The 72,089-nt window shown below is 37.6% G+C and overlaps 2 protein-coding genes across 2 annotated transcripts; one reads left to right on the forward strand and one right to left on the reverse strand.

Moving 5' to 3' along the window:
• The first annotated feature begins 2,759 nt into the window (after positions 1 to 2,759).
• LOC136229993 (glutathione gamma-glutamylcysteinyltransferase 1-like) lies at positions 2,760 to 13,155 on the forward strand. The gene is made up of 8 exons (XM_066018893.1): positions 2,760 to 2,944; positions 3,484 to 3,640; positions 4,248 to 4,486; positions 5,497 to 5,660; positions 6,189 to 6,240; positions 11,528 to 11,755; positions 11,842 to 12,345; positions 12,449 to 13,155. Exons 1-8 carry the CDS (start codon positions 2,870 to 2,872, stop codon positions 12,542 to 12,544), a joined length of 1,515 nt encoding a protein of 504 aa, XP_065874965.1. The 5' UTR covers positions 2,760 to 2,869; the 3' UTR covers positions 12,545 to 13,155.
• A 4,149-nt stretch (positions 13,156 to 17,304) lies between these two features.
• On the reverse strand, positions 17,305 to 22,415 carry LOC136229720 (putative disease resistance protein At3g14460). Its single transcript, XM_066018626.1, has 3 exons — positions 22,045 to 22,415; positions 17,892 to 21,241; positions 17,305 to 17,558 (listed from the first exon to the last, which is right to left on the reverse strand). The coding sequence occupies exons 1-2, from the start codon at positions 22,413 to 22,415 to the stop codon at positions 18,088 to 18,090; spliced, it is 3,525 nt and encodes a 1,174-aa protein (XP_065874698.1). The 3' UTR covers positions 17,305 to 17,558; positions 17,892 to 18,087.
• Between the last annotated feature and the right edge of the window lie 49,674 nt (positions 22,416 to 72,089).

The raw sequence follows: 72,089 nt of genomic DNA on the forward strand, positions 1-72,089 counted from the left end.
CTTTATGTGGACGGTTGGAAATGAAGCAGTAATGACAAACGTGAATAGGACCCGTCGTAAGATCAGTACAGATGAAAGCTGTGTGAATTGCAATGGAAGGGAAGACCTGCTTCATCTCTTGCGGGATTGTCCCGAGGCTAAACGCATCTGGCAATTTTTTGTACCTTTAAACTGGCAAGACTGTTTTTTTTGTAGGAGACCTGATGAACTGGACAATAAGGAATCTGCGGATTACTGATCAATGGAGTGGAATCAGGTGGTCCACTGTGTTTTCCACGATCTGTTGGAACATATGGAGGTGGAGAAACAAAGTGATCTTCAAAGGATTAGTTCGGGGAGTTGTCGAGAAGCTCGATTTTGCTGTCACTCAGGTGAAGGAGAGAGCGAGCTTGAGGGGAAGCAGAATTGATGCAGGGACGTCGTCTGGACGGTCGCAGCAGAGCTCCACGGATCGGGTGGTGAAGTGGCTACCTCCGGAACCCGGCTGGGTTAAAATAAATAGCGACGGGGCGAGTCGGGGTGATCCGGGATGGGCTGCGTGCAGAGGGCCTAGCAAGAAATAATGCGGGTGACTGGCTTAAGGGGTTTAGATGTAAACTGGGTATATGCACGGCTCTTATGGCGGAAATTTGGGGGTTGTATTACGGCTTTGAATTAGCTTGGAGGATGGGTTGGAGGAGAGTAATTTTTGAAGTAGATTCAATGAAGGTGGTTGAGTTGATAAATGAAGAAACACAAAGTTGGCATAGGTATTCTTGGCTGATTGAAGAGTGCCGGAAGCATATGAGTCCGAATTGGGAGGTCAAAGTTGTTCATACGCTACGTGAAGGTAATAGAGCAGCAGATTTTTTGGCGAATTTCGCAGGATCTGAGAGTTTTGGGTATCACGAGTGTGATGAACCCCCTGCAGACCTTATGGACCTCATTGATTCAGACAAGTTCGGGAACGACATACTTAGGAGAGCTCGGGCCCCGGCTTGAGTCCTCTTTAGGTTTTTCCGCCCTTCTCTCGCTTCTCTTCGGGGCTTAGTTCCCCTCCCTCCGTTTAAAAAAAAGTAATTAAAAAATAAAAATAAAAATGTATTCCTAATATTAAAATATTAATTTTTAAGTGCAAAAATAATGAAATTTGTATTCGGACTTTCATCAATGAATTTTTTTTTGATTCAAAAAAAAGTGTAAAAATAATTTTTAGATATCAAAATGTAAACATGTTAAAGTTTAGATGTCAAAAATATAATTTACCTTTAATAAGTGATATCAGACAAATATAAATTTACCACGTGGAACTACAGACGACCGAATCTACCATTTAGAAGATAGAATATGAAGCTTCTCATTGTATAAAATACGACCAAACGACGACGTACTAGAAGTTTGATTCGGGAGAGATCGCAATATCTAGTCAAGAATCTAGCCGTTATCATAACCACTCCTGATCCCGAAAATCACATGGCCTCGAGGGATAACAGGCTTAGGTATCTGGGCTTACATGCTCCTATCAACAAGAGACATGTGGCCCACCATACTCCACGATTCATAACCGATTTTTATAGCTCAACAATAGTATAAATAGAGTATGCTCAGCTCGAGGTAAACATGTTCATAATACATTTTATATATAGCTTCAAATTACTAATTGTGATCATCTTTCGGTCTTTTCCACGAACTGATTTAAGCATCAGAGCAGGTTCGCCATGCAAACGACCCCCTTTGATATTGCTTTTTGTGCAGTCGCAGGTTGACACATAGACTTCCAAGATTCAACCACGTATAAGTAAAGGAAAAACAAGTCATTTTAATGGAGGATAAGGTGCAAAAATACCCATAACGTCTATAGTCATAAGCAATTTTATCCCTAACGTTTAAAATAGTACAATTTTACCCCTAATATTGACATCTAAGTGCAATTTTACCTTTAATATTGGCAAGTTGGATCAATTTCAGACATCTTTATAAAACACATATATTTTGTTTCTTATTCTACACAAATTACATATAAGTTGGTTCTGAAAAAGAAAATGCATATTTGTTGTGATTTAATAATAAAATTGGAGATTAATATTTTTGAATTCGACGAAAAATTGAAATTTTTTTTATCTAACTCGTACAAAATATAATATATATATTTTAATTAATTTTTCACATGTGTAATCATATGTTTATCATTTGTTACTAGTTAGTGATAAAATAACACACATATGAAATGTAAATGACAAAATTCATAGCTGATAAGATAGTTTGATGAATTATTTTTCAAATTGACCAAATCTGTCATTGTTAAGAGTAAAACTGCTATTGATTGCCAAGATTAAAGGTAAAACTGCACATTTTAGATGTTAAGATAAAATTATTCCTGACTTAAAAAGTTATGAGTATTTTTTTTATACCTTATACCTTTTAATGGATAGCGGGACTAAAATAGAATAATTTTTTTTCAACAACGAATAAGACAAAAGTTAAACAATATATTAATAAATTATTGATCAACAATTAACTAATTTTAATATAACTAATTAAGATTGGCTTTTCAAATCGCTTAATCTAGTTCTGAAGTTTGAGTTCTAATGTGTATAAAAAGTTTTAATGAAGTAAAGATCTATCTAAAATATAAGTCTCCAATCGAAAAATAAGACAAACTATATTAAAAAAAAAAACTAAATGTAATATGAATGGAATTTTTAATACTGTACTGAAAACCATTAATCTTATTTATAATAACCGTAAACAAAACAAACAACCCGCATTTGTAGATTCGGTCGGTTCGGTTCGATTATCACCAAGCTCTACTTACTTCTATACGAAAAGAACAAACACTCTGCTACAGATTTTCCTATTTTATTTTGTTTTTCGAATAATAACAACAAAAATGGCTATGGCTGGATTGTACCGTCGACTCCTTCCTTGTCCTCCGGCTATTGATTTCGCTTCCTCTGAAGGAAAGGTAATTTTCTCCGATCCCTGCACTCTTCTTTCTATTTATATACTTTTGACTTTTGAGGTGAGCACAATGCTGGAATTAGGGATTTACAATGGATTTTAAACAGTGGTTTCGGTCTATGCTTCAAAGATGTTAAAGTCTGGCATATTAGCAAATTTAAGGTATATTTCATGTTAATTTTGCTTGTGGAGTTACTTCAGTATGGTGGATCAGTGTTGGTTTGACTCTGCATACTTGGTAAACTACTAAGTTACTGAAAGGAGAAATGAAGTGAAGTGATTAACGTTAGCAATCTACTGCAACTTGTGTTGAAGTTTGAACTGAATGTTAGTTATGATATTTTTATAGTAGATCTTTAGCTAATGTAGCAATTTGATATTTACTACTTTTATATGGCCATTGGAATTTGGGAGCTATCGCTGAAACTTCTTACTTTCAGCTTAAAATAATTATTGGTTTGTTTGTTTTGTATGTGATTGTTGGGGTGAGCCTGCTCACTATGATCATCAGGTACTAAGTTGGTTCCTTTTTTGAGATTGCAGGAACTTTTTGTAGAAGCCATTCATAATGGAACAATGGAAGGGTTCTACAGGCTTATTTCTTATTTTCAGACACAGTCAGAACCTGCTTATTGCGGTCTAGCAAGCCTTTCTATGGTCTTGAATGCCCTTGCAATTGACCCTGGAAGAAAATGGAAAGGTATTTCCAGAATTTATTTGCACATGGTACACCTGGATGTTTTTGGTAGATATGCATGTTAGATGCTGCTTAATTTGCATTTTTTTCTCTTCTTGGCCCTGCTTTCTAGTCATGGGTCTTGATATTAGTTGGGGATGAACATCAAGGCAACATGGTGCCTGGAATGGGTCATGGATCAATACTTTTGTGTGTTAGATCTGCTGTGTGAGCAGATATCAGTCTTGCCTGTCCAACTCTACATGAATTTTACTAATATAATCTGTCACAAGAGCCATGCGACTTTCAATGTGAAAGCCTATGTTGCACTGAAACTCTTCTTCATTAGCGTTTCCGCATTTCGTGTCCGTTTCCATTTCTTTTCCGTTTCCTAGCTGATTTTTCTTAGAAATAATGTTTCCAGGTTTCCATTTCCGTTTCATTTCCCGTTCCCGTTTCCATTTCCGTGCAACATAGGTGAAAGCTGATTTCATATCCTTATAACCACACCCTTAAGCTGTTTTGGAACAAGTGCCTATTAGTAATGTAACAGAAACAGTTGCTGTACTTCCTTTTTGTTCCTGGGTGCTATTGAGAAAGACTGATAGCTTTGTCATCATTTTTCTTGCAGGACCTTGGAGATGGTTTGATGAATCCATGTTAGATTGCTGTGAACCTTTAGAAACAGTTAAAGCTAAGGGTATCACCTTTGGGAAGCTTGTTTGTTTAGCTCACTGTGCTGGAGCAAAAGTTGAAGCATTCCGAACAAATCAGAGCACTATTGATGACTTCCGTCAACATGTTATTAAATGTGCTACTTCTGATGATTGTCATTTGATATCATCTTATCACAGAGGAACATTTAAACAGGTATCTTTATTATTATTATTATTATTATTATTATTATTCAGGATCCATCAAATTTATGATATTATTGAATAGTTGGAATTACATATCTATAGTCTTTTTGTGTGGGTTTCTATCATGAACCATCTAGGAGTCAATAGAACAGTTTGAGCCTAAACAAAATTTATGGAAATTACATTTAGTATTCTGTACGAAATTTGTGATAATAATCATCCTTGTAGTCATGCTTGTGACCACATAAAGCATTGCTTACTATACTAGTATGAGTTATAGTTTCCACATGACTCAAAATTGTCACTTGGCATTGGTTGTGGTGGCACTTATTTTGCTCCTTCACCTTATGTGGACTTTCTCTTCTTGGGTGCTTGATAGAGATCAGAAAATTGAGAGCCAGGCCTTTATTTTGTTCTGAAAATGGGCCTAGCATCTTAAGGGTTTACAGAATTCGTAAAAAGTCAAGAGTAGGAAGGGAGAAATAAGACAGCTGGACGATTTAGTTATGCAGCTTGTCCTATAGTGACAGGGGTATTGGGTAGCAGTATATATTGGGGGTTTGTTAGTAAATGGGGTATGACAAATTTCGTATTGGCTTATGGTAGGGTAAACTCATCCTTACCAGAGAAGGAATTCCAGTAATTCCTAGGGGGTCTGGGTAGTATCTCAGATTCAAGTCTATCCCTTTTATTATTTTATTATCCGGCAAGTTTGAATCTTTCAATGAATAGCCTTTCTCACTTTGACTATATGCTAAGCTGGAATGTTTAATGGATTTATGTAATGGCATTAATTAATTTTCCACCCTTGTTAAAGATTGAGTGGCTGGCAGTGGACAAGGCTTCTAATATTCTTTTCATTGTGTGTGTTCAATTAAGACAAATCAACTGTTTTTCCATGACTCTTAATAAATTCTATTGCATTTAAAGAACTACGCATAAAGTTGTTGGAGCTGCCTCCTTTTTGCATTTAAAGACTTCATAGAGGCTCCAATACTTTTTGTTATATTTTAATTGCAGACAGGATCAGGTCATTTTTCACCTATTGGTGGTTATCATGCTGGAAGAGACATGGCATTGATTTTGGATGTTGCACGGTTTAAGTACCCTCCACATTGGGTTCCTGTACAACTTCTTTGGGAAGCTATGAATAAAATTGATGACGCAACCATGCAGCACAGAGGGTAAGCATGTCTGTATTAAAGGATGTATTTTGGCATCACAATGAATTATTTGAATTGAAAAACTGAAATTACTTGAATTGCAAGGCATTCATTAAGATTTCTAGTTTTGTGATCAATAAAACACAATTGCATCTCCTACATATACTTCCTCATCAGTTCATCTGGGTATAGTCTCTGAACATGGTTATCTCAGAGGCTTGAATTGAAAACTAGGTCAGTTGGCGCAACTCATTCTCCGCCTAGCCAACTACTCCTTCACTATATGGTTGTGAACTTGAGAATGTTATTCTTTTTCCTCATACTTGATTGTTGGCTTGCGTTGTTGCATAATGATGCATATACATGGGAGCTACTTGATTGGCTAGAAAGTTTGCCAGTGATAACAGGGATCTAAACCAAAACCTATTCGTCTCCCCGCTTATTTTTCTATTTTAATGACGTCTTACATTGTGGTATTTAATGCCCTATCCAATATTTTCATTTTGTTGATAAATCATACAGTATTGTTTCTCTGCTTGCCTCTAACAGGTTTCTGCTTATATCAAGACCTCACACTGAACCTGGACTGCTTTATACCCTGGTATGATTGTGATTAATCTTGCATATGCATGCACATTTTATTGCACTTAATTGGATGTGTAGTTCGTTATGATTTAAATAATGCACACCTATCTTCCAATTTGTTATGATTAGTGTTTGTCATACGAATTTCTAATCCTATAGGTATAGTGCTTATTGTCAGATATTAATATAAGATCTATGATTGAGTCTTAACTATCAGCTTGAGGTTTATTTCAATTGGTTCCATGACTCAAGCTGTAACCCCCGTCTCGGGTCACATTGAAAACACATAGAAACCAAGCAATTATCACAATTAAGCACAAACACCAACATAAGTACATAAATGCTCCTCATTTACTACCTTCTACCAAAATCTCATAACCCAAAAGTTAAATAATCAGCCAAACAATTTAACCCGTTAATAATTCACTTAAAATTAAGCAAATAATCAAATCCAATAATATAATAAATCCTAATGAATGTCTATGAAATTTGCTAATGTGAATGAGACGGTTGTGCTGGTCAGCCTGAATGCAGGGTAAACCTGAAAATCTAGTAAATAGGAGAACCTCTGAACCTAGCCTGAAAAATTTAACATGGCAATGGGTGACCTGCCTACTCAATAAGAATAATTAGGAATATTTATATATATATATACATATACACATACAGTTCATAAATATTATATATCATGAAATCATTAAAAGTTAAATAGATGACATTCCAAACCAGACTCTTTATTACACACAATACTCTAAAGTTATCATATTTATTTTAAGGGCCCTAGCTAAACCTAAGTGAAACATGTCTAAAGGTCTTATGGTGTTTAAGATCAAAATAGGTATGCGTTATCGTCTACTCTTTCAAGACACGCAACCTGCGTTATCGTCTACTCTTTTAAGACACGCAACCTTGATACTTCATAATATAAGTACTTTTATAACGGTACTGTTATCGTCTAATCTTGCAAGACAGGTGTATGCGATCATAGTATCAACAAACATTCAGACCATTATATCTATCCACTTAAGCTAGCTATTTATGTTTTGATCTAACTCAAACATAATCCAACACAATTTCATAATTCATACTTTTCTGAACTTATATACATTCCCCTTTCTACCATGGTATAATTTTATAACTAATTATCTTGATAGATAAATACACGATCAACCCGATTTTAAGAGAACCAAAACCTTATATTAATAATTCAACTATACAGAGAACATTTAAAATTTCACTCCTCAAATCACTATAGGTATAAATAACACAAATCAAATGATAACCAAATACTCAGCATTTATTTTATTATTCTATGATAATATATCAATAGACAATCACATAAATAGGTAAATATATATAAACATAAACAACTAAGTTTACTTCTCGTCCCAAAACGCTAATTAATTTGTTCAGGTTCTAACTGAACCTTCACTTGCTCCCCGGAGTCTCGCCGGAGTGCGGTGGTCGACCGCCGAAAGTTCGTCGGAGTGGTCAGAAATGCGAACCGAGACTACTAGGAGATAGCCAATGTTCAAGGGAGTCCAAAAATACACTCCTTTCACAACTAAAATCGGCTAAAAGGTCGAGATCTAACACTTTTTCGGTAAAAACACCCGCTCTGATCATCATACTTTTTACTCAGAAAAATATCAATATTGGTCTTGAAATGTTTCTCGTGAAATAAGGAATTTAATGGTATAATTTTCGTTGCAAGAAGTGACCGAAATAAGGAGTTATGAACGAAATTAGATTGAAAGGGAAAAAGAACAAAAGCTGCGCATACTGAGATGATAAAAATTTGTTTTGCCTAAAACCCTCATTTTTTCTTCACCCGCCCCCCTTTCTCCTTTTAAATTTTAATTTTCATTTTAATTATAATCATAATAATAATGATAATTAAATAATTAAAATAGATCCAATTATAATAATCATAACCCTAATAAAATAATAATTAATTAATTAATGGTCCATATAATTAAAAATTTTGATAAATTTTAATTTGTTTATAATTACAATATATATTATGACTTTTATTTTGTAAAAGTACCCTCTATAAAATTACGGATGTTACAGTTCTACCTCCCTTAAAAGAAATTTCGTCCTCGAAATTCTTTATCAAGACATTACCTCAAAAAGGTAAGGAAAATTATAACTTATCATGCTTCCACTACTAATATGATATATTACCGACTCTGTGCTAGATGTTTGGCCAGCACTATCATTCACATTGGATGATATGATTCCTCAATGTGGATGCTCAGTGTGATATTTATGCATGAATGTTAATGTCATGTTCTGAATCCTAGGAACGTCAGAACATATCTAAAACTCCCAAAGGAATCGTAAACCTGACGCTCTGATACCATTAAATGTAACCCCCGTCTCGGGTCACATTGAAAACACATAGAAACCAAGCAATTATCATAATTAAGTACAAACACCAACATAAGTACATAAATGCTCCTCATTTACTACCTTCTACCAAAATCTCATAACCCAAAAGTTAAATAATCAGCCAAACAATTTAACCCGTTAATAATTCACTTAAAATTAAGCAAATAATCAAATCCAATAATATAATAAATCCTAATGAATGTCTATGAAATTTGCTAATGTGAATGAGACGGTTGTGCTGGTCAGCCTGAATGCAGGGTAAACCTGAAAATCTAGTAAATAGGAGAACCTCTGAACCTAGCCTGAAAAATTTAACATGGCAATGGGTGACCTGCCTACTCAATAAGAATAATTAGGAATATTTATATATATATACATATACACATACAGTTCATAAATATTATATATCATGAAATCATTAAAAGTTAAATAGATGACATTCCAAACCAGACTCTTTATTACACACAATACTCTAAAGTTATCATATTTATTTTAAGGGCCCTAGCTAAACCTAAGTGAAACATGTCTAAAGGTCTTATGGTGTTTAAGATCAAAATAGGTATGCGTTATCGTCTACTCTTTCAAGACACGCAACCTGCGTTATCGTCTACTCTTTCAAGACACGCAACCTTGATACTTCATAATATGAGTACTTTTATAACGGTACTATTATCGTCTAATCTTGCAAGACACATTACCAAGTCCAATCCAAAATTTAATAACACCCTATCGTCTCCTCTTTCAAGACAGGTGTATGCGATCATATATCAACAAACATTCAGACCATTATATCTATCCACTTAAGCTAGCTATTTATGTTTTGATCTAACTCAAACATAATCCAACACAATTGCATAATTCATACTTTTCTGAACTTATATACATTCCCCTTTCTACCATGGTATAATTTTATAACTAATTATCTTGATAGATAAATACACGATCAACCCGATTTTAAGAGAACCAAAACCTTATATTAATAATTCAACTATACAGAGAACATTTAAAATTTCACTCCTCAAATCACTATAGGTATAAATAACACAAATCAAATGATAACCAAATACTCAGCATTTATTTTATTATTCTATGATAATATATCAATAGACAATCACATAAATAGGTAAATATATATAAACATAAACAACTAAGTTTACTTCTCGTCCCAAAACGCTAATTAATTTGTTCAGGTTCTAACTGAACCTTCACTTGCTCCCCGGAGTCTCGCCGGAGTGCGGTGGTCGACCGCCGAAAGTTCGTCGGAGTGGTCAGAAATGCGAACCGAGACTACTAGGAGATAGCCAATGTTCAAGGGAGTCCAAAAATACACTCCTTTCACAACTAAAATCGGCTAAAAGGTCGAGATCTAACACTTTTTCGGTAAAAACACCCGCTCTGATCATCATACTTTTTACTCAGAAAAATATCAATATTGGTCTTGAAATGTTTCTCGTGAAATAAAGAATTTAATGGTATAATTTTCGTTCCAAGAAGTGACCGAAATAAGGAGTTATGAACGAAATTAGATTGAAAGGGAAAAAGAACAAAAGCTGCGCATACTGAGATGATAAAAATTTGTTTTGCCTAAAACCCTCATTTTTTCTTCACCCGCCCCCCCTTTCTCCTTTTAAATTTTAATTTTCATTTTAATTATAATCATAATAATAATGATAATTAAATAATTAAAATAGATCCAATTATAATAATCATAACCCTAATAAAATAATAATTAATTAATTAATGGTCCATATAATTAAAAATTTTGATAAATTTTAATTTGTTTATAATTACAATATATATTATGACTTTTATTTTGTAAAAGTACCCTCTATAAAATTACGGATGTTACACAAGCTTTAGTTCAATTGGTTCCATGGCTCAAGCTTTAGTTCAATTGGTTCCATGACATGGTATCCTTTGTAATTTGGATGTCCTGTTTTTCATTATTTTTCTGTAAATCTTCTTATTTGGATTGGATGTTTCTGAGAGCACTGCTATTAAGATTCATACAAACTATATGCTTGACAATAAATTGCCTCCTAGATCTACATATTTATATATCTAAGCACGTGGCAATACATGAATTTTCACATGCACCTCAATGAGCAAGTGAATTTGCTCATTCACCGTTAGATATAGGCTTATTAAATCTAAGCCTCAGGATGCTTTGAATCTTCATCTTAGGATTCTAATAAGTCTAGATCTAATGGTGAATGAGCAAATTCTACATACTCATTAAGGTGCATGTGATCAAGACTTCGTGGCAATATCTCTGAAATTGACACATGATACTTTAATTACCATTTTATTCAGATTGTCAAATGGCTCTTTGCCTTTTTGTTCTCTTCCCTTTTTTTCTTTCTAATCTTTGTTGTTTTTTTCAGTCTGTCTTTTTCTCAATGCAGCCCATTACCCCCTAAATTTCTGTATTTGTTCCTGCAGAGTACATTTTTACTTTCTATATTCAGTGAACTAATTTAACAGACGATTTATTTATATATTTCACTGGTTAGGCCATAATTCATCATGACAAAAATGTCTTCACATGAACAATCCCAAAATTTAGTTAATAAATACATTTAAAATCTTACTAACACAAACTTTGAGTACAACCTCTTTATGAGTTGTCAAACATCTGTTTTACGTTCTCCTGAACTTTTAAGTGATATTTACTGGTTCACTCTGTCAGGCAGTAACTTTTGACTTAAACATGCAACTGCTTTGGCAGCCATTGTACACTTACATTCATATTCTAATTGTGAAAATCAGATGCTATAATTTGCTTTTATTTTTTGTTATAAAAATTTGCATTATTTCTCCATCTACATCATATGAAAGCTAGAGATGGTGGAATATTGAGTTGTGTGCCAATTTTGTCCAATGATGCAACATTACTCTGCTTAAAACAGAGCTGCGGACATGAGAGTTGGGCTAGTGTTGCAAAGTATTTAGTGGATGGTGTTCCTCTTCTCTTAAAGTCAGAAGATGTGAAAGACATACACAACTTGTTATATGTTGTTTTTAAATCTCTCCCATCAAATTTTGGAGAATTTATAAAGTGGGTTGCAGAAGTTCGGAGACAAGAGGATGGTGGCATAAGTCTAAGCCAAGAGGAAAGCGGAAGGCTTTCTATCAAGGTTTTACAGAGCTTATCCCTCTTTTTCGCCTTTCACTTGATATCTTGCAAGCTGTTCGTTTTGAAACTCGGACAATATTTTTGCAGGAAGAGGTGTTAAAACAGGTGCAAGAAACTAGACTTTTTAAACATGTAGCAGAATTTCTGTCTTCAGCAAATTCATGTTGCAGAAACATGCCAATTCTGAGCCAAGAAGATGATCTTCCTCGCATTGCTGCTAGTGTATGTTGTCAAGGGGCAGAGATTTTGGCAGGAAAGTCTGGCTCTTCAAGTTACTGTAGTAAAACGTGCGTGAGATGCATGACGACCAACGGAGATAAACCTGTTACTTTGGTGTCGGGTACAGTTGTGAATGGTAAAAACGAGCAAGGGCTTGATGTTCTAGTTCCTTCGGGTCAAAGGAAACTTAATTGCTGTGGGTGTGGCCCAAGCAGTTCCATTGGAATGTATCCAGCCAGTAATGATGTTCTTACAGCACTTTTACTTTCACTGCCAACTAAAACATGGTCAGATATCAGAGATGAGGAACTTTTGCAAGAAATGAACTCTCTCGTTTCAACCGAAAATCTTCCGGTTTTACTTCAAGAAGAGGTAATCCTATTATTTTCATCTGTTTTCTCATTTCTGAGCTTCCGAGCTTCCGTTCTGTGTGATTTATTCAGCTCAATTTTTCTATGCTTTATTGGAATCCCAGGTTTTACATCTACGGCGTCAACTGTTCCTACTTAAGAGATGCGAAGAGGGTAAGGTAGATGAGGATCTTGGTGCACCTCTTTCAGTTGCAGTTTAGCAACAAAACGTTCTCCCTCTAGATTATTCACCAACATTGTTAACAACCAAATGCTGATTTTCGAATATATTGTGAAGGGACAAAGTCCAATTTTGGCCCGCAGGAGATCAATTTTACCCTTATCATACCAAATGACGAATGTAGCTCCCATACTGGAAATAGTAGCTCAGTTTTACCCTTTAATGGTAAAATTGAGCTAAAATTTCTAGTATGCAGGTAAAATTTAGCTAAATTATTTTCTATAGGGCAACATTGGACTATTTTATATGATAAGGGTAACAATATTGATCTTCCTAATTAACCTTAGGGTAAATTTGACTGATTTGTAAAAATGATGGCCATACCCTAAAAGAATACAATGAGTTTAAAACAATGAATTATTTGTTAATGTTAAGTAAAGTTTATGAGAAAAGTAAAAGGAAAATAAAGTGTCTGGTCTGGTACAAATTGAATGGCTGCTCTATGAAAAGGCTTTATTGTCTCGTGCAAAGGCTATAAAAAGTAGTATTTATGTTTTATTCGAATCTGGTTGCGCCTATAGCTGCAGAAGTAGGGTAGAGAGGTGGAAGGTTGCCAATGAAGTAGAAAGGCTATATCACTTTCGATTTAGGCCATATATGATTTATAGATTTAGTGATATTTATTGCAATTTTAAAAGATAAACTTAGGATATTTGTCCAACTTTTGTCAAATCAATATTTTTGAGTTAAAGTAAAAATAAACTAGTGGTTTTGGATTTTGACACTTTGTGTACTATGATATTTGTTCAGCCAAAATGATAATTGTTGTTTTAGATGTTGGTAAAAGAAAAAAAAAGAAGGCAATTTTGGGTATATAGGTTGAAGTTGATGACATGGTGGAAGACATTTATTTTCAATTGATTTTGTCATGTAATTCAATTAAAAAAAAGATAGGGTATGTGGTTTGCGAAATTTGCAAATAGTAGCTTGTGGTTTAAAAATTGATAAACAGATGTCTATAGTATAGTTTAATTTACACTATTAAGTTTTTAATTATAACTAATGATATTTTTATCTTGAAAAAAAATTATTCTTACATATCGAAACCATAAATCATATGGTGAAAATTTTATATTTTTTACTAATTTCACAGTTCATGAACTAAATTGATATTAAGTTCATTTCACAGTTTAATTTTTGGGCATGTGTTTTTGTCAATTGTTAATGTAATTTAAAAATAAAATAAAAATTTTCTTATTGCAACTTAACAATGTAATTTGAAATATTTTGTTTTGTAAAAGAAACATACTACATACTTCTATTTACAAACTTTTAAACTACAGATATCTGTTTGAAAATAGGTTAAATCACAAGCATTTTTTCTTTTATAAATTTTAAAAGGGATAAGGGTCAAATTCGACCTCAATATTTCAAGAGAAGTGCAAATTTAGCTATAACGTATAAAATTGTGTAAATCTAACCCTAATATTTTCAAACAAAATCAAATTTATCCATGTGCTATCGAAAATTTAAAAAAACTGGGTTGACTATTATTTAGCTGTCACATCGGACCTTCCAAATCATAAATTGGAGTAGTTTTGTACAATTTTTTTTTGTTTTTTTTTTGTAACTATATCAATAACACAATAAATATTATAGACAATTTGATAAAAAAAATTGTGATTAATTTATATGTAGCATATTCAGTTTTTAGCATTTTAACTTAATTTTTGTAATTTTGTCGTTAAAATATCTTAGCCATAATTTATATTTGAAAGGTCCGAAGTGATAATTAAATACCAGTCAATCCAGTTTTTCTAATTTTTTTAATAATATAGGGTTAAAATTGATCATGTTTGAAAACATTATAGTTAAATTGACACCATTTCATAATTTAAAATTAAAGGCTCCTCCTCCTTTAACCAAAGGTCCAGTGTTCGATATTCGCCTTTGGGAATGGAAAGAATTTCCATGGCCAGCAGTCATGGTTTGAACTCATGATCTCTCAACTATAATAATACTACATAGGTTAAATATATACAATATTAGGGGGGCTATACGAGATAAAACTAACGATACTCAAGGGTGGAGCCGGTGGCCGGAGGAGCTTCGGCCCCCCGGGGTCTGGGCTGGCTCCGCCCCTAGGCGGTGGATGGATATACTTACTGTTTGGCTCTTTCGTGGGAAAAATGCGGGCGTGCCAGATAATTATAGTATTATCAAACTATGGAGTGAAATTGAGTGCGATTGCTAACTTCTAATTATCAAAACGATTGTAAGGAATAAAGAGACCGTAAAATTCCTAAGATTCGATTATCAAAACGATACCGACCTTACAGAAAATGGTTGAACAACAATAAAATAAAAATGTACTGAAAGCTTGAATGAACTTTGCACTTGAAAATTAAATCTAAGGAAACAATCGAGAATTGTAAAAATGCTGAAGTCTAGAGATAATTTGCTAGAGTTTTGGGTAGTTGTTGTTGAGTTGGTTGATTCATTGGATTGGGCTTATTCTCATCGTGATTTCTTCCTTTAATAAACGTTGGAGGTAACTTCCTGCTTGTTTCCACAAGTCACATTCTCCACATTCAAACCACGTCTTGAATAACTGCTCCACTTACTTTCACGATGGATTCCTTATGACGCTTTCTAATTTTTCTGCATTCTAATTGGCTAAGAAATACACGTTAAAATATTAACTGGCCTTCTAATGTCCCTTTGATTTACCTTAGGTTTTCTCTGAGGTTTACCTTAGAAAATTGGTTTCCCCTAAGATGAACTCTTAAAATTTATTTAGACGTAAGTTAGGCCAATTAATATATTAAAAATAATTCAAAGCCAAAAATTATTTACGGTGCAAACACTTACGAACAAAAAAATAATAATAATTTAAAATCTAAAAATCTGCAATTCTCTAAAGGTAGTTTAATCTTTCTCTCATTTTAAAATAATAATCTAGATAAAATTCATTACCGACTCTCAATGGACAAGAAATTCACGACTTTTATTTGGTATATTTATAAAAATAGCAAAATGAAATATCTAAATTAGCAAAAGTGATTGGAGAAAGAAATCCTTCTATTTTAATAGTGTTACTTTTTTATTTTAACATTAAAGCACAATAAATACTATTTTGTTACAAACAATATCAGGATCCTACTGAAAACCAGAATATTATTTTTGAAGTTATCCCTAATATTGTTTTAACAAATAAGTCGTTCAACTTAAAATGAGTTGGTTAAAAGAAAAAGTAGATGTGGGCAATTGTTCATTGTAATTGGGTTTAAATAAACAAGTTTATCTTCTTTCTTCCTACTTTCACCCGGGTTAGATTTTGTGTGTTCTTTTTATTGTTTTTTTTCTTTCTAATCAGTGTTTATATATATATTTTAGATCTATCCATCTATATGAATTGTATCTGCTCCCAATTATTGCTTTTCCGGATTTAGCAAGAACAGAAACGATTTATTTGTACGTGGATCAATAGATCTATGCGGTTACAACAAAAGAAAGGACTTTGATCCGAATGATCGAAAGGATCCGAATAATGAAGATCGGATTGTATTTACTCTTTTGCGGATTTGGATTTCCAAGAGGTATATTTTTTGTGTTCTTTATACCTTTTATGAGTTTCACTCTTTTCTATTAGATTTTGTAAAGTTTCATTTCTTGTGTTTTTCTTATTTTATCTTTACTTTTTTCATCTAATGAAAATATAAATATTTACATAAAAAAAATGGTGTAACACTTTTTTTTTTTTTTAATTCAATATAATTTGCTGTGAATTGATATACTTTTTTTGAAAGGTGAATTGATATATTTAAGAGTTCAGAATTGTACATTTAGCTGCTTTGTTATATATCAATTCACGTGTCGTGTCAGGTTGTGTGTGATTTTGCTATCTATTCCTGAATCAAGAACCAATTCCTAAAGCCAAGAGAGAGCTTTTCTGGTGGCTGTAACCAATGCAAACTTGAATACCATCGCCTGATGGCTATCTAGGTAGGAGTGTGGAGTTTAAAACCGAACCGAACCGAAAAAACTGAATATCGAAATTACTAAAATAATTAACACAGACATCAAACTAAATAACATATAAAACCGAAATAATATCAAACTGAAATATTCGGTTCGGTTTTAAACCAAAAAACCGAGTTTTAGTTAAAATTATAAAAATAACAAATCAAATCCCTATATTTTATAATTAAATTGACAACAACAAAATCTTTTACAATACTTTCAAAATATATTTATAGTAGCTTATTATCTTAACAATAAAAAAAAATTAAACTTATATAATCAAATATATGTATATATATAATAATGTATAATATATGTAATTCGGTACAGTTCGGTTTTTTAAAGTTTATTGTCAAACCGAACAGAATACCGAAGTACACCTAAAAATAAAACCAATATCGAACCGAAGTGTCTAAAAACCGAATACCGAAGTACACCTAAAAATAAAACCAATATCGAAGTGTCTAAAACTGAACCGAAAAACTGAATTCAGTCGTTCAGTTCGATATACAGTTTAAACCGAACCGATGCACACCCTATAGGTGCTCTCTCAATGACACCTCTGAAAGCATGAAGACTTTGACTAGCATCCAGAAAAATCCCATAAGACACTTTGTAAAATAGTAAACTGTAGAGTTTAAAAAATATTGGCTTAACAACAGTAGATAAGGCCATCTAACTTTCAGCTGTTTAAGTGTAAAGTTTAAGATCAAGCATTTAACATGAAACTCATTAACTTAGTGCAAACATCCAGAATCTTCGCATAAATAACGCCCAAATATAAATGATTTTCATAGCATACGGGAATTCAAGCACACAAGAAGAGCCTCAATTAGATGTATAGTTCATAAGCTTAGACTAGGACTTCAACTCATGATACATTACCAACATTTAAACACTGTTTCACTTCATGGCCTCTCATTTTTTTTTTTTGTAGAAACAAGGCAAGTTATCTTCAGAAACTACACCTTGCAATTCATATAAACTCTAACTTCATCTTCGAGTACATCTCAGAGGAATGCCATCATCCCCTGCCAAAAAAAAAAAACAAGCGTGTAAGGAGATGAAAAAGCCACGAAACAACACTGAAAGTTGAAATTGAAATTTTATGGGAAATTTTTATTCAAACTTAACTACTATCAAGATTTTACAAAAATTTGTGGCAAAAAGAATGAATAGTTTGGTATAGATTTTCTATTTCAGATTCTCCAGAGTTGAAAAATCCTCTGTGAATTTTGCTCAAATAACAAGCAAGCATATGTAACCAAATAAAGCATCAGGAGCTAGAAACAGCATAGGTCAAAAACAAGTATACTGAATAATTCAAGTGAATAGAGAAACTATTCAAAACTAATTTCTTAAACCTGTCAAGTGAGAGATGCAATTGGTTGTGCTTGGCTGAATCTCAATGGATCGTGGCAGCAAGGTCACTCTGCCACTTACAATCTCCGTGGCTCATTTAAATCGTCTGCAAAGATTCTGCCCGCCGCCCAGTGAGAATTATACTTCAAGACAGCCCACGCGGCTTAGCCAACCACCCTCAAACAGTCATCATGTGACTCAATTGACCTTCTGGAAATTAACCTCTAAGTTGCGAAGATGGGAAATCTTGGACCAGTCTTCCCCTTCCTCTCGTTGACATCTTTTTTCCAGCAAAGGGCATAAGGAAATAGACAAAGAATAAAGAGAGATGGGCAACCCCTCTTCTGGGATGCATTGTAGCTTAGGGCAGTTACAGATCTCCAATTCTCCAAGAGAGGCGAGGTTCTGAATTCCCTTGTAGTCCAAAGACTTCAAATTTTCAAAGCCAAAGATCTTAAGTGAGGTAAGGGAGGAGGAAAGTACCATCTTCCCAGGGAAGGACTCTATATCTGGGCACCACAACAGTAGAAGCCGAGTCAAGTTTGGGAATGATAATCCACCTCTGTACAAAGACATTAAGTTAGGACACTCCTTGATTTCCAGAGAATTGAGAGATCTAAACTCAACATCAGTTTCCCCAGGTTTGGAGAGGGATTCAAGCCTTGAACATCTACTGATACGAAGAATTCTTAATTTGCAGAATGACTGTAGAGGGAAGCACTCAAGTGAATCACAACTACTAATTTCAATTTCTTCTAGATTAGTGAAAAGACCGGATATTTGCTTCATTTCCTCTAGTAAAGAATCTAAGCAATGCAATCTGTCAACTACAAAACGGTACATTCCATTGGCCTTTTTTGCTAACCTTAGAAGACGAAAATTATCCTTCAACTTCAGTCTAAGAATAGATGGAGCTCTGGGAATTGAAGGCTCAAGCTGTTGACATCCTTCTATCTCAATTGTTGTTAACGAATGAAGATGAATGGGTAAAGCCTGTTTTAAGTTGGGACATTCTCGTATGTAAAGCTTTCGGAGAGCAGGAAAAGCTCCAGTTTCATAGTTGTCCATACAATGCTTCCATTCGTTCCACTGTGGCATTGTTTCAAACCTCAAAATCTCAAGTGCTGCAAATGGTCTCATAGTGGAGGTGGAACAACCATAGAACTCGGGACCAATAGCCATGACTCCATCAAATGCTTTGATAGAGAGATCTTTCAGAGACGCTAACTGCCCAAATGGTGGTAAGGAGCAACAGTTCTTGCATCCACTGAGCTTCAAAGATACCATATTTGAGAACGAAGAATCACCAACCCAATCTGGAAATCTTGAAGACCCATAACCAAAAACAGAAACACATTCCACATTTGTATGAGGCTGTAATTGCTCAAGTACGTCTTTTTCATGAAAAGAACTACCAGTACCAGTACCAGTACCATTATCACCATTCCATCTCAATTCCAACTCCCTAAGGTTTTCCTTACCCTTTAAATTAGCATCCAAAGCATCTTCAACACAGACAACATTTTGAAGATTTGTAATGCAGAGTTGCCCTCGCAGATGTTGTAATTTCCCCAACTCTTTGACGCTAGCACCATTCTGTTTATCTATAACAAAATCAGTTAAGATTTCAAGCTTCGTCAGTTTGCCCATTTGCAGTGGCATTCGTTGCAATTTTGTATCTCTAAGGTCAAGATGACACAAGTTAATTAGCTTTCTCAAATTGGAAGGTAACTCAACGAGGTCTTTGCAGTGACACAGGATCAATATCTGCAAGTTGTACAAAGTGCTCACCACTTCAGGTAATCTTTTTATTGATGTTGCAGAGAGGTTTAGATATCTTAAATGTTTCAAGTTGCCAATTGAACAAGGTAACTCAGTTATGTTACGATGTTGAGCCAAAGATAATACTCTTACAAGTCTAAGTTTTGGCAATAAATCATCCAAAACTTTGGTCTCAATGCATGACCACTCTGTGAGTAAGAAGGTTCGCAACAGCTGAGCTTCATAGATGCTCTCACATTTGCTGGAAGCATCATATTCTGTTCTTGTATATGATAAATGGCGAGTTCTTTTAGGAACCATGGACAGATTATCACCTTCTAACCGAAAGCAAAAATCTCCAGAGACAAATTTGGCCAAGTCATTTACAAGGTCATGAATAAAAAAGCAAGATGGGTTGAGACTTGATCTCTGAAAAAAAGAAATAGATACAAGATCATTAAAGTACCCATCACCAACTTCTTCCATTGTCATATTCCCATTAGGTACTAAAAAACCCTCTGCCATCCATAAGAGGATTAATTCCTCCTTTTCAAACAAATAATCCTTAAAAAATACAGCAGAATAAGCAAAGCATTGTTTCTGACGAGATGGTAGATTATAGTAACTAAGTCTTAGAGCAGGTAGAATTTCATCATTAGGCAAATCCCACAAATTACTCTTCAGTATCTTTTCCCATTCACCAGCTTCTCTTTTAGAACGTAGGAGACCCCCAAGTGATTTTGCAGCTAAAGGTAAGCCCATACACTTGTTCAGTATTTTTCTGCCAATTGCTTCTAATTTTGGAAAAGCATTGAAATTGCCATCATCAAAAGCATGTTTTGCAAATAAGACCCAGCAAGCATCATCATTTAGTTCCTTCAGATAAACAGGTTGAACAGTACGAACCATTGATGCAACACCTTCATTTCGAGTGGTAACAACTATCCAACTCCCATGTGCCCCATACATCAACGGTTTCTTTAACATGTCCCAGTTAGCATAGTTTTCATTCCAAACATCATCCAGAACAAGTAAAAATCTCTTCCCATTCAATGTCTCCTTGATCTCAAGTTGGAACTGATTTAGAGTCTTATCATCAGTTTTCCGGCCAAACTCCCTAAGGATATCTTTTGTTATCTTGAAGACATTGAATTCTTCCGAAACACAAACCCATGCTTTGACATCAAATCTCTCCTCCACAGCTTTATCATTATAGACAAGCTGAGCAAGTGTGGTTTTACCAACCCCACCCAAACCCCAAATTGGAACCACACCTAAATTACTACTACTGCCTTCCTCATCTGATAATGGAATTACACCTGCATCATTGCTATCTCCAGAAATAGTATCTGACAGTAGCAATTTTATAATTGCATCTCTATCTTCATCCCTACCATAAACACCAGATTCATCAAAGAGGCAAGTGGTCGGTACATTCGGTGAAATAGGGTTTTCACCAATCCCTTCTTTGAGTCCAAGAATTTCCTTCTGTTTTACTAAATTTTGAAGGTTTTCGAGAACTTCTAGTAATCTAGCTTTTAGACTCTTTTTAAAAGGATTTCGAGAAGAGAAAAAGTTCCGAACCTGATATCTATTACACATAATTACTATTTAGTCCTTTATCTCTTTGTAAAATAGTTAGTTCCTTATTTCTAACCTATAGTATAGCATTAGTCATTCACACAAATAAAAACTGTAAACAGTATATATATCATTTGATACATCAATAACAATCACTGAACAATTTAAATTGTTACATGGTATCAGAGCCATAAACCTAAACCTAATTTCTCTCCCTCTTCCTATCCTTCGAACCACCTCCCCCTTCCCCTTGCTTCCGACCTACGGCCACCGCCACCACTAAACGGCAGGTTACTGTGTATTCCTTGGCGACAGCTTAATCTCTTGGTCAGCTAAACGGCAGCCTACTCTATCTCGCTCCAGTGCTGAAGCAGAATACCGTGATGTCGCCAACGTCGTGTCCGAAACTTGTTGGATTCGGAATCTTCTACTTGAACTTGGCTGCCCTATTCAGAAATCTGCCCTTGTATACTGTGATAATATCAGCGCCATTTACCTCACTGGTAATCCCGTTCACCATCATCGTACGAAGCACGTCGAGATGGACATTCACTTTGTTCGTGAACGGGTTGCGAAAGGAGAGGTTCGCGTCCTGCACGTTCCTTCTCGATACCAAGTCGCTGACATCTTCACCAAAGGACTACCAACACCTCTTTTCGAAGACTTCCGGCATAGTCTCAATGTTCGGCCTCTGAACCTTTCAACTATGGGGGTGTATTAGACATAATTACTATTTAGTCCTTTATCTCTTTGTAAAATAGTTAGTTCCCTATTTCTAGCCTACAGTATAGTATTAGTCATTCACACAAATACAAACTGTAAACAGTATACATATCATTTGATACATCAATAACAATCACTGAACAATTCAAATTGTTACAATATCCAGCTTCCAAGTCTGATCGTAGAGCTTCAAAAGAAACTTCATCGAAGAAATCATCGGCTTGATAGAAAGCATCCTTGATATCATCGAGCCACTCTCTCACAGCTGGCTTAGAAATCTGGTTCGTCTCTGCATCATCGAGAAGCAAACGAACTGATCTCATGGTTGTTCTCAAGTTGGTGAGCAATCGATCGTCGAGCTTTTGGCCCTTCAAGTAATCGATGATCAAGCGCGAAGAAATCCTGTCGAGCAAGACCTCAAGTGAAGCAGAGAGAAGTGTTCCTCCGATCAACTCTGCCATGATTGAGAAATTGAGGCAGAGATGAAGATCGTCTTTGCAAAATGAAATTACTTCTGCTCTTCACAATCAGTCAATCACTAGTTAAAATGGTCATGACTGTTAATGTTAGTTATGTAAGATCATCTACATTTGTTACTTACCACCGACCGCCTAAACAAAATAAAACTCTTAAATTAATATAGGGTTAATTTATTCCATACTTATTATTAATTTTGTAAAAAAACATTTATTCAAAATATATGGTATGAAAAAAATTGATATGAAAAAAATATTAAAATAAAATAAAAAAATAGATTGAGAGAATAAAACCTAATAATAGTATGAAAAAAATTAGATTGAGAGATTAAAATAGACTTTTGAGACATTAAAATAAATTTTTATAGAATTAAAAAAGTTCAAAAAAAGTTTTGGCAGACTAATTCTAAATAATCCGGAGAGCAGGGCCGTCTCCAGCATTTTGGAGGCCTAGACGTGCTGTGCATTTTTTTTCATATCTAAATCTAATACTATTTTAGAAATAATAAATATTAAATAGTAAAATCAATAAATTATTAACTACAATTCAAGTCATATAATAATAACATAAAACTAAGAAATTATTATTCTTCTTGCTTTTGTACATGTAAAATCGAGTTTTCTTTTATATATTTAAAATCAAGTTTCTTCTCACCAGTCATGCGAGAAGCAAGCAGACGACAAAATATTAATTTCTGGAAATTAATTTTGGATGCCTGAACTCGAACCTAATCACAAGATTCTATAGAAAAAAAGAGAAGCATTTATCTTCGAGATTAAAAATTGGTTGAGTCGCATGTTTATTATGAATTACAGGCTTAAATCACTATTTGGATATCGATTGATCCAAGGAATCTTATCATTTGTCGCTTGATCTATCCAAAATTTTATCATTTGGCCACTGAACTATCCCAATAAGTGAAATTTCAATCCAATTTGGATGGAAACTTAATAGAATTATTGACATATGATGATATTTTGATAACTAGACTTGATAAATTTTAATTTAGAGATTTGTTTTCTTGTTTTAATCTCATTAATTATTTGGGTAAATCAACTTTAAAACGTACGGTATGTCAAGCCCATATGTCAAAATATCACCACATATCATAAGGAAACAATTTTATCAAGACTTCATTAAAATTAAGTAGAATTTCATCAATTTGAATAGTATATGGTCCAAATGTGACCAAATGATCAATTAGTGGCTAAATATTAAAATTTTAAATAAATCAGAGTCTAAATAACATTTTATACCAAATTACAAATTGTAATTTATAAGTGCATTTCTTCTTGTAATTAAAAAAATAAAAAATTTAAAAATCACTACAATAACAAAATAATAGTTTATACATTGTTTCCAAATATGAAAAAAAGTTCAGAAAAAATCAGTACATGTGTTGTCAAAAGAAAGAAAAAAAATAAGAGAAAAAATGAACCAATAAATGTTGATCCAAGGAATCATCAAAATTGAGTGAAATTTCATCAGTTTAAATAGTTTATGGTGTAAATGTGATCAAATAATAAATTAGTGGCCAAATATTAAAATTTTAAATAAATCAGAGTCTAAATAACATTTTGCACCAAATTACAAATTGTAATTCACAAGTGAATTTCATCTTGTAATTTATAAAAAAAATAAAAAATTTAAAAATAACTACAATAACAAAGTAATAATTTATACATTCGGGTTGTCAAAGAAAGAAAGAAAAAATAAGAGAAAACGTGAACAAAAAAATACTAATCCAAAGAATCGAACTCTCACCCTTAAAAATATGTTCACTATGTCTTTACCATTCAACCTGGTAATATCTTTTGTTATATAACTAAATCTATATACTTTTTAACCATAAATTTTTTAATAATTATCAAATTTAAAAAAATTCCGATCGGAGGCCCCCGTAAGTCGGAGGCCCTAGGCGGCCTCCCCCTAGAGTCGGCCCTGTCGGAAAGAATAGTTGTTACCAATTTTAGTTAACAACATCTCTAGTGGGTCAGTAACATTTAAAGAAGTAATAAAGAGAGTACTCCCATTAGAAATGCTCTAATACAATGCATTATCTCAATACATCATTTAGAATAATAAAAAAAAGTTAATACATATATCCTATTTGTATTTCTCTATATAATCACAATGCGATTATTAAATAAATAACTCAAAGGTTACATAAATCTGTATAAATACCTCAATCTCAATGTATTCTAAATATGCTTACTCATTCCTAAAAAGAGTTCTTGTCAATTATTCTTATTATTCTTAAATAATATATTGACTTTGACATCAAAGTGTTTTTCTGCGATACTAACGGCACATCACAGGGCAGAAAATAACAATATCATGTGACTCAAAGATAATTGACAAGTTGAATAAAAAATAAAGTTTTTAATTTTATCTTCTTCTGTTATTTCCTTCTTTCCTATTTTGGTGAATAAGGACAAGAATGATATCGGGAAGGAAATAGACGAATAACATAAGGGGAGGACAAGTATTTCTGTGATTACGAGACAAGAGATTTCGTTCATGAATTTTCGCTCTTTCGGGTTCGACATTCTTTAATGTAGACAAAGAGAGGATAAGAGATGGTGAATATCCAACCGAGTTAACGGAGGCGTGGAGAGGAAGATATATAAGTGGCATTATATAGTGTGGGAGTTTCAGGATTCAATATGGGCCATTTGATAATTGTCGTACGACGATGTATTTGATACGTACACACATTAGAGCAGAATGACGATGATATGTTGGTGTTATAAGGATGTATTTGATACGTCTAAATAATATGTGATCCGGAATATGAATACGGCCCACTAAGCCCAAGCCAATCAAGCCCAAGACAAGCAAGGTCCTCTAAGCCCATCATGTTCACTATAAATACCACTATAAAAGGAAGGTATATCTCTCTTCTTCTCTCTACACACTACTTTATCTCTCTACTTATATACTCCTACTAACTTAAGCATCGGAGTGTACACCGACGCAGGTCCAGTGACCGGAGCGGCATCAACCTCGCTTTATATACCCGGACGACTATGAAGATCCAAGGTCCTCATTATTTGGTGCGGTGAAGGTGGAGTAACACACGATTCAGATGTTCAGTCTTTCAATCTATCTTGTCAATCTATCCCGTCGGTTAATCATGGATCACAAACGATCTTTAGATTTCATCAAATCTTCGTGTATGAACTTGAAAAATTTGAGAGCAGAAGAGTTTAAAAAATAGAAGAGCTTTCATGAAATCTCTTTTCATAAGGCATATATCGTGGCTTCAGGGTCGAAAATCTAATTTGGAGAGGAAGTGCAGTGATCATCACTTACTAGTAGGTTACAGTTCAAAAAAATAGATTTCTTGCGATTAGACCTTCGGTATCGAAGTGACTCACCGGTTCGGCATCGATCCATGAAAGCGTTATTTCGAATTTGGTCTGCATCGTTCGATCCATGGAAGCTTGATTCAAATCGAATTCGAAGAATGAGACGAAGACCTTGAAACTTCTCAACAAAATCCAACGATAATAATCGAGCGACCACTAGATCTCCGCATACATGATGACACCTTTCTCAACAAAGGTCATATACACATCCAAGGATCGGTAACTACCACAAAAATCAAAGCAGATATCGAGGCTCAGGAGCAGACATCTTGGTCGAAAATCAATGTTGACTAAATCTGAATATCCTCGTCAAAGGAAAGTATATGCTAGGAACAAGCTTGAATGCATAGACTTCTTGGCCGCAGTATCCTGAAAGCGTAGCTCATCACAAGGTCCCCGACCACCTCCCAAGGTCGAAGCTCTTTTCCCGAAAGTTGCAGCTCTGTTCAAATCGGAGACTCCCTACCGGAAGCGTCTCTCTAGCGGCTCTCCGTTCGGCTCGCTCAAAAGCCTCCTCCCAAAATCGAAGCTCACCTCCTCGAGGTTGTTGAAACACCTTTCCACATGATTTTGATTTGACAAAATTGTTTAAGTAAAATTAAATATATTCTAAATACACTAAATTTAAATGCTTTGATTTGTTATACTAATGTGTTTGTTCAATGTTGAGTTAAAATTGTTTATAAGACATAAAGAATAAAAAGCCCAAGGCCCATACGGAAGTCAAGGCCCAAGTCAAACAGATCAAGACAACTCGGCCCGCGTGTGCAAAACGCTGTCGTTACGATCAAAACACAACTCAGCAAGAGAAGGATCTAGAAGACCTTCGTTGAACAACTTCGGAGTGAAGCCGCTGAGTTGAATCGACAAAGAGTACAAGACAGCACCTGAGCAAGAACAACTTCCAGACAAAGTGTTTCCACTTTGGGTTAAGTTCAGAAGACACAGAACGCTGTCTAGTTGACCTTACCGTAAATGGAGAGATATTCTACCGAGCTGACTAAAAACTGCTCAACACTGACCGAGGACAGAAGATACTCAAATCTGATTGGCCAAGAGCTCTAAGCAAAACTGAGTGACAACGACAGGAAGCCGTTTCCCTCCAACGGTTATTTCGAAATTCGAAATGACCGATGTCTCAGATGTCTCTATAAATAGAGCCCTTCAGTTGCTTCATTCCACACAGAACATTATCAAGCCATTACGCTGACCAAAATTCTACTCAAGTTCTGTGAAGAAAAGCAAAGCAAATTCTTACACCAAATTCTATATCATTTGTGTAAAAGTCTAGAGTGATTATACAATCATCTAAAATGTCTTAGCAATTGTTGTTTAGGACAAATCTTTATCATTTCTAGAGATTAGAAAGGAGAGGCTGAGTACTCGGTTATAGTACTCAGCGAGAGATTAGGAGTGAGTAGAGGTATAGAGGAAGGTACTCTTGTTATACTCAGCTTCTAAGTTGTAAAGGGTTTGATGCTCTACCGTTAAAGAGCTCAGTAGAGAATTCGAAATCTCGGAATGTGTTCCGGGGACAGGACGTATGCTTGGAGGCCGAACCTGGATAAATCTGCTGAGTAACATATTTCTAACCTTAAACTCCTTCATATATATATTGCTTGCTTAAACAAAACTGACCAAGTAAAGAGGTCACGCTGAGTTGTGTGCATTGAGTATTTGAGTTCAGGAATAGACTCAAGTGCTATCTCCTGACTCAAAGAAAGAAGCTGACTTAGTCACCAGTTGACTAAGCTAGTGTCTTATTGACTCAGCGCGCTGTGTAATCCTTTTCAAAGAAAAAGAAGTCAGCCTTAACATACTTAAATTTTAAATAGTTCCTATCCCCCCCTTGGAACTAACTTGTTACGTTATAAGGGACCAACAAGTGGTATCAGAGCTTAAGAGCTCACTGTTAAAGGTTTAACTACCTTGAGCTGATCCCCACTATGGCTGAAAACAGCACTCGGTTTCTCCCAGGAAACCAGACAACTCAGATCTTACCTGAGGGGCTGTCCATTACTCGGCCTCCCCTATTCTTCGGGTCTAACTACACCTTCTGGAAGAATAGGATGAAAAACTTTATTCATGCAACAAACATGAGTGCATGGCTTCCAATAGTCCAAGGCCCGTTTGTTCCTGTTGAAGTTGTGGCTGGCCAAACAGTTGTCAAAGCTGAGGCCAAATGGACAGAGGATGATCTCAAGAAGCTACAAAATCACGCTTCGGCTATAAATATGCTTCACTGTGCGCTTGATGCTACAGAATATAATAAGATATCAAGTTGTGAGTCAGCGCAAGAGATCTGGAAGAAGCTGGAGGTCACCTACGAAGGAACCAACAAAGTGAAGGAGTCCAAGGTGAACCAGTAGATGAGACTGTATGAGCTGTTCGAAATGAACGATGATGAAGGAATATCTGACATGAATGCAAGGTTTACAAACATCATCAATGAGCTCAAGAGACTTGGGAAGATCTTCACTGAGGAAGAACAAGTCAAGAAGATTCTTAGGAGTCTTGCTAAAAACTGGCAAGCAAAGAAGACTGCTGTTGAGGAAGCTCAAGACTTAACCACCTACAAATATGATGAACTCATCGGCTCATTGCTGACCCATGAGATCTCAATGAAGAATTTCGAGGTGAAGGAAAAGTCTGAAGACAAGAAGCAAAAATCTCTTGTCATGAAAGCTGACTCCACTGATGGGAGCTCAACAGACGATGAAGAGATGGCTATGTTCACCAGGAAGATGAAAAGGCTGTTCAAAAAGAATGACAAATACTCTAAGAAGCCTTACAGAAAGTTTGATAAGTATAAAGCTGAGTCCAGCGACAGCAAATTCAAGAAGGACAACTCAAAGCCCATTACATGCTTTGAATGTTATCAAACTGGCCATATCAAGTCAAGCTGCCCCACGCCGAGGAAGGAAAGGAAGAACGGAAAAAAGGCAATGGTGGCAACATGGAGCGACAGTGATGAGTCTTCATCATCAAAAGCTGATGCCACTGAGTCAGCAAAGATCTGTTTTATGGCTGACGAACTTGCTGAGTCGTGTGTCTCTGAGCATGCTGACCCCTCCATTGCATCTGACGATGAGGAGCAATCAAATGAGGTAATATCACTTCCCCAACTCAGAAATGAAATGGTAAATGCCCTGAGTGACCTTTACACACTTGTCAAAAGGTGTAATAAGAAAGTTAGAGCACTCATCATGCGTTGTGACGAGGTTGAAGAGGTCAAGCTGAGTGACCTCAGATTCCTTCTTCAGGACAACTCAACTTTGCATGATAACATGGAGATCATACATAAGTATGTCTCTGAAGTCCAATCAGATTCTAAGAAACTGAGAAAGGACGTCACAACTATCCAGAACCAACTAAAGGTTCCAAACAAAAGAAATATTCCTCTGAATACTCAGTACCGAGGTACTGGTCAGCAGAGATGGAATCCTCAGCGGAATGTCCAGTGTGACTTCTGTGGGAAGAAAGGACACACCACAAAGGTGTGCTGGCATGCTCAGCACTGGGGTGCTGACCAGTCAGTGAGAAATCCTAAACGGAAGGTCAGCTGTGACTTCTATGGAAGGAATGGCCATACTGTCCAAGTATGCCGCCATAAAATTAAATATGATGCTTTACCTGTTGAACCTAACAAGCAAGGACCCAAAAAGAATTGGGTACCTAAGAGTAACTAGTTACATTGCAGGTAAGCCTGAGATGTGCTGAGACGTCAAAGATATGGTATATTGACAGCGCATGCTCGAGGCATATGACTGGTGATGAAACTCAGTTCATCACATTTGAGCGTAAACGAGGAGGAAGCGTAAGTTTTGGAGACAACAAAAAGGGTAAGATAGTAGGGTCAGGAACCGTTGGAGGTAATCCTACTATTGAGTCAGTCTCCCTAGTCAGCGGACTCAAATATAACTTACTCAGCGTAGCTCAGCTATGTGATAACGGGAGAAAAGTTATATTTGATGACACTGGATGTAAAATATACGAGGGTAAAACTAATGAGTTAATTTTAACCGCCCCTCGCATTGATAATGTCTTCATGCTGAACTTGGAGAAAAAGTTTTCAAAAACTGTATGCTTAGTTTCAAAGGAAGAAAATTCCTGGCTATGGCACAGGAGACTTGGTCATGTAAGCATGGACCTCCTGGACAAATTAGCAAGAAAGCAATTGGTTGAGGGACTGCCAGAACTTAAATTTGAAAAAGATCAACTATGCCACGCTTGCCAAGATGGAAAACAAACCAAACAATCTTTTCATAGTAAAAATATTGTCTCAACTAAGCGTCCGTTAGAGTTACTACACTTGGATCTCTTCGGTCCAGTCCAGCCGCTGAGTCTGGGTGGAAGAAGATTTTCCTTGGTCATTGTAGATGACTTCTCTCGGTACACTTGGGTCATCTTGCTGAGTAGCAAGGATGAGACCTTTGAGACATTTTCAAATTTGGTTAGAAAACTTGAAAATGATAAAGACCTAAAATTGGCTCACATCCGAAGTGATAATGGTGGAGAATTCAAAAACCAACAGTTTGTTGAATTCTGTGAAGCCAGCGACATTGACCATAATTTCTCTGCTCCTAGGACGCCTCAACAAAATGGGGTTATTGAAAGGAAGAACAGAACCTTGGTTGAAATAGCCAGGACAATGCTGAGTGAGCATAGGCTTCCAAAGTACTTTTGGAGAGAAGCTGTTAACACAGCGTACTATATTCTTAATAGGGCTCTTGTTAGACCTATACTAAAGAAAACCCCCTATGAACTTTGGAAAGGACGAAAGCCCAACATTGGATACTTTCATGCCTTTGGCTGTAAATGTTTTATTTTAAACAGCAAAGATAGCCTAGCTAAGTTTGACTCAAAAGCTGATGAAGCTATCTTTTTAGGCTACTCAACAAACAGCAAAGCATATAGAGTTTTCAATAAACGAACTCAAGTTTTAGAAGAGTCAGTACATGTTGAGTTCGATGAAACTAACCCTGCAGGAAGATATCTACCGCTGACCGAGGATGATCCACACTCAGTACCCGCTGATCAAGATGCAGCCGCTGAGTTATTCCCTCAAGGGCTGACCCAAGGTAAAAGTTGTTGGTCCCGTGTGATTAGTTCCAAGGGGGGGGGGGGGGGTTAGGAACTAATATAACTTTTTTCGTTTAATTGTATGCTAACTTAGTTATTTTGCAAGTTGGTCAGCTTGGCCAGATATGCTATAAGACAGCTTTAGACGGATATTGACTAAAGCTGTTTTATTTATAAGTTAGATATTGACACTCTTGGAGGTCAGCTTCTAACTCAGCACTTGAAATTACTTAGAGTCAGCTTTAAACAATTTTATATGCTGAGTAAATTTCACATACAACACATGCACATATATATATTGAGAGAGAGTTTAGAGATTACTCAGTATCACTTATCCTGGTTCGGCCTCTCCGCCTACGTCCAGTCCCCAGAGTCCTCCGGGCTTTTAGAATCCAATACTGAGCTCTTTAAAGGTAGAGCACAAACCAATTACAAGGCAGTTGAATATGCAAGAGTACCTTCCTCTATTCGTCTACTCAACTCCTACTAAGTGCTACAACCCAGCACCTAGATTTCTCGACCACTGAATGTTTACAGCCAAACACTCAGCACAGCACTCTCAATTTTACAATTGATAAACACTTGTTCCTTTTCAAATAAAGAACACTTTAGAAGATTACAAGTAATCACCCTAGCATTTACACAAAGAATGAAAGATGGGTGTAAGATCTATTTTTGTAACTGAGTGCTTTTGTATCTTTTCTCTCTTGTATTTTTCTCTTTTGTAATACGGCAATGATCCAAGAATTTTGATTGTCCTTATATAGGAGAAAATCTGGGATCGGATCATTTTGAAATGATGTAGCCGTTAAGGTTAAAACGGCTCTTTTAGGGGACAGATTCTGGTCAGCTTCAGACTGTTCTGGCCATTCCCTTCCTCTGCATTTCTTCAGACGTCAGGCTTGTCCTCTTGCGTCTGGCTTGTCCTTTAGTGTCAGTTGTCCTTTACCAATGATCTATTGACCCATACATCTCGGAATGTGTCTTCTGCGTATTTCCAAGGATTCAATTATTGGTACAGAGGGGCGGTAATCATTGTCTTTTAGCTAACGACTTTTTTCATGCTGTCCTGAAGAATCACTCAGCTTCTACTTCGTAAAACCTTGTCATTTGCATTTTCCAATCTTAGTATAAGTCTAGTCAGCTCAGCTTCGTGGGACAGTTGTTGTGGGCGTGTATGTCTTTGTCTTTTGATGCTAAGTTTGATTCCACTCAGCTTGATACTTTAGGCTTCTATGCTGACCTCTTCCTGTCTTACTTTTTATATTTATCTTTATTTATATTTACATTCAACATTGAACAAACGGATTAGTACAATTAAAATAAAGCACTTAAATTTAATTGTCTCTTAATCATGGATGATTTTGTCAAATCAAAATCTTGTGGAAAGGTGTTTCAACAAAAGTGAACCTCAAATTGTTTTCACTGACCAATCTATACCTGCAGAGACTGTTGAAACACAGACAGCACAAGACGCCAATCTACCAAAGGAGATAAGGATACCAAGAGGACACTCAGAGAGTGCCATTCTTGATGCCGCTGAGAATACCCTGATGACAAGAAATCAACTCAGGAGATACCTCAGCAACGTAGCCTTCGTCTCAGTTCAGGAACCTAAGAACTTCGCTGATGCTGAGGAAGACGAATTCTGGATGAGCGCAATGCAAGAGGAACTTGACCAATTCAGAAGAAACAATGTATGGGAGTTAGTGCCACATCCAAGGAGTCAGAAGACCATTGGAACAAGATGGGTCTTCCGCAACAAGCTGGATGAACAAGGAAATATAGTCAGGAACAAGGCAAGGCTTGTAGCTCAGGGCTACAGTCAGCAAGAAGGTATTGACTACGGTGAGACCTTTGCCCCAGTGGCAAGGCTAGAGGCTATTAGAATTTTATGCGCTTATGCAAGTTATATGAACTTTATACTGTTTCAAATGGATGTTAAGAGTGCATTCCTTAATGGAGTTATAAACGAGGAAGTTTATGTTAATCAACCTCCAGGGTTTGAGGATCCTAAGTTCCCAAACCACGTCTATAAACTCAAAAAGGCTCTGTACGGCCTCAAACAAGCACCACGTGCTTGGTATGAGAGGCTGACCAGTTTCCTGCTGACTAGAAACTATGTCAGAGGCAAAGCTGATACAACCTTATTCATTAAGAGAAAGGGTAAAGATACCCTGCTGGCTCAAATATATGTTGATGATATTATTTTCGGTGCTACTAATGAGTCAATGTGCAAGGAATTTAGCAAGCAAATGCAGACTGAGTTTGAAATGTCGATGATGGGAGAACTCAACTTCTTCCTTGGACTTCAAATCAAACAAGGGAAAAATGGCATCTTCATCAGTCAAGCTAAATATGCCAAGGAGATATTGAAGAAATATGATCTTGAAAATTGCAAGCCAATATCCACTCCTATAGGCACTGACACTGTCCTCTGCGCTGACGAGAATGGTAAGTCGGTAGACAACAAATTGTATCGAGGTATGATAGGCTCTCTACTTTACTTAACAGCAAGTAGACCGGACATTCAGTTCTCAGTATGCTACTGTGCTAGATATCAATCTAACCCTAAGGAATCGCATTACATAGCTGTAAAAAGAATCCTTAGATATTTGCAAAGGTCAGGGAACGCAGGTTTATGGTATCCCAACACTCATGGCTTTACACTCATTGGATACACTGACGCTGACTATGGACGAGACAAGCTAGAACGGAAAAGCACCTCTGGAGGATGTCATTTCTTAGGAAGTTGTCTTGTATCCTGGTTCAGCAAGAAGCAGGCGTCAGTAGCCTTGTCTACCACTGAAGCTGAGTACATTGCTGCTGGACACTATGTTGCTCAAGTCTTATGGATTAAGCAACAGCTTGAAGACTATGGTGTTCAAACAAAGACAATTGAGGTCAAATGTGACAACAAAAGTGCAATTGATCTATCCAAGAACCCAATTCAACACAGCAGGATGAAGCATGTCAGCATAAGACATCACTTCATTAGAGACCATGTACTCAAGGGTGAGATAAAGCTGACCTACGTCCCAACGGATGAGCATCTTGCGGATATCTTCACAAAGCCACTGGCTCGTGAACAGTTCAACATACTGGGAGAAGCCATTGGTATGTTTAATCCTCTTCAGTAAATTCCAGCTCTTAATATAGAATCATGCTGAGTGAATTAACATGCTGAATGATCCATTGTTTGCTAAGTGAATAAATGTATGCTGAGTGTTTAATGCTCAATGAATAAATATCACATACTGAGCAAACATTGGCACCGAGTAGTTATCTCAAACTGAGAAATCATTCGTATGTATAAAACTGACCACTCAGAATATAAAACGCTTAGTATTCTAAACGCTGAGTATAAGATCTGTTGAATTTAATGCTAGAGCACGCGAATAGCCATCTAGGATGACGTATGCGTCGAATGTGTCATAAAATCCAGGATCATTATCGGTTGACAATCCCAAGGCAAAACTGACACATGAATTCGATAAGATCCACTTTTCACCGCTATAAATAATGGGCAAATCCCCATTTTTATCTCTTTACACTTACCGAATTTTCTGGCATAAGCATTCTCTCTCTAAAAAACTCTCAAAACTTCCCAATCTTTCTCTGAAACTATGACTAAGGTTTCCGTTAACATCTCCGATGCCGGTCACCCTAAGACCAGTTCCGACGAACCTTCTAGGCAAACTACTACGCCGAGCAAAGGCAAAGCTGGCCAAGCCACCTCATCTAAGGGAAAGCCGACCAAGGTCAGAACCTACACCAAAGTCTTCGCAGATGTTAGAGAGTGGAAAATAGACTTCTCACGATGGTTCTCTGAGGCCTTCGTAACAATCGAGCAACCATTCTGTGAATGGATATCGAAGAATGGCTGGACCGAGCTGTTCTCCATTAGAGATCCCACTTACCCTGACCTAGTAAGGGAATTCTACCACAACCTACGGGTTGCTAACGATAACCAGGACTACCTCGTAACCGTGGTAAAGGAGAAAATAATCTTCATCAACCCTACCTACCTTGCCAATTTGCTGAAATTGAAGAATGAGGGAACAAAGCTGAGAAGGAAGGGTGATCATGAAGGAATTGGGTACGTTGCCACCTTTTGCAAGCCCGCTGGCCATTCTGGAGAAATCTCAAGTTCATCAATGGGCCAGCACCAAAAGATGGCACACTATCTGCTGACCAATTACATCTACCCCAAGATTAACTGTACTAGCTCAGCGACAAATTTCGAGCAATGCTTCATATGGCATATGCTGACCTACAAGCCCATCAATATGCCAGTTTTCTTCATAGCCGGCTTCCAGAGGAGCAGGGGAACTTTAAGGATGGGCTCACTCATAACCAGAATCCTCAAAGATCATCAAATTGATCTCTTCGAGGAAACTGAGGCCCAAGGCTCTGAGATTACAACTGCTTCGCTGCGTGCTTTGAAGTATGATCAACCAATTAAGAAAGGCAAAAATGCTGATGAGGCTGATGAGGAGACAACTGTCCCAAAGAAGGGCAAAAGGACAAAGGCTCCAACTGCCCGAAAGAGGAAAGTTGTTGGGACTCCTTCAAAGAAGGCTGAGCCTCAGGCCAAGAAGCTAAAGTCAGCTTCTCAAAAAGGTCAGGAGAGACCTAAGTCAGCCGAGAAGAGAAGTAGGCAAGATGAGCCTGAAATAGAGGAAAGAACAGATGCTGATAAGCAACCTAAAAAGAAGAAAAAGTCTTCAGAGCTGACCCCAATTGATGCTATCCCCACTGACATCATTGTTCCTGGTGATTCTCACTACAGAAAGTGTCAAGGAACTGAAGCTGAGCATCAATAAGATGATGTGGAACTGGATGATCACTTCATCACTCAGGTGGAAGAAGAATTAGATAACTCAGATCAGGATGATGAGGAAGAAGAAGAAGAAGAAAGCGGTCAGGATGACGCTGAGGAGACAGCTAGTGAAGAAGAAGCTGCTGACCCAACTAATACTGAGTTGGGTGCAGATAAAGAACAAGAACAAGCTAATCAGCTTAATGCTGATCAAGAAGAGACTTCTCCTTCTCACTCAGGAGAGTCTATCCAAGCTGACACTCCTCCTCGCAGAAGAAGATTAGTAAAGGCAAGTCAGAAAACAGTCATCGATCTCCCTGTTCAAAAGCCGACTAAAGATCCTTCTTCTCTGAAGCTGAAGTTTTTCAGTAAGCAAACCCCTTCTTCTCAACAAGCTTCTCTTGAAAAGCAAGCCTCTGTTTCTTCACCAAAGGAACAAGCCGACTTTAATGCTTCCGCTAACTCAACAGCATTAGGATGACTATTTCACCGACCATCACTACTGCCGATCAATCCTCTTTTCCAGAAAATCAAGTACAGCTTGAAAACACACTTCCAGTCACTGACCCTATCATAACTCTGACTCCTGCACAAACTGGTCATACTGAGGAAACTAGGCAACATGATGATGAATCCCTCAACTATCTGCATGCCACCGAGTCTGGTAGAAAACTCATCAACTCAGTGCAGTCATTAATTAAGGACATTCATCAATCTGCTGAACCTACTGCTGGGTCTAGTAACAATGCATCAACTCAGCTATCCCAGGTCACTCAACTCTTAAATGAGGTTAAAGGACTGAAGGATCTGCTAAGTGATATGATTCCAATTCAATCACATCAGCCCAAGCAGGAGTCAATAACCAAGCTGGCTGAGCTTCAACTGACAACTGTTCAACATCTTAACACTCTTCAAGGCCAATTCTAGACCTTGTCAGCTGCGAATACTCAGTATGCCACTTCTGATGAAGTTAAGATGCTTTTTGCCCAGCTTCACACTGAGCAAATCAAGACCAACAATCAGCTGGCCTCCTACTCTCAATGCTCGGTGGAGCAAATAAGCGAAGCAGTTCGTCTGCTGAACTTAAATAAACAGGAGATAGACACTGACCAGATGAAGCCGAATGAGATTCTGGTCACTACCCAAAGGACCTTCACACATGTGCGTCATAATAATATCCAGCACCAATACTATGACTCAGCACTGTTCAAGACCTTTCATCAAGTCTTTGCTGCCCTGACAGATTCAATTACTTGGGTCGGTAAGTCTCAAGCCTACATACTGAGCCTGCTCAGCGCTACTGAAATCGGCATACCAAAAGAGGTCTTGAATGAAGGCGTTATTGTCTTTGACGGCATTAATGAAAGTGCCGACAAACTTAAGGAGTTGTCCGCCGTGCTAACCGCCGCTGTCTTAACCGACTCTTTTAGAATTCCTGCTCCTCCCGATGCTGACAAAACGGGGGAGAAAGAACAAGCTAGAACTCAGCACGAGGCTCCTAGAAGCAGTCAGTCTAAGCAAAAGAAAAAGAAGTAGAAATAGGCTAGCTCAGTTTTATTTAACTTAGTCTGTAGTCTATATATTTTTTTATGCTCTTCCTTTGCTATGTATGCTGACTACTTCACTTTAATACAATACTTGCATCCTTTATCCTACCTTGAGTTATTTCATATGATGCTGAGTATTATGTTATTATGTATCTTCTATTACATCAACTGTGTTTACTGTCTATAATACTTGTTGATTGTATCCCATGCTGATCAAATGTTTGACACTGTCCTGTATGCTTATAAAACACTGTCTAATACGACCCATTGAACAAAACATTTACTCAGCGCTCTCTAAATGATAAACCTTCCGCTTAAAACTGAGTAAAATAGAATATGTTCCATGAGCTGACCTATATCTGAAAACTGACCTCAGACCTACTCGATTAAACCTTAGAATGTTTAGAGTTAAAAACTAAGTCAGTAGCTCAACCCTGACGGGGGAGTTTGCTAAGCAATAATAGGTCAACTATCATGGGGGAGCTCAACACTAAGTTCCTCGTTGAATAGTTTTGCCAACATCAAAATGGGGGAGTTTGTTGAAACACCTTTCCACATGATTTTGATTTGACAAAATTGTTTAAGTAAAATAATATATATTATAAACACACTAAGTTTAAATGCTTTGATTTGTTATACTAATGTGTTTGTTCAATGTTGAGTTAAAATTGTTTATAAGACATAAAGAATAAAAAGCCCAAGGCCCATACGGAAGTCAAGGCCCAAGTCAAACAGATCAAGACAACTCGGCCCGCGTGTGCAAAACGCTGTCGTTACGATCAAAACGCAACTCAGCAAGAGAAGGATCTAGAAGACCTTCATTGAACAACTTCAGAGTGAAGCCGCTGAGTTGAATCGACAAAGAGTACAAGACAGCAGCTGAGCAAGAACAACTTCCAGACAAAGTGTTTCCACTTTGGGTAAAGTTCAGAAGACATAGAACGCTGTCTAGTTGACCTTACCGTAAATGGAGAGACATTCTACCGAGCTGACTAAAAGCTGCTCAACACTGACCGAGGACAAGAGATACTCAAATCTGATTGGCCAAGAGCTCTGAGCAAAACTGAGTGACAACGACAGAAAGCCGTTTCCCTCCAACTGTTATTTCGAAATTCGAAATGACCGATGTCTCAGATGTCTCTATAAATAGAGCCCTTCAGTTGCTTCATTCCGCACAGAACATTATCAAGCCATTACGCTGACCAAAATTCTACTCAAATTCTGTGAAGAAAAGCAAAGCAAATTCTTACACCAAATTCTATATCATTTGTGTAAAAGTCTAGAGTGATTATACAATCATCTAAAGTGTCTTAGCAATTGTTGTTTAGGACAAATCTTTATCATTTCTAGAGATTAGAAAGGAGAGGCTGAGTACTCGGTTATAGTACTCAGCGAGAGATTAGGAGTGAGTAGAGGTATAGAGGAAGGTACTCTTATTATACTCAGCTTCTAAGTTGTAAAGGGTTTGATGCTCTACCGTTAAAGAGCTCAGTAGAGAATTCGAAATCTCGGAACGTGTTCCGGGGACAGGACGTAGGCTTGGAGGCCGAACCTGGATAAATCTGATGAGTAACATCTTTCTAACCTTAAACTCCTTCATATATATATTGCTTGCTTAAACAAAACTGACCAAGTAAAGAGGTCACGCTGAGTTGTGTGCATTGAGTATCTGAGTTCAGGAATAGACTCAAGTGCTATCTCCTGACTCAAAGAAAGAAGCTGACTTAGTCACCAGTTGACTAAGCTAGTGTCTTATTGACTCAGCGCGCTGTGTAATCCTTTTCAAAGCAAAAGAAGTCAGCCTTAACGTACTTAAATTTTAAATAGTTCCTATCCCCCTGATAGGGGTCAAAAACCCCTATCTTTGGGTACGGTTTTAGGACGGTTTTTATAGTTATTTGGTTAATAAGCGAGCAATTCTCGCATTTAAATGCTTTTGTGTGAGTTAGTTAGAAATTGGAAACGTTCTATTTACTTTTCGTCGTTTAGGCTCGTTTTGTGATCAATTTAGGCAAATACGGCCGAAATAGCATGCATATTAGAATTCCGTTATCTTTTGAAGCTAATTGGTCCGTCAAAAGTCGCACCAAACGAAGCGTTTGCTCAAAATAAGCGATTGACGGATCAATTTGGCTTTTGGACTAATGTTTTCTGGAGTTTTTATGCGTGTGCAGGTGTAAGTTCGGACGAAAAAGGGTATAGAAGTCACTCGGCACGGATCGAGCATGCTTCGGGCGAATTGAGCATCGGCGTGCAGCCCGGGCGCTGCTCAGCGAGCAGCCCAGGCACTGCCCAGGCACCGCCCAAGCACTGTGCCTGCTCGGCGAGCAGGCCCCTGGAGGCCTGCTCGGCGAGCAGGCCCCTAGAGGCCTGCTCGGCGAGCAGGGGCCTGCTCGGCGAGCAGACTTGCGGGAATTGGTCAAAAAGACCAATTCCGCCCCCACAAAGCCACGTTCGGCCCCACATCTTCCTACACCAACAAGGACACGAAATTAGGTCAAAACGAGACCCGAGACGCGGCTATAAATAGGAATTTCCAATTGTAAATTAGATATCTTTTACTTTTGTAATTAGCTTAGCTTCCACCTTGAGAAATCCTCTCCACCTCCTCCATAACCTTCAAACCTCCATTGAAGACACCTCCGAAGCTCCGTTCACCGAGGATTACTCAAGCTCCATCCTTAAATCCTAGAAAGATGCCTGCAGTGGTAGACAGGTTCCCTGAAAGCGGTTTTTCTTCTTTTATATTCTGTCTAGCCTCTGATACATGCTATGAATTCTAGGTTTATTGTAACTTCGTGACAATTCCTTCATCTTTGATATATAATATAGATTTTGTTTATTCAACTGTTTTGATGTTTTAATCTTTGTCTTACGCTTTGTCTGATTGGTTTAACTCATTCGATAATCCTAAAATTAGGTTGGCACATATTGCGAGCTGAATCTGACCTAGTCAGTGCCTATAGGATTGACGACCCTATAGAAGATTAAGCCCAAATTACTGAGCCTTAGAGCTAGTTTCGGCCTTACAAGGGAATCACGAACTAGGGACTTTAGGAGGATAGGTCGGGTTAATCGCCTTGGACATAAGCGACTTAGTTTCAATTCAATTGCTTAAACACTCTATCATTGTTATCATCGTATTCCTTCATGTTCATTCAGTTAATTGCTTTGGTAAAAGATCAATTAGGGGTAGAGTAATTTAGTTAGGCTTAGAATAACTTAGCTAGAATTAGATAACTTAATTAGAATTAGTGTAATTCAACCTAGGAGTAGATTAATTAAACAAAACCAAACTCAAAACCCCCTAAGCCTAGATAACATTCGAGATCGAGTAGCTTGATACTTGCAGAAATAAATCCTGTGGACGATAACCTGGACTTAAACCGGAAATTTATTACTTGATAACGACGGGGTACACTTATCCCTTAGTGAGGTTTCGCAAGAAACCGCATCAAGTTTTTGGCGCAGTTGCCGGGGATTTATTTCTTCTGTAATATCGAACCAAAGGTTGATTTGTTAGTTTAGGCATTCATTATGAATATCTTTGTTTATATCGTTTATGCTTGTTGATATATGATTTCTTTATACGTTTCTATACTTGTTCATATCTGTATACTGTTACTTATCAACTTTTGTGCTAGAACTTCACTTTTTCTCAGCGTTCTCTGATCAATGAATTGGCAAGAAAGAGTCGAGTGGCAAGCTCAAAAGTTTACTATCCCATCAAGACGATACATTCATGCCCTGGAGAATGAGGCTCCCAATCCCTCCATGGCCGAGTTAAATAAGAAAATGGATATCTTGATGGCGAAACTGAGCCTCAACACCAATGAAAGTGTAAGTTTTGTGGGTAATCACCAAAGGTACAATTCTAACCCCAATTCTTATAGCTTTTATGATAATAATTGGAGGAGACCTCAACAGTCAAATCTGTCCTACGGGAACCCTAACATGTTGAGGCCTCCAAGTAGGTTTGTTAATGAGCACAGGGAAAACGAATTGGGAATGTTCCCTTACGAACAAGCAATCCAAGTTCCTCCACAACCCTCTAGCTCACGAGATGAAGTGCTGTCCCTTTTGAAAGGAATATCAGCCCGACTTACAATCAACGAGGAGGTTTGCAAGGACTTGAGCAACCAATTGGCTCAAATAAACCAAGAGATGCAAAAGCAACCCCGAGATGCTCTCCCATGCATAAAGGAAAACATAGAAATCCCACAAAGGGAATCAGTTCAAGCCATCTCCTTGAGGAATGACAAAAAGGTAGAACCAAGTCCACTATCACATGCATCACTCGAGGTAAGTGAAGAACCGGAAGCGGTAAGCAACCCCGGTTCAAAATCTGAAATTCTAAATCATGTGGTAGAGATAAAAGATCAAATCAAAACTTGTGTATCTCAATTACCTTTTCCTCAAAAATTAGAAAAGTTTAGGTTTGTTTCATGCTCAGAAGTTTTCATTCTCTTCGACCTGCCAAGAGAATCCAAAAGGGAGCAAACCAAACTTTTTCATAATATGTTTAAATTCGGCCTCCTGCTTTCATTAAACTTATTAGAGGCTCTTAATCCGTTTTGTAGGTACGGATTATTTATTCAGGAATTTGAATTCCTAACGCGAGTAGAAGCATACACCTAAGCGGGAATTCTATGTCGAGCTCGCCGACTATAACGTAGCGCTTCTTGGGAGGCAACCCAAGTTTTAATAAAACTTTTCAGGTTTGTTTAGATTATACATTGATCTTTTAGTTTAGTCTTTTTAGTTTTCTTTTACGTTTTTTTTAAAGTGTTCGTTTAAAAAAAAAACAAAATAATAATAATAAAAAAATAATAATAATAATAATAAAAAATAAATCATTAAATAAATAAATATTTTTTTTGTTGTTTAGTTTTATTTTATTTTATTTTATTTTTATTTTTTATTTTTTTTTAAGTTTTCAGGTTTAAAAAAAAAAAAAAAATTTTGGCCCCAGGAGGCCCAGCTCGCCGAGCTGGGCACTGCCGCCCAGCTCGGCGAGCAGGGCCCTGCTTGGCGAGCAGGGCACTGCCGCCCAGCTCGGCGAGCAGGGCCCTGCTCGCCGCGCGCTGGGCGCTGGCGCCCAGCCTGCCGCTGGCCGCTGGGCACTGCGCCCAGCCCGCCGCTGGGCACTGCTGCCCAGCGGCGGTGCTCGGCCGCGATAAGGAATTTTTTCGAGATTTTTGTTTTTTAAATCCCGAACGAAGCTGAAATAAAAAAAAAAATTTGCCACCGCAAATCGTCAAGCTTTTGCGATTGCGATAAAATCCGTAAGTTTTCTTCTTCACCCTAACTTTTTACACTCGTACTTCATGATTTATGATGCAATGTTGGAACTTATTGCATAATTTTAGTGTGAGGAGGAGGGGTAGACAAACTTACAAAAATTGTATAAATTTTTAATTTTCGTTGCGTCGTGTCTAGTTTAGGTTTGCGTTTTGGTGTTTTATTTTTGCTTTATTTATGTTTTTGCATGTTTAGGACCTAAAACCGTAAACCTCCTTCGAATCTAAACTTCGTTATTTATCTTTGAGGGCTGAGAACCGAATCTAAAATTGCATGACAACTAGTTTAGGCGTAGGACACAACTCTTGTATCTGTAAAAGCATGAGCTACAGTTTGCATTTAGACCCTACTTTTGAAGAAATGCTAAAATCATTACTTAGGTAGATAACTTAAGAATTGAAGGCATGTGATATTAAACTTGAGTTTGGGGAAAACTAGTAAACACAAAATTGAAACCCAAAGAATTGCGAGCTGAATTTGAGCCTAAGAGCGAACATCAAAAAGCTCTTTTTCTTGACATTTTTGTGTGAATGCTTTGACTTGTGGAAGATTACAGATTTTGCACCTAATACTGTGTTGAACCTACATGCAATGATTTGAGATGATAAACGATGAATCAGCCTCATTAGAATTAACCCTTTTCTTTACCTTATTTTTTTTTTCTTTTTCATCCACTCTAGGAAGCCCCTTTGAGCCGACATTTTTTTGTAGTTTGTAGATCTTTCTTTCGTTCTAACCCGTTTTTGCGAACCACAACTTGGTTCGCTACTTAACCTTCGTTTTTGCAAAGCTCGAACTGAGCCTTTGTTTTCTTCTAGCGCTTTATCTTTGTTTATGGCATTACAGTAGCAAGCCAAAAGGCTAAGAAGTGAATGAGCATCACTATCCCAAAAAGAAAAAAAAGGGAGAGAAAAACAGAAAAAAGAAAAGAAAAGAGACGAACAAAAGGGAAAACAAAACTTCATTCCCCAGTTCCTAAAAATAAAAAACGTCTCAAGAAAACATCCCAAAAGAAAAAAATAAGGGATGAATAAAAGCTCAGTCACTTCATATTTGCTAAAGCCATTTGAACTTTGTTTTTTGTAGCGCTAGAACTTTTAACCCTTGTTGTACCTTTAACCCTCTAACCACATTACAACCCCAATTAGAGGCTGTTTTTGATATCATCGGAGTCATGTAGCATAGTAGAGGAACTCGGATGAACGTGCAAAATCAATGTAATCCTAAGCAAGAACATAAGCCGAGAGTAAACACTTTAGCCACCAAAATTGTGTGAATGAGTGAACTACCTATGGTGAGGTGTTTTACTTAGCGATCCCCTTAAACTCGTTTAATTGAACATGTGTCCATTTGCTTAAAACTATGACCTATGATAATTGAAATGCGGCTTTTGGATATCGTGTCTCTACTTTGTATTTCCGAATGCATGTAATTACAGATGCTCGAAATTGTGTCAAGCACCTAGTCAAACTGGGAAGTTTTCTAGCTTGCTCGTGATGGCGGGTTTAGTTTTTTAGTTTACTTGGGGACAAGTAAAGTTTTAAGTGCGAGGAGGTTTGATAGGGGTCAAAAACCCCTATCTTTGGGTACGGTTTTAGGACGGTTTTTAGAGTTATTTGGTTAATAAGCGAGCAATTCTCGCATTTAAATGCTTTTGTGTGAGTTAGTTAGAAATTGGAAACGTTCTATTTACTTTTCGTCGTTTAGGCTCGTTTTGTGATCAATTTAGGCAAATACGGCCGAAATAGCATGCATATTAGAATTCCGTTATCTTTTGAAGCTAATTGGTCCGTCAAAAGTCGCACCAAACGAAGCGTTTGCTCAAAATAAGCGATTGACGGATCAATTTGGCTTTTGGACTAATGTTTTCTGGAGTTTTTATGCGTGTGCAGGTGTAAGTTCGGACGAAAAAGGGTATAGAAGTCACTCGGCACGGATCGAGCATGCTTCGGGCGAATTGAGCATCGGCGCGCAGCCCGGGCGCTGCTCAGCGAGCAGCCCAGGTACTGCCCAGGCAGCGCCCAGGCACTGCCCAGGCACCGCCCAGGCACTGCCCAGGCACTGTGCCTGCTCGGCGAGCAGGCCGCCAGGGGCCTGCTCGGCGAGCAGGGGCCTGCTCGGCGAGCAGACTTGCGGGAATTGGTCAAAAAGACCAATTCCGCCCCCACGAAGCCACGTTCGGCCCCACATCTTCCTACACCAACAAGGACACGAAATTAGGTCAAAACGAGACCCGAGACGCGGCTATAAATAGGAATTTTCAATTGTAAATTAGATATCTTTTACTTTTGTAATTAGCTTAGCTTCCACCTTGAGAAATCCTCTCCACCTCCTCCATAACCTTCAAACCTCCATTGAAGACACCTCCGAAGCTCCGTTCACCGAGGATTACTCAAGCTCCATCCTTAAATCCTAGAAAGATGCCTGCATTGGTAGACAGGTTCCCTGAAAGGGATTTTTCTTCTTTTATATTCTGTCTAGCCTCTGATACATGCTATGAATTCTAGGTTTATTGTAACTTCGTGACAATTCCTTCATCTTTGATATATAATATAGATTTTGTTTATTCAACTGTTTTGATGTTTTAATCTTTGTCTTACGCTTTGTCTGATTGGTTTAACTCATTCGATAATCCCAAAATTAGGTTGGCACATATTGCGAGCTGAATCTGACCTAGTCAGTGCCTATATGATTGACGACCCTATAGAAGATTAAGCCCAAATTACTGAGCCTTAGAGCTAGTTTCGGCCTTACAAGGGAATCACGAACTAGGGACTTTAGGAGGATAGGTCGGGTTAATCGCCTTGGACATAAGCGACTTAGTTTCAATTCAATTGCTTAAACACTCTATCATTGTTATCATCGTATTCCTTCATGTTCATTCAGTTAATTGCTTTGGTAAAAGATCAATTAGGGATAGAGTAATTTAGTTAGGCTTAGAATAACTTAGCTAGAATTAGATAACTTAATTAGAATTAGTGTAATTCAACCTAGGAGTAGATTAATTAAACAAAACCAAACTCAAAACCCCCTAAGCCTAGATAACATTCGAGATCGAGTAGCTTGATACTTGCAGAAATAAATCCTGTGGACGATAACCTGGACTTAAACCGGAAATTTATTACTTGATAACGACGGGGTACACTTATCCCTTAATGAGGTTTCGCAAGAAACCGCATCACCCCCTGGAACTAACTTGTTACGTTATAAGGGACCAACAGAGGTTTCAAAGGCAATCGGACTCCAAAATTGGAAGACTCTCATTCCATCCTAAATCGAAGACTCCTTCCACTTCGAGGTCACAAGGTGCTCCCGTCAACTCACCGGAAGACGACGATACACTTTGTCCAAAGTTCGAAGCTCTCCTCTCACTTCATGTTCTTCCTTTCATCATGTCGTCTAGCTTCGAGAACCCGTGGCATCCTCCGATCAATTCAGACAGCTCATCTCAGGGCACCGACTGAAATCAAAAGTCGAGGCCCCCGGTCAACTTGCTTGAAGTCAGAAGGCTCTTCTTCTTTCCCAAATCGAAGATCCTTGCAACTGCGAGGAATTTCCATTAACATCCGGATGAGAAGCGTACAGTTGGGGACAAAATTGCACCCAGAAGCTCCTTAACAATACCTCGAGGTCATAGTTTGACGAAACTCTGAAGTCTGAAGCCTCTTCCGGACTCCTCTTTCGAAGTCAGTAACCTTCATCTTGAAGATTGGAGCTTTGCCATCGAAGTCGAACGTCGAGCAGATACGTCGAGCAGCTCCTGTTCAAATTGAAGCCTGAGTCGATTCTCTCTATGTTGAAGCCTCACCCAATCAACACAATCTCTTTATAATACAGGTTATGTATGCTCCTTTCATCCAAGTCAATTTTTATAATGTCTTTGTATTAATTGAATATTGATATGTGGATCCCTCCATTACACTTGTCCACCACCCACACTTTGCAACACATACAAGATGAATAGCTCCTGCACAAATGATAAAGCATGCAATATCAACGTGGCCTTACCTTATATATTTACAAAATACTAGTCATAGACATATGACAAAATACTATTATATATGCAATATATTCATAAGATTTGAGGACACCATTATGTCTTCATGTCATATGATCTAATCAATATGCATGAAATCCATGGCATAGGATACACATGAGACATACACCATTTCTTTCCACATGAAACTTGTAATTTTTGAAGAACGTCCATAGACACATCTACTTATTTCATCAAGATTGTCTCTGCACGGATATATCTATTTATTCTCGAAGACCGTCTCCGGACGTGTATGTTGAAACACCTTTCCACATAATTTTGATTTGACAAAATTGTTTAAGTATAAATTAAAATACATATTCTAAACACACTAAGTTTAAATGCTTTGATTTATTCTACTAATGTGTTTGTTCAATGTTGAGTATAAATGTTATAAGTCATAAGGATTGGAAGGCCCAAGCCCAATACGGAAGCCAAGGCCTAAGTCAAACAACTCAGTACACTCGGCCCGCGTATGTCAAGACGTTGCCGTTTTGAACAAAAACGCAACTCAGCAATCGGAAGGATCTAGAAGACCTTCAGGAACAACTTCACAATGAAGCTGCTGAGTAGTCTCGACAAAGCGTACAAGACAGCAGCTGGCAAAGGAAAACTTTCAGACAAAGTGTTTCCTCTTTTGGCAAAGTTCAGACGACACAGTATGCTGTCCAGTTGACTTTACCATAAAAGGAGAGACCATCTGCTGAGCTGACCGAGGACAGAAGATACACGATTGTGATTGGCCGAGAGCTCTGTACAAGTCAGGATGACAATGACACATAGCCGTTTCCCTCCAACGGTTATTTCGAAATTCGAAATGACCGATGACCCAGACGTCTCTATAAATAGTACCATCACAAGCTTCACAACAAACAGAACTTGATCAAGCCATTACGCTGACCAAATCTCTACAAGTTCTGCAAGCAAGAAGCAAAGCAAAATTCTTACACTACATTTCTCATATCTGTGTAAAAGTCTAGAGTGATTATAAATCGTCTAAAGTGTCTTAGCACATATTTGTATTAGGACAAAACACTTATCATTTCTAGAGATAGAAAGGAGAGGCTGAGTACTCGGTTTTAAGTACTCAGCGGAGAGATTAGGATTGAGTAGAAGTATAGAGGAAGGTACTCTTGTCATACTCAATTACTGATATTGTAAAAGGTTTGAGGCTCTACCTTTAAAGAGCTCAGTAGAGTATTTGAAATCTCGGAACGTGTTCCGAGGACAGGACGTAGGCTTAGAAGAAGCCGAACCTGGATAAATCTGTTGAGTGAAGTATTTCTTACCTTAACTCCTTATTTATATTGCTTGCTTTAAATAATCACTGACCAAGTAAAGAGGTCAAGTTGAGCTGTGCGCGTTGAACGTCTGAGCTCAAGAATAGACTCTAAGTGCTATCTCTTGACTCAAGCTAAGAAACTGACCTAGTCACATGTTGACTAAGCCAGTACCTTACTGTTCACTCAGCGCCGCTGTTCAAACTTTCTTTATAAAAAGAAGTCTGCCTAAATTGCGAAAAAAGTTTAAATAGTTCCTAACCCCCCCTTGGAACTATACTTGCAACTAAACAAGGGACTAACAAGTGGTATCAGAGCTTAAAAGCTCACTTTAAAAGGTCTAACAACCTTGAGCTGATCCCTACCATGGGCGAAAACAGCACTCGGTTTCTCCCTGGAAACCAAACAACTCAAATACTGCCTGAGGGGCTGTCCATTACTAGGCCTCCCCTATTCTTCGGGTCAAACTATACCTTCTAGAAGAATAGGATGAAAAACTTCATTCAGGCTACAAACATGAGTGCCTGGCTATCCATAGTCCAAGGCCCGTTTGTACCTGTCGAGGTTGTGGCTGGCCAAACAGTTATAAAAGCTGAGGCCAAATGGACAGAGGATGATCTTAAGAAGCTTCAAAACCAATCTTCGGCTATCAATATGCTTCACTGTGCGCTCGATGCTGTAGAATATAACAAAATCTTAGGTTGCGAGTCGGCACAAGAGATCTGGAAAAAGCTGGAAGTCACCTACGAGGGAATAAATAAAGTAAAAGAATCCAAGGTGAATCAGCAGATGAGACTGTACGAGCTGTTCGAGATGAACAATGATGAGGGCATTTCAGACATGAACGCAAGATTCACCAACATCATAAATGAGCTCAAGAGACTTGGGAAAATCTTCACTGAGGAAGAACAAGTCAAAAAGATACTCAGGAGTCTTCCAAAGGACTGGCAAGCAAAGAAGACAGCAGTTGAGGAAGCTCAGGATTTAACCACCTACAAATATGACGAACTCATCGGTTCATTGCTGACCCATGAGATATCCATGAAAAACTTTGAGGTGAAGGAAAAATCTGATGATAAGAAGCAGAAGTCACTTGTCATGAAAGCTGACTCCACTGACGGGAGTTCAACTGATGATGAGGAGATGGCTATGTTCACAAGGAAGATGAAAAGGCTGTTCAGGAAGAACGATAAATATTCTAAAAAGCCTTACAAAAAGTTTGATAAGTATAAGGCTGACTCAAGCGACAGCAAATACAGAAAGGACAGCTCAAAGACCATTACATGCTTTGAGTGCCATCAAACTGGCCATATTAAGTCAAACTGCCCCACGCTGAGGAAAGACAAGAAGAGTGGGAAGAAGGCAATGATGGCTACTTGGAGTGACAGTGATGAATCTTCATCAACAGAAACTGAGGCCACCGAGTCAGCGAAGATATGCTTTATGGCTGACGAACTTGCTGAGCCATGCGTCTCTGAGCATGCTGACCCATCCATCGCATCAGATGATGAAGAGCAATCAAATGAGGTAATTTCTCTTCCCCAGCTCAGAAACGATATGGTTAATGCCCTGAGTGACCTCTATACACTTGTTAAGAAGTGTAATAAGAAGGTTAGAGCACTCAGCAGGCGCTGTGACGAAGTGGAAGAGGTCAAACTGAGTGACCTCAGATATCTTCTTCAGGACAATTCGACTCTGCATGATAACATGAAGATCATGCATGAGTATGTCTCTGAAGTCCAGTCAGTTTCAAAGAAACTGAGGAAGGACGTCACAACCATCCAGAACCAACTAAAGGTTCCTAAGAAAAATAACATTCCTCTGAGAACTCAGTACCGAGGTACTCGGCAGAGATGGAATCCCCAGTGAAAAGTCCAGTGTGACTTTTGTGGAAAGTTAGGACACACCACTAAGGTGTGCTGGCACGCTCAGCACTGGGGTGCTGACAAGTCAGTAAAAAATCCTAAACAGAAGGTCAGTTGTGACTTCTGTGGAAAGAATGGCCATACTGTCCATGTATGCCGCCATAAAATAAAGTATGATGCTATACCTGTTGCACCCAACAAGTCAGGACCCAAAAAGAATTGGGTACCTAAAAGTAACTAGTTACAATGCAGGTAAGCCTAAGATGTGCCGAGAAGTCAAAGATGTGGTATATTGACAGCGCATGCTCAAGGCATATGACGGGTGATGAAACTCAGTTCATCACGTTTGAACGTAAACGAGGAGGGAGCGTAAGTTTTGGAGACAACAAGAAGGGTAAGATAGTAGGCTCAGGAACCATCGGAGGTAATCCTACTATTGAATCTGTCTCCCTAGTCAGCGGACTCAAATATAACTTACTCAGCGTAGCTCAGCTATGTGACAATGGGAGAAAATTTATATTTGATTCTACTGGATGTAAAATATACGAGGGTAAATCAAATGAGTTAATTTTAACTGCCCCTCGGATAGATAATGTCTTTATGCTAGACTTAGAGAAAAAGTTTTCAAAAACTGTGTGCTTAGTAACAAAGGAAGAAAATTCCTGGCTATGGCACAGGAGACTTGGTCATGTAAGCATGGACCTCCTGGCCAAACTAGCAAGAAAGCAATTGGTTGAGGGACTGCCCGAACTTAAATTTCAAAAAGATCAATTATGCCACGCTTGCCAAGCTGGAAAACAAACAAAACAATCTTTTCACAGTAAAAACATTGTCTCAACTAAACGTCCGTTAGAGTTGCTACACTTGGATCTCTTTGGTCCAGTCCAGCCGCTGAGTCTGGGTGGAAGAAGATTTTCCTTGGTCATTGTAGATGACTTCTCTCGGTATACGTGGGTCATCTTACTGACCAGCAAGGATGAGACCTTTGAGACATTTTCAAATTTGGTTAGAAAAATTGAAAATGAAAAAGACCTAAAATTAGCTCATATCCGTAGTGATAACAGTGGAGAGTTCAAAAACCAAAAGTTTGTTGAATTCTGTGAAGCCAGCGGCATTGACCACAATTTTTCTGCTCCTAGAACACCTCAGCAAAATGGGGTTGTAGAAAGGAAGAACAGAACTCTGGTTGAAATAGCCAGGACAATGCTGGATGAGCATAGGCTTCCAAAGTATTTTTGGGGAGAGGCTGTTAACACAGCATGCTACATTCTTAATAGGGGTCTAGTTAGACCTATACTCAAGAAAACCCCCTATGAACTTTGGAAAGGACAAAAGCCCAATATTGGATACTTTCGTGCCTTTGGCTGTAGATGTTTTATTTTAAATACCAAAGATAGCTTAGCAAAGTTTGATTCAAAAGCTGATGAGGCTATCTTTTTAGGCTACTCAACAAACAACAAAGCATACAGAGTTTTTAATAAGCGGACTTAAGTTTTAGAAGAGTCAATACATGTAGAGTTCGATGAAACTGACCCTGCAGGTAGATACCAGCCGCTGATCGAAGATGATCCAAGCTCAGTAACCATCGCTGACCCAGAACCAGCTACTGAGTCATTCACGAAAAGGCTGACCAAGAGTAAGAGTGAACCTAAGATTACTTTTACTGACCCATCTACTTCTGCAGAGATTGTTGAAACATGAACAGCACAAGACATAAATCTACCCAAAGAAATAAGGATTCCAAGAGGGCACTCCGAAAGTGCAATCTTTGATTCTGCTGGGAATACCCTGATGACGAGGAATTAACTCAGAAAGTACCTCAGCAATGTTGCTTTCGTCTCAGTACAAGAACCGAAGAATTTCGCTGAAGCTGAGTACGATGAATTCTGGATGAATGCAATGCAAGAGGAGCTCGATCAATTTCGAAGAAATGATGTATGGGAGTTAGTGCCTCATCCAAAGAGTCAAAAGACCATCGGAACAAGATGGGTCTTCAGGAACAAGATGGACGAATAAGGAAACGTAGTCAGGAACAAAGCAAGGCTTGTAGCTCAGGGCTACAGTCAGCAAGAAGGTATAGACTACGGTGAGACCTTTGCCCCAGTGGCAAGGCTAGAGGCAATTAGAATATTATGTGCATATGCATCTTACATGAATTTTAAATTATTCCAAATGGATGTCAAAAGTGCATTTCTTAATGGAGTTATAAACGAGGAGGTTTATGTAAATCAAACTCCAGGTTTTGAGGACCCTAAGTTCCCAAACCATGTTTACAAACTCAAAAAGGCTCTGTACGGCCTCAAACAAGCACCACGTGCTTGGTATGAGAGGCTGACCAGTTTCCTGCTGACTAGAAATTACGTCAGGGGCAAAGCTGATACAACCTTATTCATTAAGAAAAAGGGTAAAGATACCCTGCTGGCCCAAATTTATATTGATGATATAATATTTGGTGCAACTAACGAATCAATGTGCAAGGAGTTTAGCAAACAAATGCAGACTGAGTTTGAAATGTCCATGATGGGAGAACTCAACTTCTTCCTCGGTCTTCAAATTAAACAAGGAAAGAATGACATCTTCATCAGTCAAGCCAAATATGCCAAGGAGATCTTAAAGAAATATGACTTGGAAAATTGCAAGCCAATATCCACTCCTATGGGCACTGACACTGTCCTCTGTGCTGATGAGAATGGTAAGTCAGTAGACAGCAAGTTATATCGAGGTATGATAGGCTCTCTACTTTACTTGACAGCCAGTAGACCGGACATTCAGTTTTCAGTATGCTACTGTGCTAGATATCAATCTAACCCTAAGGAATCTCATTACATTGCTGTAAAAAGGATCCTTAGATATTTGCAAAGCTCAGTGAACGTAGGTTTGTGGTATCCAAATACTCATGATTTTACACTCATCGGATACACTGACGTTGACTATGGACGAGATAAGCTGGAATGAAAAAGCACCTTTGGAGGATGCCACTTCTTAGCAAGCTGTCTTGTATCCTGGTTCAGCAAAAAGCAGGCGTCAGTAGCCCTGTCCACCACTGAAGCTGAGTACATTACTGCTGGTCATTGTGTTGCTAAAGTCCTATGGATCAAGCAACAGCTTGAAGACTATGGTGTTCAAACGAAAACAATTGAAGTCAAATGTGACAACAAAAGCGCAATTGATCTTTCCAAGAACCCAATTCAAAACAGCAGAATGAAGCATGTCAGCATCAGACATCACTTCATTAGAGACCATGTACTCAAGGGTGAGATCAAGCTGACCTTTGTCCCAACGGACGAACAGCTTGCTGATATCTTCACGAAGCCACTGGCCCGTGAGCAGTTCAGCATACTGAGAGAAGCAATTGGTATGTTTATTCCTCTTCAGTAAATTCCTGTGCTAAATTAATATGAATGCTGAGTGAATTACATGCTGAATGATTTTTTGTTTGCTGAGTATCTCATTGAAACTGACTGAATATACAATACTGAGTACACTTGCACACTGAGTAAATTAGTTTAGAACTTGACCTTAAAATCATTCTTAAATAATGCACTGACCACTCAGAATATCAAACGCTTGACATTCTAAAAATTGAGTGATTAATCCGTTAACATAAATGCAAAGCACGCGTGTAGCCTAGGATGACGTATTCGCCGTAATGTGTCATAAATGCCAGGATCATTGTCGGTACATGATCCCAAGGCAAAACTGACACATGGATTCGATTAAGATCCACACCGTTCATTTCGTCTATAAATTATGGGTATTTCCCCATCATTTACTCTTTACGCTTAATCAATTCTTAAGGCAAAGAAATCACTTAGAACTTATTTTCTTTCAAATTCCTCTAATTCCTCCATCTCCGAAGAATGACTAAGTTATCTTTCAAAGTCTCCGGTGTCGGCCACCAAAAGTCCAGCTCCGATGAACCTTCACAAAACCCTTTTACACCGAGCAAGGGTAAAACTGGCCAAACTTCTGGAAAAGAGAAAGCTGTTAAGATCAGGACCTACTCCAAGGTCTTCGACAATATATCTGAATGGAAGGTAGAACCCTTCAGATGGGTTTCGGAGCACTTTGTGCAGAACGAACAGCCATTTGCCGAATGGATTTCTAAAAACGAGTGGACTGGGCTGTTCTCGGTCAGGAATGAGACATATCCTGACCTAGTGAGGGAGTTTTACCATAACCTCAAGGTTGCCAGTGACTCCGCCGACTACCTAAGCACTGAAGTAAAAGGGAAAACCATCTTCATCAACCCTCTGTACATAGGAAATCTCCTCCAGCTCAAAACTGAGGGAGTAAGGCTGAGGAAGTCAGGAGATCAGGACAAAACCGACTACGTCCATACCTTCTGCAAACCTGAGGGTCACTCAGGAGAGATCTCAGCATCTTCAATGGGACAACACCAGAAGATGGCTCACTACCTGCTGAGCTACTTCATTTACCCAAAGATCAACTGCACTACATCAGCAACCAACTTTGAACAGTGCTTCATATGGCACATGCTGACGTACACCCCCATCAACATGTCGGTTTTCTTAGTTGCTGGGTTTCTACGCAGCACGGGTACGATGAGACTTGGGTCACTCATAACTCGAATTCTTCTTGACCACAAGATTGATCTCAAAGGCGAGGAATCCTTCAGAGGAACTGAGATCACAGCTGCCTCGCTGAGGGCACTTAAATTTGGACAACCCTTGAAGAAGGGAAAAGTTGCTGCTGCTGGTCAAACTGACCAAGCTGGGGAATCCACTACTGTGCCTCAGAAAGGGCGACGATCTAAGGCCCCAGCTTCTCGCAAGAGAAAGTCTGCTGAGACTCCTTCACCAAATGTTGAGTCTCCTGCAAAGAGGCAGAGGTCAGCTGGAAAGTCAGCTGAAAAGAGAATCAGGCAAGATGAGCCTGGAACTGAGGAAGCTGCTGAACTACCTCAGAAGAAGCAATAGACTTCAAAACTGGAACCTCTGGATGTTATACCGACCGACTTTATTGTACCGGGTGATTCTCATTTCACTCAATGCCAAGGTACTGATGCTACGGAAACTGAGGTCCAGTTAGATGACCACTTCATCTCCCAAGTTGAGGAAGAACTTGATGGAGACAGCACTGCTGAAGAAGAAGCTGAAGCAAGTGGTCAGGATGACGCTGAGGAGTCTGAAGAGTATGACAGCGAAATCGAGGTTGAAAATACTAACACTGGGTTAGAGTGTGGAGCTGTGCAAACTGACACCGAGTTAGCTGCTGGAGTTGAGCAAGTTGAGCAAGTTGAGCATGCTGACCAGACCCATACTGAGCACAAGGAACCTTCTCCTACTCACTCAGAAGAACCTGCTCATCATACCACTCCACCGCGTAGAAGGCGAAAGCTGGTTAAGGCCAGTGAGAAAATGGTCAGTGAACCTCCTGTGCAATCACCATCTATTCCTGAACTTGTCCTCTCCAAGACAACAAAGGATCCTTCTACTGTCAAACTGACATTCTTCAAGCGGCAATCCACTTCAACTTCCTCCGCGCCGTTGGAAAAACAAGCCTCTGTTTCTTCTCAATAGGAACATGCCGACCATAACACTTCAACCACGTCAACTAGTCAGTTTGAACCGACCACTGCTCATGCTGTCTCCTCAAGCATGGTGCTGACTCCCCATCTTTCCGCCGTCAGCACAGACAGTGTTCGGGTTATTACTTCTACAACAACTCTCTCTGCTGATCAATCAACAATTCCTCCAACTCAAGTGCAGATTGAGCCAACTCATCCAGTCACTGACCAGGGTACTCTCTTCACTCCACTTTCTTCTGGTCATACTGATGTACATCGGGATGCCACTGAGTCCGGCAAAAAGCTCATTGACTCAGTACAAGCACTCATCCACGATCTTCAACACTCCGCTTCGCCTGCTGCTGGATCTTCAATTCCTGAGACAACTCAGCTCTCCCAGGTCACTCTACTTCTCAACGAAGTCAAGGGACTCAAGGATCTGCTGAATGTAGTCTTGTCATTCCAAGCCCAGCAAGCTAAGCAGGATTCACTTGCCAAGTTGGCAGAGATACAGCTGTCAACAATTCAACATCTGAACTCTCTCCATCAGCAAGTTCAGAAGTTATCTGCTGTGAACACTGACTACGCCACTTCCTCAAAACTCAAGATGCTTTTTGCTCAGCTTCATACTAAGCAACTTAATACAAATGAGCAAATGGTGTCCTATAGTCAGTGCTCAGTCGAGCAAATCGGTGAGGCCATCAGGCTACTTAACCTCAACAAACAAGAGATGGATACTGACACGTTAAAACAGAATAAGTTGCAATCTCTCGCACAACAATCCTTTAATCACATCCGTCATAATAATATCCAGCGTCATCATTATGACTCAGCTCTCTTGAAAACTTTCCACCAAGTCTTTGCTGGCCTCTCTGAAGCTCTCATCTGGCAAGCCAAAGCTCAAGCTTTCAGTGTAAATATGCTCAGTGCTGCTGATCTTCATATACCAGTCGAAGTATCAGCTGATGGAGTTGCCATTTTTGATGGCGTAAACGAAAGTGCTGACAAACTAAAAGAGCTTTCACAAGAACTTTCTCGTGCTGTCTTAACCGATGCGTTCAAGCTCCCTGAAGTTGACAAAACGGGGGAGAAAGCGCAAGCTGCCAGATCTCAGCATGAGTGACGTCAGTACGAGCGAAGTCAGTCACAGGGCAAAAAAAAGAAATAGATAGGCTAGGTCTTAACATTTGTAATCTATGTGCTATGTTTATTTCTTTTGCTGTGTAACTGCTGACTTCTTTCAACTTATATATCATACTTACTTTTCTTATTCAAATACTGAGTTATGATATATGCTAATAAGTACTGAGTTATTATGTATCTTCATTTATATCAGCTTTGTTTAACACTTATAATATTTATTGACTAAATGATATGCTGATAACATGTTTGACATGAACCTATACACTTATGAAATATTCTGATAAGAACTCATTGAACAACAAATTACTCAGCGCGCTCTATATGTTTAAAAACTTCCGCCTAACACTGAGTAAATAGAATATGTGATATAGCTGACCTATATCTGAAAACTGACCTTAGACTTACTCATTTAAATCCTTAAATGTCTTAAGTAAAACTAAGTCAGTAGCTCAACCCTTACGGGGGAGTTTGCTTAATTATACTAGGTCAACTATCATGGGGGAGCTCATACTGAGTTCCTTGCTGAACAGTTTTGCCAACATCAAAATGGGGGAGTTTGTTGAAACACCTTTCCACATAATTTTGATTTGACAAAATTGTTTAAGTATAAATTAAAATACATATTCTAAACACACTAAGTTTAAATGCTTTGATTTATTCTACTAATGTGTTTGTTCAATGTTGAGTATAAATGTTATAAGTCATAAGGATTGGAAGGCCCAAGCCCAATACGGAAGCCAAGGCCCAAGTCAAACAACTCAGTACACTCGGCCCGCGTATGTCAAGACGTTGCCGTTTTGAACAAAAACGCAACTCAGCAATCGGAAGGATCTAGAAGACCTTCAGGAACAACTTCACAATGAAGCTGCTGAGTAGTCTCGACAAAGCGTACAAGACAGCAGCTGGCAAAGGAAAACTTCCAGACAAAGTGTTTCCTCTTTTGGCAAAGTTCAGACGACACAGTATGCTGTCCAGTTGACTTTACCATAAAAGGAGAGACCATCTGCTGAGCTGGCCGAGGACAGAAGATACACGATTGTGATTGGCCGAGAGCTCTGTACAAGTCAGGATGACAACGACACATAGCCATTTCCCTCCAACGGTTATTTCGAAATTCGAAATGACCGATGACCCAGACGTCTCTATAAATAGTGCCATCATAAGCTTCACAACACACAGAACTTGATCAAGCCATTATGCTGACCAAATCTCTATAAGTTCTGCAAGCAAGAAGCAAAGCAAAATTCTTACACTACATTTCTCATATCTGTGTAAAAGTCTAGAGTGATTGTAAATCGTCTAAAGTGTCTTAACACATCTTTGTATTAGGACAAAACACTTATCATTTCTAGAGATAGAAAGGAGAGGATGAGTACTCGGTTTTAAGTACTCAGCGGAGAGATTAGGATTGAGTAGAAGTATAGAGGAAGGTACTCTTGTCATACTCAATTGCTGATATTGTAAAAGGTTTGAGGCTCTACCTTTAAAGAGCTCAGTAGAGTATTTGAAATCTCGGAACGTGTTTCGGGACAGAACGTAGGCTTAGAAGAAGCCGAACCTGGATAAATCTGCTGAGTGAAGTATTTCTTACCTTAACTCCTTATTTATATTTGTTGGTCCCTTGATTAGTTGCAAGTATAGTTCAAAGGGGGGGGGGGGGGTTGGAACTATTTAAACGTTTTTCACAATTTTAGGCAGACTTCTTTTTCTAAAGAAAGTTTGAACAGCGGCGCTGAGTGAACAGTAAGGTACTGGCTTAGTCAACAGGTGACTAGGTCAGTTTCTTAGCTTGAGTCAGGAGATAGCACTTAGAGTCTATTCCTGAGCTCAGACGTTCAACGTGCACAACTCAACTTGACCACTTTACTTGGTCAGTTTTGATTATTTAAAGCAAGCAATATAAATAAGGAGTTAAGGTAAGAAATACTTCACTCAGCAGATTTATCCAGGTTCGGCTTCTTCTAAGCCTACGTCCTGTCCCGGAACACGTTCCGAGATTTCAAATACTCTACTGAGCTCTTTAAAGGTAGAGCCTCAAACCTTTTACAATATCAGCAATTGAGTATGACAAGAGTACATTCCTCTATACTTCTACTCAATCCTAATCTCTCCGCTGAGTACTTAAAACCGAGTACTCAGCCTCTCCTTTCTATCTCTAGAAATGATAAGTGTTTTGTCCTAATACAAAGATGTGCTAAGACACTTTAGACGATTTACAATCACTCTAAACTTTTACACAGATATGAGAAATGTAGTGTAAGAATTTTGCTTTGCTTCTTGCTTGCAGAACTTGTAGAGATTTGGTCAGCGTAATGGCTTGATCAAGTTCTGTGTATTGTGAAGCTTGTGATGGCACTATTTATAGAGACGTCTGGGTCATCGGTCATTTCGAATTTCGAAATAACCGTTGGAGGGAAACGGCTATGTGTCGTTGTCATCCTGACTTGTACAGAGCTCTCGGCCAATCACAATCGTGTATCTTCTGTCCTCGGTCAGCTCAGCAGATGGTCTCTCCTTTTATGGTAAAGTCAACTGGACAGCATACTGTGTCGTCTGAACTTTGCCAAAAGAGGAAACACTTTGTCTGGAAGTTTTCCTTTGCCAGCTGCTGTCTTGTACGCTTTCTCGAGACTACTCAGCAGCTTCATTGTGAAGTTGTTCCTGAAGGTCTTCTAGATCCTTCCGTTTGCTGAGTTGCGTTTTTATTCAAAACGGCAACGTCTTGACATACGCGGGCCGAGTGTACTGAGTTGTTTGACTTGGGCCTTGGCTTTCGTATTGGGCTTGGGCCTTCCAATCCTTATGACTTATAACATTTATACTCATCATTGAACAAACACATTAGTAGAATAAATCAAAGCATTTAAACTTAGTGTGTTTAGAATATGTATTTTAATTTATACTTAAACAATTTTGTCAAATCAAAATTATGTGGAAAGGTGTTTCAACAATATTGCTTGCTTTAAATAATCAAAACTGACCAAGTAAAGAGGTCAAGTTGACTTGTGCGCGTTGAACGTCTGAGCTCAGGAATAGACTCTAAGTGCTATCTCATGACCCAAGCTAAAAAACTGACCTAGTCACCTATTGACTAAGCCAGTACCTTACTGTTCACTCAGCGCCGCTGTTCAAACTTTCTTTATAAAAAGAAGTCTGCCTAAATTGCGAAAAAAGTTTAAATAGTTTCTAACCCCCCCCCCCCTTGGAACTATACTTGCAACTAAACAAGGGACCAACAATGTATATATTCATCTACTTCTCGAGACCGTCTTCGGACGTGTATTTATTTATTGCTCGAAGACCGTCTCCGGACGTGAATATATTTTATTTCTCAAAGGCCGTCGTTTGACGTGTATATAATCACTTATTTATCGAAGGCCGTCTCCAGACGTGTATATATTTATTTATTTCTCAAAGACCGTCTCCGGACCCGTATATTCAGTTCATTTATTTCCCGAAGACCGTCCCTCGACGTGTATATATATATCCATTTCTTGAAGGCCGTCTCCGGACGTGTATATTTATTTCTCGAAGGCCGTCTCTGGACAGGTATATTTATTTATTTCTTAAAGATTTCCCCTAGGCATTTATATATCTATTTCTTGAAGATCGTCTCCGGACGTGTATATTTATCTGTTTGTCGAAGGCCGTCTCCGGACAAGTATATTTATTTATTTCTTAAAGATTGTCCCTAGGCATTTATTTATCTATTCGAAGGCCATCTCCGGACGTGTACATTCATATACTTCTTGAAGGTCGTCTCCGGACGTGTAACTATTTATCTACTCATCGAAGACCGTCCCAAGCGACGCCACGATTATTCACAAGCCGTCTCCATTGACACAACTATATTCATAAGCCGTCTCAATTGACGCAACTATATACATAAGCCGTCTCAATTGACGTAACTATAAACATAAGCCGTCTCCATTGACGCAATTATATTCATAAGCCATCTCAATTGACGCAACTATATTCATAAGCCGTCTCAATTGACGCAACTATATACATAAGCCGTCTCCATTGACGCAATTATATTCATAAGCCATCTCAATTGACGCAACTATATTTATAAGCCGTCTCAATTGACGCAACTATATTCATAAACCGTCTCCATTGACGCAATTATATTCATAAACCGTCTTAATTGACGCAATTAAATTCATAAGCCGTCTTAATTGACGCAATTATATTCATAAGCCGTCTCAATTGACGCAATTATATTCATAAGCCGTCTCAATTGACGCAATTATATTCATAAGCCGTCTCAATTGACGCAATTATATTTGTAAGCTGACTCATTCGACGCAATCATACTCATAAGTCGTCCCAAGCGACGCAAATATATAGTCATTAAACTCTCGAAGGTCGTCCCTCGAGGTACATATTCACATATTTGCCGAAGACCGTCTCTTGACGTGTATATACCATTTATTTCTCGAAGACTGTCATTTGACGCGTAAATTATCATTTATTTCTCGAAGATCGTCATTCGACGCGTAAATTATCATTTATTTATCGAAGACCGTCATTCGACGCGTATATAGTCATTTAACTCTCGAAGGTCGTCCCTCGAGGTACATATTCACATATTTGCCGAAGACCGTCTCCGGACGTGTATATACCATTTGTTTCTAGAAGACCGTCATTCGACGCGTAAATTATCATTTATTTATCGAAGACCGTCATTCGACGCGTATATAGCCATTTAACTCTCGAAGGTCGTCCCTCGAGGTACATATTCACATATTTGCCGAAGACCGTCTCCGGACGTGTATATACCATTTATTTCTCGAAGACCGTCATTCGACGCGTAAATTGTCATTTATTTATCGAAGAACGTCATTCGACGTCTATATACCATTTATTTCTCGAAGACCGTCCCTCGATGTGTATACATTCATCCATTGTTATTCATAAAGTCGTCCTAATCGGCACCATTATTATTCACAAGCGGTCCCAAGCAACACAATTGCGTCCATTACTACTCCTAGAATGTTGTGAACCTCACGTAAATACTCGAAGGACCCTTGAAGGGGGGGACTACTTAATCCGGAATATGAATACGGCCCACTAGGCCCAAGCCAATCAAGCCCAAGACAAGCAAGGTCCTCTAAGCCCATCATGTTCACTATAAATACCACTATAAAGGGAAGGTATATCTCTCTTCTTCTCTCTACACACTACTTTATCTCTCTACTTATATACTCCTACTAACTTAAGCATCAGAGTGTACACCGGGGGCCTCCCCCGATGCAGGTCCGGTGACCGGAGCGGCATCAACCTCGCTTTATATACCCGGACGACTATGAAGATCCAAGGTCCTCATTAATATGTAAATGATGTATGTATACGAAGGTATACAAATAATATAATATAAATAATTGTATTAGAAACAAATTTATAATACGTAACAAATAAAAATTAGTTTAGATTGGTGAACAAATTAACGAACAAACTCGTGCTGATAACCTGTTATTAAATTAATGAAAATTTTAATTTATATATATATATATATATATATATTTAAATTTATAATTTATTTGTTTTTTTATAGAAAAAATGACAACTTTGTTTAACAATCAAGAGTTGAATCCTTATACAAAGCAGACTCATGCCAGAAAGAATCAATAAAAAAAATAAACCATCATTGAACAGGGTTTGGTGAGCAATACAGTGCGTCACCTCATTACCTAATCTAGAAACGAATAACACTTTAAAATACGATCTTTGTTGCAATATTCTTTTACAATTCTTGGACAATACTTCCATACTCCGTCAAGTTCACGCGAGACGAAAACAAGCTATCTACAACCTCTTCACATCCATTCCGACTAAGACATTGGAGAGATTAATAGATTGTAACCATACAAGGCTATATTTCAAAGCTAAAGCCACAATCACCTTAGGGGCAAAAGTACTTGCTAACAATTCACTTTGGATGGCTAATATAGACCCGTCGGGTTACAGATAGCAGCTTCAATATTACACTTTAAAGAGAAATTTACATATAAATTCACATTTGAAAAACTATTTACAATTATCTCAAATCATAATCTTGAATTATATCAAACTAATAAAATCATTAATTTTTTTAATCTATTTTTAGAATTGAAGTTTATAAATTATGGGTCTAGAATATATTGTATAAGGTTTATGATTTATGAATTGAGGTTTAAATTTTTTAAATTATGGTGTAAAGATAAAAGCATAAGACGACGAGCCTTGGTGTAACAGTGACTTTTTGCCAAATAAATTAACCTTGAAAAGACCTGCCCCGAGTACATCATTATGATGGGATCCATGCTGGTTGATAAATTTTCAACCTTTTTATACTAATGCAACTCCGGGTACCAGAGACCCTCGTATCCTTCTTAACAAAAAAAAAAAAAAAAAAACACTAACCTTTCAAATTATAAAAAGAGAAATATGCATCCACAACATTACTCATAACTGTAAGTAAAACAAATGTGACCTTAATCTTTTCTTTATCAAAATCAATTACAATTCGCCCAATTAATGGATAAACCCTGTCTAAACTAAAATAAAAAAAACAACTTTTTATTACAAAAAAGAAAAAAAAAACAACTTTGGTGAACATTAACCAGCAATGTGAATGTTCTTCTTCTCTTCCTCGTCGTCTCATCAGCGACACAAACTTCTCCGATGCCGGATTTAACATAATCAATGGCTTTGATTTTGTTCTGATCGATCTGAATGGGAGAATCGATTCCAACCTCAGCAATTGCTTCACTCCACGTCAACACTGGATATTCACCCAATGAATGTTCCACACCTGTACAACCACATTTACATGTGGAATAAGCTAGAGAGCTGACTAGGATTAACAATCCCAGGTAAGTGGGCCCCCTCTACCTTCAACAAACCTGATACCTCCATGTATGTATGTTCATTATTCTCCTCGGCTTCTTCGGCTCCCTTCGTCGGCTCAACGATCTCAACTTCGGCTCCCCAATGTTTACCAAAGAGTGTGCCTCTGGTCAGATATTCGTGTGCCAGATATCCTGCTAGGAGCTGCTGATTGGACGAAATATTCTCAGAGAGTTTCCTTGAGGCGGAGCCGAGCTGATAGATCGGCTTTACAACTTTTTTAGGTGTTGCAGTCGGTGGAAACGGTTTCACCGAATCAAAACCCTCTCTCTCTTTGCGCTTATTTGAGGCGCTAACACGACGGGGAGGGGCACGCATAGTTTGTGTACTCATATTTTTGACCTATCTAAGCACGCCACGTCAGCACCGCAAAACAAAAATAAAATTGTAACTAATATTATATATTTAGTATTTAAAAGAAGATTTAGAGGAAAAATATAAAAAGAAAACTTGCAGTCTAGAAAAGAAAAAAGAAAGAAGAAAAGAATGAAGAAATAAAGAGGGTTATTTTCAAGAAACAAAAAGGGAGAAAGTAGAGAGAGATTTCAAGGGGAGATTGAAAGAAATGAAAACACAATGAAATATGAAGAGGTTGTATGAGCCGCATATATTTATATGGCTATACTTAAGTAACTACCCTTGATACTCTAAAGAATTACAATAATGGCATAGGATTTAAATTACGATAATACCCATTCTCTGTATTAATTCTTTCTTTTCCAATTATTGGCTGTCTTCTTAATTTCTCTTCGCTCCCTCCCTCCCTCTCTCTATCTATATAATTTTATATTTTATTTCCCTCAATAATAATAATTTTTTAAATAAATAATAATGAGAAAGGCTTAAATCTTTAAATGAATAATAATGGTCTTCAGCAAAGAAGAGGTGTGTTACCACCGGTGCCCTTCTGTAGATCCTACAACCTGAAATAATCCCTTCTTCTTCAGCTTTTCTGATAAGTTTAGATAAGACTTCAGCACACAGGATAAAAAGATAGGGTGATGGGGGATCCCCTTGCCTTAATCCTCTTCCAGAGACAACTTGATCAGAACATTCCCCATTTACTGCCACCTTGTATTTCACTGTTGTTATGCATAACATCATCCAGCCAATCCAGGTTTCATGAAATCCCATTCTGCCCATAACTGCTTTTAGGAGTTCTCAATCAACTCTATCATAGGTTTTGCTGATATCAATTTTTAAGGCAACCTGCCCATTCTTCCCTCTATTCAACCTCTTCATAAAGTGTATACTTTTAAAGGCCACCTGAACATTGTCAATTATAGACCTGCCTAGAACAAAAGCAGATTGGGTTTCTCCAATAATCTTAGGGAGTACCCTTTTCAGGCGATTTGCTAAGGCCTTAGCAATTATCTTATAGATGATATTGCACAAGGCGATAGGGCGAAAATCCTTCAGCATTCTAGGATTGTCTACCTTTGGTATCAGAACAATTGTGGCATCGGGCCAGGCAGTAAACTTGAGCAAATCAGGGTTTTTTTTCAGCTTTAATGTTTCTGAACCAATGCGAACAGAGATCAAAGCGTTATTGGGTGTGTGCACTCCTCTAGACACATGCAGGTATCTGGGGTTACCATCACTCATTGGGCGTTCCAAACACAGGATTTTCTCTTTTCTGGTGGATAGACTACTCAAGAAATTTGGAGCGTGGGGTCTTAAATTCCTTTCCCATGCTGGGAGAGAGGTGCTTCTTAAGTCAGTGGCTCAAGCCTTGCCAACCTTTTGTATGAGTACGTTCCTTTTACCCTTATCTATCTGTGATGAGCTGCAAAAATTAATGAATTCCTTTTGGTTGGGTATGAAACCTGAGGGTAGAAGAAACATTCATTGGTTTGATTGGGGTAAATTGTGTAGACCTAAAGATTCAGGTGGGATGGGTTTTAAGGATCTACATATGTTTAATCGAGCAATGTTAGGTAAACAGGGATGGAAATTACTAAAATTCCCAAATACTTTAGTAAGTCGAATGTTCAAAGCTAAATATTACCCTAGGGAGGACTTACTTCTCTCCAAATTAGGCAATAATCCTAGTATGGTTTGGAGAAGTATATGGGAAGACATTAGTATATTGAAAACAGGTATTAGATGGAAAGTGGAAAATGGTAGATCAATCAGAGTTTGGGAGGATGCATGGGTTCCTAATCTAGAGGGTTTTTGCATAAAGTCCTTTTTGGTCCCTGGAATGGAGAATTTGATGGTTGCTGACCTGTTATTTGAAAATGGGAGAGGGTGGGATATGCAGAGACTAAACGGCTGTTTTAGCGAAGTGGAAGTGCAGGCCATTAGTGATATTATTTTGCCATACAATGCAGGGGAAGATATAAGAATCTGGCATTGGTCAAGGGATGGACACTGTAATGTTCATTCAGGCTACTTGTCAGGTATGGGTTTTGTAGAAGCTAGCAGAGCCCAGGAGGGTTGGAGGAGGTTGTGGAAGTTGATGATTCCCCCTAAGCTTAAACAGTTTATTTGGCGTTTGTGTTCAAAATGTTTACCCACTAGAGCTCGGTTGGCCCAGAGAAGAGTCCCCATTTCAACTGAATGCCCAGTATGTATGGAGCAAGAGGAGACAGATAACCCTTTATTTGTTGATTGTTGTTTCACAGGTGACATTTGGCGTGTAGCAGGAGTTCCTGCGCCGAGAGTGGACAACAGACACATTGACGAGTGGCTTCTTCAAGCCTTGCGTGACTTAAATCAGGATGAAATAGTCAGAATCTGTTGTGCGCTTAAAGCAATTTGGGACCATAGAAACAGAGTCCTGTGGCACATGAGATGGTGGCCGCCAGACACGAGTTGGCGAATCAGTTTGGAGGTTGTTCAGGACTGGAAGGCCTATCAACAGAAGGCGCCAGCTTCGGGCAACCGACAGATGCAAGCAACACACAGGCAGGCGGACTAGTCGACGGCCGTTCAGCTACTCCCGCGCACACAAGGCGATCAGATAAGCGGCAACCACTTTCCGCCAATTCCTCACGTAAAAAACAGTGCCGCAACGGTCCAGAGATGGAACACGCCTAGCCCGGGCTTTGTCAAATGCAATATTGACGGGGCTATCTTCAATGAATTAAAGAGCAGCGGCATGGGAGCGGTTATTAGAGACGAAAGGGGAGCATTTTTATTTTGTAGTAGCAGTCTTATCCCAAGTATCAAGGAGCCACGGGTCATTGAAGCTCTTGCAATCCATACGAGCTTGTTATGGCTTGCTAATATGGGGTTTTCAGTTGTTATATTTGAATCTGATGCTAAGGCTGTGGTAGATGCTATTCATTCTGAAAAGCAGGATATTTTTGAATTTGGTATGATTTTAGAAGATTGCCGAGTCCTGCTAAGATCCATCCCATCTTTTAAATTAGGTTTTATTCCTTGTTTAGCGAACAGTGCGGCTCATTTGGTAGCTAGGCTTGCCTGTTCCAATGCTAGCGATTTCTTTTCAACTATTGTGCCGGAATGGCTTGTGAACACTATTTATATGGATGCGAATCCATCATCTATTTAAGTTTCACTTTCAGCTTCAAAAAAAATAATAATGGTCTTCATATACAGTTTTTTTTTATAACGCTTTGTATACAGTTTTTAGGGCTGCATGATGTAACAATATATTTTTATTTACTTCTTATATTTATATTTATTATTGTATTCAACTTTTAAATATAACAAAATCTATTAATTTAAATATTAGAAATACATAATAATATTCGATATCTATTAATGTAAAGGGTTAGGCTATGGTTACTTTGTTTTTGACAAAGTAAGCTTTACTTTATAAAAAACAAAGTAAGCATAACCTAACTCTTGAAATATATAATAATAGAAGGCACCTAATATTCAATTTATTCAAAACTTCAATGTAATAATAAATATAAATACATTAAAACTTTAATAAATTAATACTCGATAAATTAATAATCTTTTTAAAATAATAATTTCTTCTGTTCCCGATTTCGGAGAGGTTAAAAAATGATCAATTTTAATAAATTAATAAGATAATAAATTTTTTTGGAACAACTCTTATAAATACATTGTTTTATTATCTCTATAAATAAATAAGGCCATAATACAAAAATAATGCTTGTGGTTTGCCCTATTTGTAAATAGAGGTCTATACAGTGGCGGAGCCAGAGCTCAAAGTTCGGAGGGGCTCCATTGCATGAACATTTTTTTTTCTTAATAACGACTTAAGGCTTTGATTAATAGTAGTCAAATCAAAATTTTCAAATTTTTGATAATATAAGAGTAAATTTGATCATAGTTGGAAACATTAAGGTACAAAACAACTGAGATTCAATATAGAGTAAGGATAAGGTGCAAAAATACTCTAATGTTTACGCCTAAGAACAATTTTACCCCTAACGTCTAAAATGGTGCAATTTTACCCTTAACATTGGCAGCCAAGAGCAATTTTATCCGTAACCTCGACAAGTTTGGTCAATTGGAGAAATTATTCATCAAATTGTCTTCTCGGTCATGAATTTTGTAACTAAAAAAATACAAGTAAAAATAATAAAGGAGAATGAGGTTTAAGGGAAAAAATTAAAATGAGATAAAAAAAATGAAGAAAGTGAGATTCAAACATAGGACCAATTGGATGTAGAGATTCATTTGATTATCACTACAACCAATTATGCAAATTTAATTTTATGTCATATAATCACATTCTACATTATAAGTACTAATTTTAACTATTTTGGGGGGGCTGCTCGGGACTGAACCATTGTTCGTCAAGGGTGTTCCGGAGGGTCGGAGGGTCGGGAGACCCTCCCCTACCCCCCTAGCTCCGCCCCTAGACGGTTTAAAAAGGTTACAAATGAAGGTATGTGATATGTTTTTTTAATAAGACGAAGTATTTGAAATTACACAATTTAGTGCTAATAACAATCAAGAACATTTATATTTTTTATTAAATTATATTTACATATTAACAAAACTCATACTCAGAAATCGAATTGTGGTTGTATAAAATGTACTTAAATATTAATTTAGCTCATAAATTGTCAAATTAGTAAGAAACGTAAAATGTCCAATATATGATTTATGGTTTCGATTTAGGAAGTTGTGTGTTTTTGGAAAGTTGTGTTTTGTCGATATGTAAGAATATTTTTTTTAAGATAAAAATATCATTAGTTGTAATCAGAACTTAACAATGTAATTTGAAATACTTTGTATTGTAAATAAAACATACTAGAGACCTCTATTTGCAAACTTTTAAACCAACATACCTCTATTTGTAAATTGAGTAAACCACAAGCATTATTTTTGTACTTTTTTCTTAATAATTTCTCAAATACATATACCAAGTATATACAGATATACTTAGGATGATTTAGCAAAATATGACTTTACATACTTTGTTTTTTCTTGAAATTTAAATCTAGTTGAATTACTTAGGATAATTTTTAATATAAGTACAATGAAGTTTCAAGTTCAATTAACTTATATAATGCACATTTAATTTTTATTACGTAAAAATATGATGAATATAGTTCATTGATTTTAGACAAAAACTTTATTTGTTCATTGATTTTAGACAAAAACTTTATTTAAAAAAATTAAAATCACTTTATAAATTAATAATTAATAATTTTTTGATTAATTAATATCTTTATAAATTAATAAAATTTCATAGTCCCAACATTATTAATTTATAGATGTTTACTATATTGGAAGTACACGCAAATATATTATTACATTATGCAGTTCTAAGATTGCATATATCCAGGGCCGTCTCCAGCATTTTGGAGGCCCTAGACGTATTGTTCATTTTTTTTCCATATCTAAATCTAATACTATTTTAGAAATAATAAATATTAAATAGTAAAATTAATAAATTATTAACTACAATTCAAATCATATAATAATAACATAAAGTTAAGAAATTATTATTCTTCTTGCTTTTGTACATGTAAAATCGAGTTTTCTTTTATATATTTAAAATAAAGTTTCTTCTCACCAGTCATGCGAGAAGCAAGCAGACGACAAAGTATTAATTTCTGGAAATTAATCTTGGACGGCTGAACTCGAACCTAATCGCAAAATTCTATGGAAAGGAAGAGAAGAATTTATCTTCGAGATTAAAAATTAGTTGAGTCGCATATTTATTATGAATTACAGGCTTAAATCACTATTTAGACATCGATTGATCTAAAGAATCTTGTCATTTTGATCTATCCAAAATTTTATCATTTGGCCACTGAACTATCCCAATTAGTGAAATTTCAATCCAATTTGGATGGAAACTTAATAGAATTATTGACATATGATGATATTTTGATAACTAGACTTGATAAATTTTAGTTTAGAGATTTGTTTTATGGTTTTAATCTCATTAATTATTTAGGTAAATCAACTTTAAAACGTACGGCATATCAAGCCCATATGTTAAAGTATCATCACATATCATAAGGAAACAATTTTATCAAGACTTCATTAAAATTAAGTAGAATTTCATCAATTTGAATAATATATGGTCCAAATGTGACCAAATGATAAATTAGTGGCCAAATATTAAAATTTTAAATAAATCAGAGTCTAAATAACATTTTATACCAAATTACAAATTATAATTTATAAGTGCATTTCGTCTTGTAATAAAAAAAATAAAAAATTTGAAAATCACTACAGTAACAAAATAATAGTTTATACATTGTTTCCAAATATGAAAAAAAGTTCAGAAAAAATCAGTATAGGTGTTGTCAAAAGAAAGGAAAAAAAATAAGAGAAAAAATGAACTAATAAATGATGATCCAAAGAATCATCAAAATTGAGTGAAATTTCATCAATTTAAATAGTTTATGGTTTAAATGTGATCAAATAATAAATTAGTGGTCAAATATTAAAATTTTAAATAAATCAGAGTCTAAATAACATTTTGCACCAAATTGCAATTTATAAGTGAATTTCATCTTGTAATTTATTAAAAAAATAAAAAATTTAAAAATAACTACAATAACAAAGTAATAATTTATACATTCGTGTTGTTAAAGAAAGAAAGAAAAAAATAAGAGAAAATGTGAACAAAAAAATGCAAGGACTTGAACCATCATCCTTATAAACATCCACACTATGTCTTTACCACTCAGTCTAGCAATATCTTTTGTTATATATTTAAATCTATATATCTTTTAACCATAATTTTTTTTAATAATTATCAAATTTTAAAAAAATTCCGATCAGAGGCCCCGTAAGTCGGAGGCCCTAGGCGGCCTCCCCTAGAGCCGGCCCTGCATATATCAAAATCAATTTATGATATTATAAACATCTAAAATGAAATAAATTATTAATAATATATATTGTCTAAAATGAAAAATCAAGATTTGTCTTCAAATAGATTTCAATTATCAAAGTTGTATAACAAAAAGAAAAAGAAATCACGTAAATTAAAGTGTAAATCTTTGTACTTTTACATGTTATACTAGTTGTTGGTACACATATTTTAAGGTATTTAAGTTTGAACTTTTTCTTTTTTTTTTTGAGATCAACGAACAAATATATTAAGGCGAAGAAAACGAATCATTACAAAGCGCATCACCTAACCAACTAGGGATGGTAAATGATGTAAAAACGTGAGCATTGGAACGAGCCTGGCGTGCAATAGCATGAGCAGCCCCGTTCGCTATACGTGGACAAAACGAAACTAAGAAATCGTTCCAATTAGCTAGCAAATGTTTACAATCAAAGATAATACCTCCAAAGTCGGACCAATCCACCTTAGCGATGTTGAAACTATCCACGACTTCTTTGGAATCATTTTCAAAGATGACATTGCAACAATTTAACGATATTACCCAGACAATAGCAGCCCTTAATGCCATAGCTTCGACAAGCCGAGATTCAATGTAACAGGTATACAGTTCACTGTGCAGGGCCATGACAGAGCCATCTGAACTTCTAAGAATTGATCCAGAACCACTCTGCTGCTGTTGGCTGAACAAGGCGCCATCAGAATTACACTTTACCCAGCCGGAAGGAGGGTGACGCCACTTGATCGAGTCCGAGTTACTGCTGACCGCCGAACCCTCTGTTGCTGAATGACGAACTCGCTGCTGCTGTTGCCGCCACTCCTGAACAGCAAAGCCAGCAAAACGGACAGCAGGACCTGGATGAATAACTTCTGATCTCCAGATAAGTGCATTACGTTGGGACCAAATTGCCCATAACGTCAAGCCCACCTTCACCCGTACTTCCATACTAGATGTAGCAAACACAGACAACAATGAATCGCTAAACTGATCATGAGTAAAGATTGCAATATCCACATTATTTAGCAACCAGCATTCTTGGGCATACACACAATTCACAAAGAGATGGAACTCATATTCAACATCCATATGGCAAAAAGGACAATGGATTGGTATAGGTACCCGACGAGTAGAAAGGCGATATCTCGTAGGAAGGCAACGCATTCCAATTTTCCAAAGGAAGGATTTGATTTTAGGTGGCAATTCCGTCTCCCAAACCCGCTTCCATCCAATATTGCTAGCAGCAATAGAAGCTTGGGTATCAGTAAGAATTCTATAACCAGATTTGCTAGAGTAGATACCTGATCTAGTATAGTGCCATATCTGTTGGTCAGCCACCTGTCTAAAAGGGATAACTCGATTACCAATCTCCTCAGCTTCGGAGGCGGAAAATAAACGCAGAAGCTTACCTCGATCCCAAATACGAGTACCAGCTATAAAGAGATCAGCCACTACTGCATTTTCAGAACCAGGGCATATTGGCGACTCAACACGGAATCCATCCCTCTCTTTTAACCAAGGGTCCCGCCAA

This window comes from Euphorbia lathyris, chromosome 5, assembly GCF_963576675.1.
Source record: "Euphorbia lathyris chromosome 5, ddEupLath1.1, whole genome shotgun sequence".
Lineage (NCBI taxonomy): Eukaryota > Viridiplantae > Streptophyta > Magnoliopsida > Malpighiales > Euphorbiaceae > Euphorbia > Euphorbia lathyris.

Bases quoted from the DNA above. Each gene is read 5' to 3' on its own strand.
- LOC136229993 (XM_066018893.1), top strand. From the start codon at position 2,870: ATGGCTATGGCTGGATTGTACCGTCGACTCCTTCCTTGTCCTCCGGCT. The intron at 2,945-3,483 runs GTAATTTTCTCC...TTGAGATTGCAG, and splicing joins TCGCTTCCTCTGAAGGAAAG to GAACTTTTTGTAGAAGCCAT. The intron at 3,641-4,247 runs GTATTTCCAGAA...TTTTTCTTGCAG, and splicing joins CCCTGGAAGAAAATGGAAAG to GACCTTGGAGATGGTTTGAT.
- LOC136229720 (XM_066018626.1), bottom strand. From the start codon at position 22,415: ATGGCAGAGTTGATCGGAGGAACACTTCTCTCTGCTTCACTTGAGGTC. The intron at 21,242-22,044 runs GTATTTGTGTGA...TATGTGTAATAG, and splicing joins ATGTATACTGTTTACAGTTT to ATATCAGGTTCGGAACTTTT.